The sequence below is a fragment of the Juglans microcarpa x Juglans regia genome, chromosome 7S (genome assembly GCF_004785595.1).
Source record: "Juglans microcarpa x Juglans regia isolate MS1-56 chromosome 7S, Jm3101_v1.0, whole genome shotgun sequence".
NCBI lineage: Eukaryota > Viridiplantae > Streptophyta > Magnoliopsida > Fagales > Juglandaceae > Juglans > Juglans microcarpa x Juglans regia.
In genome coordinates, this window is record NC_054607.1 from 8469665 (window position 1) to 8541753 (window position 72089).

Sequence of the window (72089 nt, forward strand, 5' to 3'; positions counted from 1 at the left end):
AATCTCAATAGTTTTATATAAGTAAAGAATCTCAATAGTTTTTATCTGTAAATGATAGATTTTCAAAATTTTAGCATATGAGATTGTGATTAATGCTAAATGTTGATTCTCAATAGTTTAATGTTGGTTGAGGTAGGATGAGCAATCTGTGAAAATGGAAATGAAATGAACATAAAGTTGTGTTTTGCTTTGGTATGTGCTACATATTGAGCTAAAAGTTTTGTGTCTTACATTTGTTTTTGTTGTTTGTTGTCAGATGAGTTTGGTAGCAAGTGAAATGACGAGATGATTGATTTGGACCCATTTGACTCAGCAAGTTATCCTGATCTTGCTCATATGGCTCGTGACATGTTGAGTGTTCCAGTTTTTACAGTTGTTTCTGAATCTACTTTTAGTGTTGGTGGGCGTATTATTGATCAGTTTAGAAGTGCACTAAAAGCAGATATTGTTGAAGCATTGGTTTGCACTAGAGATTGGTTATATGGTGAGGAGTAGGGCTGTACAGAAAATTGCAAAACCGGCCGATACCGACTCAGACCGACTGCCAGAGCTCGGAATCGGCCAAAACCGATAGGGAACCGGTCGGCCTTCGGTGATAAATCATCAAAACCGGCGTCGGCCGGTTCGGTTGCGGTTTGAACCAACCAAAAACTGAAAAACCGGCCGACGCTGTATATATATATATATTTTTAAATATATTCATTTATTAAACGACGCCGATTCACTTAAATAAGTGAAACGACGTCGTTTTCATCTTAAAGTTAGAAAAAAAAAATAAACTGAACGGCGCCGTTTCAGCCCTAGGGCATATTGTCCCCGAGTTGGCCCCAACCCCCAGACTCTCACTCTCACTCTCTTTCCGCCTCCCTCTCTTAGACTCTCACTCTCATTGATTCGACGATTTCGCTGTTTCGGTCTCAGACTCTCACTCTCATTCGACGATTTCGGGCCTCGGCAATCGGATTCGGCGATTCGGCGCTACTTCAGTGACTCAGTCCATGAGTCCGTGACGCCGCATCGCTGTCCAAGACTCCAGCCACTAACGGCTCACCGACGCCCAGCAGTCCACCATCCAGCAGCGGCGAGACTTCCTCCGGCAAACCATAGGGAACCCGAGACTTATAGGTATGATTTTGAGATTTATTTATTTATAAATATTTTGTATTTTTTTATTTAGAACCCGAAGATCAATTTTTGGATTAGGGTTTTTGTTTTCTGATTTGGTATTTCAATCTAGGGTTAGGGATTGTGTTTGCTTTGTTTGAGATGATTGAAATAGTGAATATCATTTTGATGAAGAATTTTGATTGATTTTCGCAGTGTGCATTGCCATTCACGGATTGGAATTTGGATGTAATTTTGTTGAAAAAAAAATAATTTGTGATGTTTATTGAAAGTAAAATTTATGATGTGTTTATGTTATAAATAATTTGTGATGTTTATTGAAAGTAAAATAATTTGTGAGATTTATGAGCGATCTAAAATGTAGATTAGAATCTTAGATTTGTGATGTTTGCCACGTTGCAAACTAGCTGCTGTGTAATTAACAATTGTGGTGATTTTTTGTTCTTTCTTGTTTTTACATGTTAGATGGATTCTTCGTCAAGTCCAATTGATCTTGATTCGAACTCCCAAATACCAAAACCCTCGACTTCAAGTGCCCCTAATAGTAGTAATTGTCCACTTCCTAAGAAACGGAAGGGGAAGGATCCGTCAATTGTTTGGGATCATTTTACAAAGTTGAGGGTTGTTCCGTAGATGATCCTAAGGCCAAGTGCAATTATTATGGCAAGATATACGCTTGCCACTCGAAGAGGAACGGAACTTCAACTATGCAAAACCATCTACCTTCATGTCTCAAAAATCCTCATAAGCGTGGACCTTTAGATAAATACCAAACAACATTGGCAGGTGAGGTATCCTCGGAGGGGTTTGGAGAGAGTGATAATTCTTTAAGAAATCTTGTAACTCATAAATATAGTGAGGAGGCTGTGAGGATGGCGCTTGCGGAGATGGTAATTCTCGATGAATTACCATTTAGAATTGTTGAAGGGTAAGGATTTAAGAAGATGGTTTGGTTGCTTGAACCTAGATTTAAAGTGTCATGTCGAGTGACGGTTGCAAGAGATTGTATGAAACTATTTGCATCTGAAAAAGCCAAACTTAAAAAGTTATTCAAAGATGGGAGAATGAGGATTTCATTAACTACCGATACGTGGACATCTGTACAAATCTTAATTATATGTGTTTAACTGCCCATTTCATTGATAGTGATTGGAAATTACAGAAGAAAATTATAAATTTTTGTTTAATCCCTAATCATCGAGGGGATACCATTGGAAAATATGTTGAATCGTGCCTTCTTCATTGGGGCATTGATAAGATATTTACTGTTACTGTTGATAATGCTAGCTCAAATGATACTGCAATTGCATATTTGAGACATTTTTTTACGGAGAATATGTTGGAAGGGAAGTATATGCACATGAGATGTTGTGCTCATATTCTAAATCTTGTCGTGAATGAGGGTCTTAAGGAGTGAGATGATGCCATTACAATGGTTAGAAATGCTGTTAGATATGTGCGCTCCTCCCCTGCAAGATTAGACAAGTTTAAGAGATGTGCAGAAAAGGAAAAAATTGATTGTAAAAAAATGTTGTGCCTTGATGTACAAACCCGATGGAATTCAACTTACATAATATTGGAGGCTGCTGAGAAATTTGAAAAGGCTTTTAGGGGAATGGAGAGTGAGGACTACAATTTTCTTTCTTACTTTAAGGATGGAAACATTGGGCCTCCTAGAGCTGACGAGTGGGAGACAGTGCGGGTTTTTGTAAAATTTTTGAAAATGTTTTATGATGCCACTTGTCGATTTTCTGGTTCTTTACATGTCACGGCAAACACAAGTTTTTTGGAGATTTATAGGCTCCAAAAAGAGTTGGTTAGACTGTGTGAGAGTCAGAATACTTGTTTGATGAGCATGGCCATAAGCATGAGAATGAAATTTGATAAGTATTGGGGTTCATTGGATAGACTGAATTTGTTGTTGTTGATTGCAGTTCTCCTTGATCCACGTAGTAAGTTGGGACTTCTTACTTTTCACTTGAAAATTTATGATCATAATTGGGCTGAAGATTTATTGTCGAGGGTGAGACAATTATTATCAGACATGTATGAGGAGTATAATGCTACGTTCGGTTCTTCCTCGAGTAGCAGAGAACATGTTTCCCCTCCGTCATCTGCACCTCCAGATGATGTTGAAGACAATCTTGAGTCACAACTTTTTTATGAGTGGTTGCAAGCATCGACTGCCTCTGGATCTACATCTATCAAAACAGAGATTGATCGGTATTTATCAAATGGTTGTGAGGCATTCAGTCAATCTTTTGATTTGTTGAATTGGTGGAAAGTGAATGAGCCTAACTATCCTATACTTGCGAGAATTGCACGAGACGTGTTAGCCATGCCTGTTTTCACGGTTGCATCAGAGTCCGCATTTAGTACGGGAGGTCGAGTACTTGATCCTTTTCGGAGTTCCTTGGCTCCAAGAGCTGTTGAGGCACTTATTTGTACTCAGAATTGGTTGCGACATCCGTCAACGCCAATTGATATTCGAGACTCCATGGATAATGTTGAGAGCTTTGTAGTAGAATCTGATAATGTGTTTTTAACTTTTTCTCATTCAATTCCATATTCATTTATTTTTATTATTTAATTTAATTTGTTTTCATTATCCTAATTTATTAATATTGATAATTTGATTATTTGGTGTTTTCTTATAGAGTTAGGAGCATCATACATCACAACTATTGATGATTGAAGAGTCGAAGACTGCAGACTGAAGAATGAAGATTTTTTGAGTTTTATTCAAAAACAATTGTTATTTGTTGCTTAAGACAATTTAATTTTGTTTGTAATGTGTATTAAACATCTAGTGGAGTTTTTTTTATTTATCTAGTAATTAATAATTTAGTATATAAGATAATAAGACTATAAAATATAAGTAGTATATATGTAGTAGTTACTAGTTAATGGTTATTAGTTACTAATAATATATGCATGGCATGATTAAAATTAAAAAGAAATTGATTTAATTAATTAATTTTAAAAATTCTGGGAAAAAAAAAGTCTTTGTAGTAGATGATTTTGAATAACAAAATGAGCTCAAAAAGAGGTTGAATTGGGTCTTAATATGGCCCAAACAGTGCCAAAACCGGCCCAAACACAGTGGCCCAAACCGGCCCAAACCCGACAAACCGACCGTGAACCGGCCGGTAACCGAACCGGTCGGTTTTCATACCCTGATTCGGTCGGTTTCGGCCGGTTTTGAGGCTCTAACAAAACCGACCGGTTGGTCTCGGTTTGAGCTCAAAACCGAACCGACCGGTCGGTTTTTCAGCCCTAGCGAGGAGCAAGGTAATATTATTTTTATTTTATTAAATAAATGACTGTAATTTTTTAATAATATAAAACTTTATTGATGTCTTTTTTTAATAGAAACACAAGAAGAAGTTAAATTGGACGAGTTAACTGAAGATGTAATGGAGTTGGAGAATAACAAGGGCAAGGGCTTGGAGGACGCTCCACCTCATTCTTCAACTTCTAGATTTGTTTAGATTTGTGTTTTAAATTTTTATTATATTTGGGATTGTAACATTAATATATTTACTATGTGTATTTTGTTTATTATATTTGAGATGTAATTTTAATATATTGTTACAATGTGTGTGGATATTTTTTTGGATTGTAATTTTAGACTTGTAGTTAATTTTTTTTTTGTAGATATTATTTATATTTAAAATTTATAATCAGGTAAAACGGGTCGTGTCGTGTCGTGTTGTATCGTGTCTGTTTAACCTATTAACGTAAACGGGTTGGAACGGGTCGGGTCGGGTCGTGTCGTGTCAATTTATTTCTTAATGTGTCATAACGGGTCGTGTCGTGTCAATCCGTTATCAAATCGTGTCGTGTTCGTGTTTGAAATTTTGACACGAAACCCTTAACGGGTCGTCTTCGTGTTGACCCATTAATTGTAATGTATACACTCTGACACGACACGAACACGACCCATTAACACGATTTGACACCCCTAATATTCATATATGTTGATTGATCGTTGACGAGATGATGAAAGTGACGTTGGTGATGAAGTGACTGTCAACTGGAACATAAAATCTGGAGTTGTGCCCAATAATGGGTTGATAATGGACTAAAGCCAACAAAGGGCGAACAATAGGCCAAAAGATTGAGTTGACAATGATCTACATATGGCCTTGGTAAGCCATAGAACCAAAATCAAAAGGCCAAAAATGGTTCTGATACTCCAAACAATACTCACAATAGACCAAAACTTAATAAAAAGGCTCATAGCTAATAAAAATACTCTAAATGCATAGATTTGAGACGAAATATAATTTAATAATGATGAAAAGTTTGTAAGGGATAAAACTAGCAGAAGATTTTTAAAAGAAATATTCCATAGGATCAAATTTGGCATTAGCCAAGGGCTTTGATACCATGATAGAAAAATAATATATAATAAAAAAGAAAATTGAGAAGAGAGAATGAGGAGATAATAAAAAAGAAAATTGAGAAGAGAGAATGAGGAGAGAGACTTTGAATACTACATCTTTGTTATTCTCAATTGTTATTGAATACAAATATTGATCCCTGTTTACAGAGATTACATAGAGATAAGAAGAGGTAAATATCTTAATTATTATGAAAATCAAATCAAGATAATATCAAATCAAATTCTTGATTTTCTATTATCTTCGACACCTACGATATTCAAGGAATCATTCTCTCGTTCCCTCCTTCGTGTTAATCAAGATAATATCTAATCAAATCAAATTCTTGATTGCTTTTATCTCCAACACCTTCAATATTCAAGGAATCCTTCTCTCATTCTGGCCTCATTTGTGCTTGATAAGTCTCCTAAGCTTCCCAAGAAGTTGTTTGAGTCTCATCTAAGGTTTCCAGCCCCAATTGTTTTGAGTTATGTATAGCCTCCATTGTCACACGAGCATCACACAAAGTTGTTTTGGTATTTTCTAGGGTTTCGAAGCCAATTGTTAGTCATAGCCTCTGCTACCACTTGAAGTCCTGGCTGAAATCTCTGTAGCTTGGCAACCTTGGTGTCAATTTTTCAGCACCAAACCCCACTCGCGATGCATTACGCTAGTGAAGCGCCAACTTCACTCAATTTTAATTGCCTTTTGGAAACTGATTTGTAGTGATCATCATGCTCTTTCAAGATCGCCAAGTTGGTCTTCTACAAGAGTGCTTCTGGTGATGGTGTCTGTGGGGATATAAGGGGTCCTTGAGGGGTATCAAAGAGGCATGGATATCCTTGTTCCGACCAAACTTCAATGAGCACTTAGGGGGGACTGGAACCATGAAGGGCTCCCACGTGAGTACTTTAATTAGTTTGCTTTGCCACATGGATAGTGAACGGAAGGCCGAGTTGGTTGGCATGGTGGAGTAGGTGGTTGGATTGAATACTTCGAGCAAGCTACAAGACTGTATAGGCAATGATGGTGTGAGAGACGTTTGATGATTGATCAATAATCCATCTTTACATGAAACTGACAACAAATGAATGTGTAGACTTATATATAAAACAAACATTCACGAGGTACATAGCTGTATAAAAACTGGTGAATCTAAAAGTGATTGAAATCTGGGTCTATATTAACAAGACTTGCGAGCAAAGAGCATGTACGAGACTTGCGGTCTAAGCCTGAACAAATGATTTTCCATAATATGATAATACAATGGAAAGTTAGATAATATTGTTGTATTTCTATTTGAGTAAATCAAAATTGAGATGTTTCTTTTTTATTTTTTTCTCCTTCATTGATGGATGCTTTTAAAAGTTTTATCTTTCTTGATGAAAACTTCTTCTTTCCCAAAGTTATATGAACCTTGATGGCTATTTTATTGTGGAGCCCAAAATTTATTTTATTTGTTGACTTTAGAAAGTCAAAGTTTTCGTTCAATAAATTTATTATGACTTTGTTCATGTTGTACATAAAACAAGTATTGTACAACATTTTAACAATTTATGTAAATGTATTTCAAGATTTAAAAGAATATAGTGTTCCATTTTGATAGTCAAATGAGTTAAAAATGGCATACATTAAGAAAAAAGTTGCTTTCATGATCTCAAATGTGGCGACAAATGAATGTTTAGACGTATACATAAAGCATACATATATAGTTAATGTACCTCTATGTAGATTTAGCACTTCTCATAAAATAAGTGTTTAGCCATTATAGAAAGAGCAAAGATCTATAGTTGTATCCAAACAAAGATGATATATATTTGGATAGTTTGTGTTTCGTCTTTCTTAAGTTTAATGAGTTGCAGAGTCAGGTTCTTTTTTTTTTTTTTCTTTTTTTTTTTGGGGGGTTTTTGTTATGTCCACTCTACTAAATCAAGCTTAGTTTTTGACCTAGAATGCAGACATTTGCTAAAATATTCTCTTTTCCTCAATTCATGAAAGAAAATCCTTTCAGAGAGGGCACTCCAAGAAAAACGGGTTTTTGTAGTCATTTAATTGCTGCGAAAAGATCATTTGTGACCAAAACAGACTCATTTTAGATGTAAATAGTCATTTCGTTAGAATTAACTGGCCATAAATAAACAGTTTTCTTGTAGTGGGGAGAACATGCATGGAGCTCCATTTTGATAGTTAAATGAGTTGAAAAATTAAATACATGAAGAAGTTTCACAGTAGATGGATATATTTATATTTTTAATAAGTTTTCACCTACATGTTTCAACCCTTCTCAAAAATAAGTTCTAGCTTCGTCCTTGCTCGTAGGCTAATGCTCCTTGTCTCTTCGTGTCTCATGAAAATTGCTTATTTGTCACAAGTTATTTATTATTAAAATAATTATTTTTTGTCAAAATAAGTCTATTATAGTCACAAAGAACTTGTCATAAATATTCATTTTTCTTGTAACATGCTAGAGGTGTCAATCAAGGATAAATTCAAATTGGACCAATCAAATAAGGAAAACGTTTGATTTTGCATTGGATCACAAAAGGTAAAGAGTAGTTGGATGGTACAAAATCTTGCTTATATCGTATTTTGCAGAAAATCATGGTCGCTTAATAGCCGAAGCTATGTGAAGACCTTATCGACCTTCTTGTTTTGGATGTCTAAATAAGTCTCATAGCATCTGTGTATGGATGTAACCGGTCCGATTTTGTACATTTTTAAAAACCGAATCGGTATATACTGATTTTAAAAATTTAAGAACCAATATCAAACCAATTTACTGCCGAAACCGAACCTTCGATTTTTCAGGTTTCGGTCCGATTTTATAAATTATCTATATTAGTAATAATATGATATTTACATATACTAAACTATTAGTTTATTTATATTGAGAAATGATTTATACACTAAATAGATAAGCACATGCAAGCCCTTGTAAAAAAGTAGACCCCACCTAATATATATATATATATATATATATATATTCTTTACTAGTGAGACCCACTTTTTTACAAAGGGCTTGTATGAGACTTGTTTATTTGATTCTTGTACCTAACATTACTCTTTTATATTATAAGATTAAAATTTATATGTTATATCAAATATTATATTAAAAAATTATAAAATCAAGTTTATGTTATATTAATTTTATGTTATAAGATTAATAGACTTGAATAATAAGGTTAGAATTTCATGTTATATTAATTAGTAATTTAACATATAATATATATAATATGATATAAAAAATTATAAATATATATACCGGTCCGATTCGGTTTAAATAAGTTTTCAAAATAAGAAAATCGATACCACACTAGTTTAGGACCGGTTTTGGTTCTTAAGAACCGATACTACACTGGACCACTTACAAACCCCACCAGTTCAATCTAGTCTAGTTCAACAGGTTTTTCAATTTCTTTTTACACCCATATCTGTGTGGATGTCAACATGGGACTGTCAATGAGTTGATATCATTATTAATTATTTTGACCTCATAAGGTGGGAATCATGAACACTTTAAAATGTTCAATACAGTAGAAGATGTAATGCGAAATCATCTCAAAGAATTGTAAATTTTTCTCAAACCTGGAGTTTGAAGTGATTACATTTTTTAAGTACTTTGAATTGTTTAAATAATAATGATTCATTAACAATGTCTATTTAAATTTCTTTATGTAGCATTTGAGTTCTATCAATATTGCACACTAAGAGACTAACTAGACGAGGGTAAGATAACAAAAAGTTTAGAATCTATTTTCTTAGCAGTTAGAGATAAAGACGCGTTTACAATAACAACAAAAGGATTGAGGAAATGATATTGCATCTAAAGTACAAGAACAAATCCAATTAGAGATGATAGCTCGAATAGAATATGTAATGTTTTGGTATAGAAAAAACAAGAAACCCCCCCCCCCCCCCCCCACGTGACCCCTACCCTCAGTTCTCTTATGCCTCTCATCTCTCATCTGCGAAACACTGAAACCCTAGTTGGTCTCTCTCTCACTTCGTCTGTCGTATGCCGTCAGACCCGTTGCCATTCATCCCTATCTCCTTTGCACACCTAGTCCATCGCCATTTTGGTATGTTTCCTTTCTGTCATAGTCCCGAATTTGTTGTTTAAATGTTTTCATTTATGTAATTTTTTTATTTTTATTTTTGTTGAGTTATGTAGGATGGAATTGAATTGAGGAGTTGGAGGGTGGGATCGTGAATTGTGTGCTGTGGAGTGTGGACAATGTGCATGTGTATTGATTGTTGTGTAAAGCAAATCGTGCATGTGAAATTATGACTTTAGGATTTTGAATTTAAACCATAAATTAATTTAGGGTATCAATCCGAAACCCTTAATTATGTTAGGGGTTTCAATCTTGAAACCCCTAAATTAATTTTGAGAAACCCTGAATTAAGACAGGGGTATTGATAACTTAATTTAAGGGTTTTGATCTGAAACCTCGATCTGTTTTGGGGTTTCAATAATATCGAAACCTCGTTCTGTTTTGGAGTTTCGATATCGAAATCCCATTCAATTTTGGGGTTTCATGTTGAAATCTCGACCTGTTTTAGGGTTTCAATATCGAAATCCAGGACGAATGGGGTGTCCGCCCCCGTACCTCGTCATCTAAACGGGGTACCTGCCCCTCGTGTGCTGGGGAGAGTGCTGGGGCAAAAAATCCCCCCCCCCCCTCCAACCTATGCGTGGGCGGGGGCAGGAAAGGGGCTACCCTGACCCACCCGCACCCTTACTAACATATATTTTTAACACCCAAACATATGAATGTTGGTGTGATCTTGTTTGAATTAAAATATATTGAATATATTATGATGAATTAGACCCTGTCCCATAGCTACTAACATCAAGCCAGTATATAGAGCACACTATCCACATCAATTAAATAGTAAGATTTGATTTGTAAGATGTAAATTTTAAAATTTCTCTCCCAAATCAATATATATGTATATATATATATATATGTTATGTAAGTACTTTAAGTGTGTTATCCACGTCAACTTATAAATAGAAATTTTTATTATGATTAGTTCGGACATATAATGTACATGCGTTTACTTCAAACATCGATATGCTACAAAAGGCTTCTCACGTTCGAATATATATTCAACCGAACATCAAGCTACAAATTGTCACAAAAATATTTCGTGACAGTTTTTCATTTTCTTCATGACAATTTTATTTGTTATAATAGAGAATATAATCAGTTAGTGCATTTTATTTAGAAATTAGGTCGGAAATAAGGTCCTATTAGTATACATCAGAGTTCTTTCTACAATTGGATTTATTGATTAAAAACATAAATGTCAAGAAATAAAGTCTATAGTGTATATATATTTATATATATCCATATTTTTAATAATTTCTTTATTTTTAACTAGATAAATACTTTAATCGTAAAAAGATCGCAAAAAAATAAACCTATAAATTGACTTTACAATTTTTTTATAAAATAGATCTAATGTATTATAAGAAAATATCAGTTTGTGAATTTATTTTTGTAATATCTTTTTGTGGCTGCAGCACTTCTATTTTAATAAATAGTAGATTTGATGACCACTTTTAAAATAATTTCGAATTTTAAAACTTCGTACACACCATGCAGTATCCAAAACATTTTCAACCATATTGTTTTTAGAAGAGTACGGTACTCCAATTTTATTGATAGTCCTCACTTGTGGCGAAGGAAAACCGTGATTACAACCAAACACCTAGGTGATACAAATAAACATAAAAACAAAACCCAAGTATCAAAAACCTAATCAACCAACCAAAATAAAACAACGTTCACTATTGTTCATAATACAATACCAAGACAAGACCAACCCTAGAAAACAAACCAACACCAGCTGCAAGGAAGAGCACACATGCAAATAATAATATCCAATGAATAAAAACCAAAGAAACCAAATTTACCAAGGGCAAAACTACGAGATGCAAAAATAAGGTAGCCGGATTCTGTCCGTACGAAGAAACCTTCTTAACTGACTGGACATAATATCATCACTATCATCAATCCAATCCCTATTTTCAACCATGATTAATTCTTTCTTGTAATTCGCATTTAAACTCGGTTAATTTCGCAACAAACCTAAAAAACCACTAACTGATTAAGATGGAAAATATTGTCTGTCTATCTCTCCCACTTTCTCTCGACCTTTCTTCTCTGTCTCTCAGATCCGCACAATTCTCAGACCCAGCTTTCTTTCCTCCGATCTCCATGTCCTCACCTTGAATTGAAACCATGGGAGGCAAGAACATCAAAGCCGAGAATTCTGACAAAAAGCAAACACGTTGGGATCGAATAAGACAACAAATAGGCTTTAGAACCTCCCTGATCACTTGGTTCTTCCTCCTCATCTCCATTCTCTACATCATCTACTCTTTCAACCTTCTCACCAGCAATCGCTACAGCTGTTCCACCTATTTAGATGCCTCCATTCAAGAACACCTTGAAGCTCTGATCAACGTGTCCGCAGCTAACCTCCACCTTGATGAACAAGTAGAAGATAATGAAACCATGGAATCTCATTTAGCACTTCCACGAAAGCCCCAACGATATGACACAGAGCTCAAACACATTGTTTTTGGGATAGCCGCTTCATCTAATCTGTGGGAGAAGAGAAAGGAATACATAAAAGTATGGTGGAAGCCTAAGGAAACCAGAGGGGTGGTTTGGCTAGACAAAAGAGTGAGAACTCAAAGAAACGAAGGGCTACCGGAGATTCGGATTTCTAGAGACACAGAAAAATTCAAGTACACAAATCGTCAAGGACATAGATCGGCATTGAGGATCTCAAGAGTGGTTTCTGAGACGTTGAGGCTCGGCATGAAGGATGTGAGGTGGTTTGTTATGGGTGATGATGACACGGTTTTCATCGTGGACAATGTAGTGAGAATACTTTCTAAGTATGATCATAGGCAGTTCTATTATATTGGGAGTTCATCAGAGAGTCATGTTCAAAACATATACTTCTCGTATGCCATGGCGTTTGGTGGCGGCGGATTCGCCATTAGCTATCCTTTGGCGGAGGAGTTGGCGAAGATGCAAGATCAATGCATTCAGCGGTATCCAGGATTATATGGTAGCGATGATAGGATTCAAGCTTGCATGGCTGAACTAGGGGTGCCACTGACCAGAGAACCGGGCTTTCATCAGGTAATTAAGACTGAAAATAATGCTACTCTTCATCTTTGATTTTGCCAACCCCTTACATGGAATGACCACTTAAAAAAAAAAAAAAAAACAACAACAACAACAACAGTTCTCGATCCTTAATTTCGTCGTTCTCAGTCGTACGTACATGTTGTGACACATTTTAAACGATTTTATATATCAAATTAACACTGAAATAGATAATCATTGAAAATTGTCTTTGTGCATGCATGCAGTATGATGTGTATGGAGACCTCTTAGGGCTCCTTGGAGCCCATCCCATAACGCCATTGGTGTCACTTCACCACCTTGATGTAGTGGAACCAATATTCCCACGCACGACTAGAGTGAAAGCTCTCCAACATCTAATGCAATCCATCAGGCTTGACTCGGCTAACATAATGCAACAATCAATCTGCTATGACAAGAAACGATATTGGTCCATCTCAGTCTCATGGGGTTACGTGGTTCAAATCTTAAGAGGAGTGATCTCTCCCAGAGAGCTAGAAATGCCCACAAGAACCTTTCTTAATTGGTACAGAAAAGCTGATTATACAGCATATGCATTCAACACTAGGCCTGTGACCAAGCATCCTTGTCAGAAGCCGTTTGTTTTCTACATGAGATTCTCTCGATATGATCGTTCGAAGAAGCAGATTATTGGGGTTTACTCTCCTCAGAAATCTCGAAACCCTGCCTGTCGATGGAAGATGGACTCACCAGAAAAGATTGATTCCATCGTAGTTTTGAAAAGACCAGATCCTCATCGCTGGCAGAAGGTTAGGTGTTTTTCTATTCTAATTTCTGATTTCCTTTGCTTTCATATTAATCTAAGGAAGCATTTTACTCTAAACCTTCCTTTCAAGTGAAATGGGTAGTATTTATTTACGAGAAATGTTTAGTCTATAAAGAAATAATCTTATAAGCTGACATATCGTAAATATAGTATATCAAATTATAGATATAATGTTTCAGAGCAAGTTACGTCAGTTTTTGCCGATATGATGTAGAATAACCAAAATCTCTCTTTTCAAGTAAAATACAGAAATTCATTTTCTCAAATTTTGATACAACATTTTGCAGTCACCGAGAAGAGATTGTTGCAGAGTTCTGCCATCACAGAAGAGATCGACAATGTACTTGTGGGTGGGCAATTGTCGAAATGGTGAAATTAGTCGGTTGTAGCAAACATCGTCAAGGAACGGCATGGTAACAGATTTTCCAGCTTAAGTTGCACCAGTAAATCCACAGAACAGCAACAACTTTGAGCCAAAATCACGAGCAATTATTAGGGAATCCCGAAATAGAGACAAGCGGTGGTACTATTCTCATCTTATGCAAGATGTCATGTCGTTAAAAAATAGTGTTTATTTAAGTGTTTTCAATTATATGACATGTTATGATAGAATGAGAATACCGCGATATCTCCACTGATCTCGGAGTACCTAATACCCTTTCTGAAATCAGTGATCCCCAAAACAGGACATTTGATTCATGTATCCTGATACAAACAAGTCTATATCTAGTTTTATATATATATAATCTACTTGCAAAAGCCTATTTCTATATAGCCTCATAGTGGTGGAGGAAAACCATATTGTGATACCCTCTTGGAGTCTTTATCTATAGCAAATATATATATATATATATATATTCACACAAAATATGCTGAAAGAAACCTATTTTCCAAACTCTTTCTTCACTGTTTTAAGTACTAAGTTCGGCTTTCAACCGATTTTTGGCGAGAAAGTTGTTGCAGCTGCCATTTAGTGACCTAGTTAAACGTTTCAGAGGTTTCTGTGCATTGTCCTTTTTCACATCTCCAAGCAAGACAACCTGAATAGAGTGACAATAACTTATAACACGGCTGGAAAAAGGGTCCACAGAAAGATCATGAGAAGAGAAGTTATTATTAGGAAAATTTTGGCTAAACTGTGCAAATGGGAAAACCATTCCTACAAAGAGGCACTGAGTACAAGAACCCGAGCTCACATGTACATCGATGAGAGGAATGAGAGAAGAAGGCAGAGATTTCCCTGTATGTAAATATAAAGGTTCAAAGCAGTTCCGGTTATCTTCTATGATGTAAAATTTTATAACTAAGAACACCATATGAACAGTGCAAAAAGGTACTGAGTCAACTTTATCCATAATTTAGTCTGACTCAGTCTCTCTATCTGGTCCGTTTCCTTCAGTTTGTCTTCTATCACTGTCACTTCTAGCATTAGGTGATGGACTCCTCTGAGAGGTTTGGACTGGATGGATTTGGGGATCATATTTTTGGGAAGCAAGGTAATTTAGAGCAGTGACAACATCACCTATGACAGGCCGCATATTAGGCTGCTCCTGGAGGCACATTGCTGCAATGGCAAGAGCTTGGTACAAACCTCTCACAGGATATTGACCTTGGAGCAGCGGATCAACCATTTGCGAGAACTTCTTCCGGTCTTTGAACAAAGGCCGTGCCTGCAAACAAATCCCACATACAGATTATATTTTTGGACAATGATTTTATTTACTCCCCTAGAAAAAATAAGCATATAAAACTACAAGAGGTTTTAATATGGAGATGTATGAGTTTCGAAACACAGTTGAAGGCAGGGTTCTTGGCACCAAAAAAAAAAAAAGAGGGACTAAGGTAATTTATTTGGCTAAATCACACGTTCAAGCAAACCTTTCTTTATATCCGCTGATTTTTACTCTTCCCAATGTTAATACAGTTTGTAGCTTCCCAAGCCTGGCCACACTACATTGTCAAGCTGTATGATAATCAAGCTGAAACAGCACTAAGTTCATGGTTCATAGTTACCTAATTTTGACTAGGTTATTAAAGTGAGGCACTATTTTGGCACTGAAAAAGCCTAAGAATGACTAGACACACTTCCAAAAAAGTAAACATGCATGATTCATAATTATGAGGCTATAATGCAACCCCTAGGGGTTGGCTCCAGTGGCAAGGGCCTCGGTTTTGGTGGGTATGCTCCCTCTAGGTCTAGGGTTCAATCCAAAAAAAATTCTAGGGGCTATCAGACTAGGAGAATTTTTCGTTGAATTACGCTAGGTGTACTTGCAAAAAAACTCCTTGTTGAGGGTCGGTGCACCCCCAGGATTAGTCGGGACTTTGTACCAGATTGCCAATAAAAAATATAATAATGAGGCTATAATGCACAGGAAGTCCCAAAAGGAACCTGATTCAATATGTTCACAGCATTTTAAACTTCCAGGAAGTGTGCAAAAGGAAACCTGAATCAATATGTTTCGCTGCATTTTACACTCCTACAAATTCACCAACAGTGAGTTCAAAGATCAGCAATTTCAGTCAGCTAGTTTCAACACAATGCAGAGCTCATCCACAAAGAAACTGCTTAACAAGCCATAAGGGACAAAAAAGAAGGTTACACGAAACTGGGCTGCTCAATTGAAGATTATGCTCTTAAAAAAGCTAGAGTTACATTATTTTAAATAAATATTAAAAAAACTAGTTGCTAAAACTACTCCTAGTTTGTCACCTTGACCACCTCCTATTCTGATACTCGTACACCTCAAGCGCTGGCTCTTTAGCAGTTAACACGCAGCTAAAGGCACTCAAGAAAGTGATAAAAAAGATAAAGCAATGGAAACCATTCAGATATACAAACTAACTACCTCTTCATAGACTAAAATTGCTAAGCACACAATATATCAGCAATGACAAAAACCACAACTGCTGCAATTCAATCAACACTAATAGCAACAGAAAATAGTGCATTATAAAGCTATCTTACCCATGCAACCAGATTTTGCTCCTTGGCAGTTTTGGTATGATCAATTGCTTTCCTACCAGTAATGAGCTCCAAAAGAACAACCCCAAAACTGTAAATATCGGATTTAACCGTCAGCTGGCCCGTCATTGCATAATCTGGTGCACAGTAGCCATATGTCCCCATAACCCTTGTGGAAACATGGGTCTTATCCCCACTGGGCCCTACTTTGGCCAATCCAAAATCAGATAGCTTTGGGTGATACCCTTCACCAAGCAGAATGTTTGAGCACTTTAGATCACGGTATATAACAGAGGGTTTCATTTTATCATGCAAATACTCCAAGCCCCTTGCTGCACCAGCTGCAATTTTCATTCTCATATCCCAATCAAGTACTTTCCTATCAGGTGTAAGATCTGCCACCAGAAGCCATGGGTGAAAAAAATGACATAATTTGCAGAGATGGCACAGAATTTGAAAAGTTAGAATGATGATGCCAGACTAGAGATGTGTCGAGAAGAACAAGTACCATGCAAATGGTTTTCCAAAGATCCTAATGGCATGTACTCGTAAACCAATAGCCTCTGATCTCCCTCAGCACAAAAACCAATCAATCTTACAAGATTAGGGTGGTCAACGAGACTTAGCGTCAAAACTTCAACAACGAATTCCCTGATTCCTTGGCATCCATTAAGGTCAAGCTGCTTGATGGCTACATTCTACATCAAAACAAAGAGTAGGGCAACAAAGTTTAGGTCTTAGCCCCAGACTACCCCATATAATAAAAGCACAATACTATATAAATAGGAGCTTAGCGAGCAGATCAAATTTGTATATTTTCAAACTCATTAGCATATTTGCAACAAGTTTTATTTAGTGATGCTGCTCTGGGCAACAACTATAAGTGCCTTGTTATACTATTTTCCAAGTATTATAATTTGTTCAGTTGGAATTCAGGGTTGCTGACTGTACAATTTTTTGCTTACTTCTTCATAAAGGACTACTAAAATTAGAGTAACTCTAAACAACCTGATTGATTTTCTCCATGTGCCCTTTGTAAACTTTTCCAAAACCTCCTTCACCTAGACAGCAGTCTGACCGGAAATTGCCAGTTACAGCAGCTAGTTCATCAAAGGTAAATTTTTTTGCCAGGTCGCCATTGGTTCGTCCATCCTTTGAAATCTCCTTCAAATTCAAACCCTTTACATCCAAAGCTAATTGGTCATCCTTAGACTCTAATTGCTCTTTCCCATCATGATCAGACTGCTTCTTTACATTCACATTTGGGTTGACTTTCAATGCACCTTATACAAATAGGCAAAAGATATAAGCATGTCAAACACGTGGATTGAACGAGAGAGAGAGAGAGAAGTGACATCAAATAAGGCGCATGGTGAGCAGAGGCCAAGAAATCATTTTGGTATAATTCTTTCAAAACGAAAGGATGGGAAAAACCCAGAGTCACCAAAATCTAAAAGCAAACAGAAGAACACAAAATGACAAAACCCAACACCGAAGGAGATTTTTGGATTATGGATTGGACCATTCCAAGCATGCAAGCAAGCAAAGAAGCAAAAGAGATCATTAGCTTAAACTATACAAATAGAATCTCTCACTTTAAATTATCACTTTAAATCTATAACAAAATAAGAATGAAAGGGGGAAAAAACATTAAACCTCAAACCATCTCGCCAAGACCAAAATTCAGCCTTTTGCCACTGTTTTATACATACCTATCAAGAAAAGACCAAAATTCAGCCTTCTCTAACAGGTTCACCGACAACATCAAAATTATGATTAAAAATTTGAAAATATCTAATTCCGTTGGATTAGACGAAACCAATTGGCGAGAATTCTCATGGGATTTGATTTGATATGAAACATGGTTGGGCACAGATTATCACCGACGAAAATATCAATTTAATATTTACAACAATCCCATATAAAGAGAAAATTAAATGCAAAAAGCTCATGTTTTCTATTATATATACATATATATATATAAGAATCAGAAAAAACGAAATAGAAGTAATCTCATCTCAATGTTTTGTGAAAAAAAAAAAAACGATCAGAAAGGTATGCAACATTACCTGAAGCGGCTCGATCGTCAGGCTTATTCTTTTTGTTACTATAATTGTTGTTTTGGTGCTCTGACTTTTTGCTTGATTCCCCTGTGCAGCGAAAGCAACCCATTACAGCTTCTATATATCTCAGCAATTTACAGAAAAGACTGAACACAAAACAGAGACCCAAACACTCCCAGCAATAAATGCAGAGAGAAAGACTTGATAGGTCACAGACGCAGAGGTGAGAGAGAGAGAGAGAGAGAGAGAGAGAGGGCTCCGCTTGTGCAATGCTTTTGCTCTTGTCTTCGCCTGTGTGACTTTATATTCATGGGTTTCATTGTCGTGTCAACAACTGTAATATTCCTGACAAATTCCTTCTTATCAACTTCAGCCGCCTGTCAAGTTGTAGGGAGTGAGTGCTCAGTCATTGGGGAATTGCGGGACGAGTCGGGCTACTCTGCCCTCACTTGACTCTAATTGCTTTTGTAATTTTTTTAATATATTTAAATATAAAAAATAAAAAATATATATTAATATATTTAAAATTATTTCTTTAATTATTAAGTAAAAAAAAAAATTATCAAGCGATTAACTTAAACAGTAAAATTAGAAGCCAAAATAATTTTTTCCTTGCGAGATAAAATGAATAGGGAGATTGAATGATATTTTAATAAATTATTATATAAATTTATACATTAAATTATAAAATTATTTTTATTATAAAATAAATTTAATATATTATATAAAATTATATCAATTTATAAATTTAATTTTATAAAATTTCTTTATAATTAACACATTTCTTATAGCGATTTAATGTTGAATATTTTAATTAGAAGATTTGTACCTTAGATTGTCCGAACTAGAGGATTTGTTTAGTATAGTCTCTATGTTTAAAGTTTAGAACTTAAGAAGTTTCCATAATTTTTATCGGAATTCTAAGGTTTAGAATAAGGTTTAGATGATATTAGATCTTTCTTTGTTAATAGAGAGGGTTGGGATATTATACATGTTCATAGGAAAGGTAATAAGGTAGCTCACAAATTGGCTAGATTGGCCTTATCTTCTATAGAGAAAGTAGTCTAGATTGAGGAATTTCTTGAAAAAGTGCGAAGGGAGTTGTTGTTTGACACTCTTTGTAATGGTTAAATGGTGAAATGAAGTATACGTTTTACAGTCAAAAAAATAAAAGAATAAGAGAAATACCGATAAGATGAGTTATACAATATTTATTGAATATTTAATGTCATGGCTCGAAATCTAATAACCATTTACTATTATCCGTGTGGTTATAAATGTTGTGAAACTCTTTCTATTTTTGCCATGTTCCTATCTCCTCTAAACGGCAACAAATCTATTTATATGGCATTAGAATCTAGGAAAAATATTTCTCTAGACTCAAGTTGATAATAACTCTATATTCTAAGTATGGGAGACAAGTACATAAAATATATTTTGAAGTATATATTATTGTCCATGTGAAATTTTTTACAATATTAAATATATAATAAAAGTTGTATCGTTTTATGACTCATCTCTACCACTCGCACCTCTCACTTGACGTGGCATGCCACGTGTAATTATTAAAAAAAAGTAAAGGAATAAAAACGTAAAATGTAAAAGGGGACTTTTCATTGCATCGTGAGACCCATTTCTCATTTCTATGTGAATTCTCCAATTCGGCATCGGCCTCTAAGCGCAACGGTCTTTTGGCATGCAGCTGCAATTCGCAGCTCCATTTCCGGCGTCCACAGCTACCACGAATCCGAGGCTCCCCAATTATTATTTATGTGGGTATTTTCATTAACATTCCTTCATTTCCTCTTACACTAGGGTTTTGTATATGTAATTATCTTGTCAGATTTGGCTGTATATTGGGTTCAATTTAATATTGGGTTCTTTTATGATGTTCTTTGTATTTGTTTTAGCCCCCACCAATTTGGGTCACTTCGATTTCTTCGGACTGATTGGCACCTCATGGTATGAAGAACAACATTAGTTATTTGTAACTTGTTCCATTTGTTCCCTTTGATTCAAAATAAATCTCGGTTAAAATTAATCTATAGTTGATGATAATGAAATGTTGATCAAAAACCGTACTAGCTAATAATAGTATTGTAGCAAAAGAAGTTGAGATTTTTTAAATTCCTCTAAATTATTTAAGATTATTGCAGTACATATATATTCAAATGGATATTTGAGAATGTGTCTAACATCATCACAGCTTAAGGTAGAACTGAACCTGTGCCATATATTTTGTCCATCGCCACATATTATTAGCTAGAGGGGTAATGAATATAGGTTTTTTACTGAGCTTTGTGTAGATGCATGCAAAATAAAAAGTGGATTGAACTAATAAAAAAACAATTTGGAATAACTCGTATCAGCTGTATGGACCTTGGTTTTACAAAACCATGATTCATCGTTCCACATATTCTACTTAAGAGTCTTCAATTTTTTATTTTCTTATTTTGGTGAAAAACTGGAAATACTCACCTGCACACTCTTCAAGTGTGCATCCTTATATGCCTTAGTCAACTTCTACACATAAAAACAAAATTGTATGCTTATTAAATACTAACCATTTGATTTGGAATACTAATAAACAAAATTTTGTTAGTATTTGAATATGATGAACTTCTTATTCAAATGATAATTTATTTGAATATGGTTGTAGCTTGTTAGATAATTTAAAGGCTAGACTTGCAATAGATTCTGTCATGGGAGGTGCAGGAGGTGCAGAATATGAGTATGATAAAGTAGATCATGCAAATTATGAGTATGATGTGGTAGGACATGCAAATAATGAGTGTGATGAAGTAAGACATGCAAATAATGAGTGAGATAAAACCATTGAATCTCTTAAGCTTAGAATGACATTTTTATACGTAGAAGAAGTTTGGTCCTTACTATATGAAGTATAGTAAGCAGAAGGGAATTGGGGTGTATAAAATGAATTCTAGACCAGATGACGATGGGAATGTCAAATAGCTTTGCGTAGTATGTGCACGACAAGGCACATCTAAGAGTAAGGCTGCAAATATTCTGAAGCCAAGAGGAACAAAAAATGTAGGGTGTATAGCTAGAATTAATGCAATCATGAATGATGAAGTGGATATACCCTGACTAAAGTAAAATTGGATCACACACAAGTTTGTAATCCAAGAAAGGCAAGACATTTTATATGCTTTAAAAAGATTGATGCTCATGTGACTAAGAGACTTGAAATAAATGACAAAACAGGTATACGAGTGTCAAAAAATTTCAAGGTAATGGTTGTTGAGGTGGAGAGTTACGAGAATGTTCCATTCGGGGAGAAGGAGTGTCAACTACATTGAGAAAGCACATAGGCTTCGTCTCGGGGGTTAGAGGTACTGAAGCTCTATGTAACTATTTCTGATATATGCAAAGTAAAAATCTAGATTTTTACTATCAGATAGATGTGGACCATGAGTTGCAGTTAAAGAATGTGTTTTGGGTAGATGTCCAAAGTAGAGCTGCGTATAAATTATTTGGGGATGTGATTACATTCGACACAACATACCTGACTAATGCATACAAGATGCCATTTGCACCGTTTGTTGGTATAAACCACCATGGTCATTCAATCATATTCAAGTGTGGATTGATATCCAATGAGAACACACGTACCTTTAAATGGTTGTTTGAGGCATGGTTGAAGTATATGAGTGACCAATTACCAAATGCAATCATTACAGACTAAGATAAGGTAATCAAGATGCCATTTGCACCATTTGTTGGTGTGAACCACCATGGTCAGTCTGATATCTAATGAGAACACAAATACATTTGAATGGTTGTTTGAGGCATGGTTGAAGTGTATAAATGACTAACTGCCAAATACAATCATTACAGACCAAGATAAGGTAATCTTACTACTGTCTCAACTCTTTCGCGCAGCCTTCTCGATTGTATCTAGCATACCAAGACGATGATGTACACGTTCAATTATAAATGATGCAGTTTTGGTGGAGCTGGATATTTTTTGGTGAAAATTGCTAAATTACTTTTTGTAATGACTATCATTTGAGATTTTCATTGTTGGTGGAGATAAATATATCTTAATTGAAGATGATCACTTTTCCTGTAAATTATGATCACTTTTTGTAATGACTATCACTTTTTCTACTTTTTTTTTCCTGTAAATTATAAGTGATTTTGCAATAGTATTAATTCATATAATGTTGGACTGAAAAATGCTACTAGGTTTTTTTATTATTATTATGTAAATGTGTCCCCTCCCTCCAGATTTTCCATACCTACAAAGATAAAATATTTTGTATTTTGCACATCTCATATATAAGGCATTTTTTACTCATTTCATTTATATCAATTTTTCATGTGCATCAACTCGCCATTGCTCTCACAGACAAAAAATATAATTGAAAGTATAATCGGTATGTCATGTTTATGAAATAAATAACATGAAATAAAAAAGAAAATACCTTAGATAAAATTAAGTCTCCTTTTACATCTTCCACACATTGTTTTATTAGAATTTTTCAAAATAAATTACCAAACAGTGTGCCCACAATATTGAAATTACTATACATAAACTAAGACTCTCGAGTTTTGTCTTGCATCTTTCAGCCTTTATCTCTAGTTGATGACATGTTGTTTCGATATCTATTGCTATTTGTATCTTTTGAAGTTCAATCTTTAAGCAATTAATTCTCTTTTCGCAATATGCTGGTATTTTCGAGTCATACCAACAGAAAAACTTGCAACAATGTCCGAAATATTTAGGTTAGGTTTGGATAGTGAGTTGAGATAATATATGTTGAGATGAAAGTTGAAAATTAAATAAAATATTATTAGAATATTATGTTTTAATATTATCATCGTTTTGAAATTTGAAAAAATTGAATTGTTTATTATATTTTATGTAGAAATTTATGAAAATTATAAGAATGAGATAAAAAGGATTGAGAGTATTTTTCAATCCAAATTAAGCCTTAGGGCTCGTTTGGGTACAAAAATCATTTCATCTCATCTCATTTTATCATTATAATTTTTTTAAATTTTTATATAAAATATAATAAATAATTTAAATTTTTTATATTTTAAAATAATAATAAATTAAAAATAATATTATAATAATATTTCATTCAATTCATCTAAAATCATTTCATTTAAATCAGCCCTTAATCTTTATTCTTTTAGTTTTACCCTTTTAGACGGCAGGAAGCTCACGTGGCGGAAAACCGTTTGGTCCACACAGATATGCTGCAAGCTATAAGAAGCAATCCGGTCTCTCGTTTTGGGTTACGCGCCGGTGACGCTTTTAAATATCACGGAGGTTGATTTTAATACCGTGAGGAAACGAGGAGTCAATATCTCGATTCTCGAGCAACTCAATGGGCCGCACGCTGATGTCATTCGGAGTATTTGGGTCCCACAACCCACTTACGCGTCGGAGGCTTACAGCCAAGCCAACTCAGAAATTCAAACGGTGATCCACGCGTCTTTTCATAAGTGTGATGAATAATAACCAATAACCATTCAACACTTGGAGACTCTAGAGGTGTATGATAGTAGACAATCTCCGCTCTGGGTGTAAGAAAAGGTTTTTAAATCCTTTGAAGTCAACGCCTGTGAATGTAAGCAGAAGCAGACGTGCCTGTCTTGTTATGTTCTCTCGAAAATAAAAAAATTTGAAACTTTCTAGAGCTCACTATTTATTAAAATTAAAAAAAAATTACTTTAATTATATATATATATATATGTATTTAAATATGAGAGAACCTAAAACATCTTATATTCATTCCAAGAAAGTCGTAGAAAGTTGTAAGAAAAAATACACATGAAAATTGTTAAACAAGTGTTATCCAAATCTAAATCTGACTGGATACAGTTTCATAATATGTAAGTTTTCTGTACTTCTTTTAAATAAATAGGACTCACAATTAAAAAATATTTTTTTCGTGTAGATTTTAAATTTGTCCACTTATTCAAAATAAATGTATGAGATTTATATATTTTAAAATTGTATAAATAATTTTCATAACTCAATATTTGAAATGCGATATAGCTCAATTCACTCTACGAAAATAATTAAAAATGAAAAAATGTAACAGGCTACGTTTGGATGTTTAAATTAAGTTGAGTTGAGTTGAGATGATAAAATATTATTAAAATTTTAATTTTTAATATTATTATTATTTTAGAATTTGAAAAAGTTAAATTGTTTATTATAATTTGTATTGAAATTTGAAAAAATTGTAATGATGAGTTGAAATGAATTGAGAGGAGTTGATGATCCAAATATACAAAACTCAATTTCTTTATAATTTCATAATCCGTAATTTATTTTTTTTATTTAAGCATCAAAATCATCCCCCATTCAACAAACTTCATCACTTGCATTAACATATACAAAAGAGTAGTGAGAGAGCCCCATAAACCAATCAGTCTTTTTATAGCAATATTAGGAGATGTTGTGTTTGCATTAGGGTTTTCTTTCTAACAAAAAATTATTAATTATAGTAAGACATCTTATGGAAATTGTGAGTTTGGATCCCAAACTCGTTTCAACTTATTATTACAATTTTTTTAAATTCTAACAAAAAATATAATAAATAATTCAAAATTTTCAAATCTCAAAATAATAATAATATTAAAAAATAATATTCTAATAATATTTTATTATCTCAACTCAACTCAGTTCAACATCCAAACACAACTATCAAAACAAGTGAAATATGTATTCAACTTTCTTAATGACATCTTCATTGAGTTTCTTTTTAAAAATTTTTATTTTTCTTTCCAAATTTTGCTAGACATAAATGGGTGTGTTAGCATACCATTTACAGTGGGGCCCATTATAACTGTAAAAAAACTAAAATACTAATAATTTTTTAGAAGAGTAATTTTACATACAACTATGAAGTGCGAAAATACCAAATAATCGTTTTGAAAAAGAGTGAAATCCACTATATAAGTTTAATATTTTATTCTTTTTTTCTCAAAACAATTACGTGACGGTTGCATAATTCACGATTGTAAATATCATTTCTCTTTCTTTATTTGTTCTTGTGAATTTTAAGATGATCTTTAAGGTTTTTTTCTCATATTTATTGCAAGCCTCACATGCCAATTTATTATTCCATTATTTTTAATATATGTTGGTCAGAAACCATAAAAGCTCCTACACTTGGATGGCTACGATCCGTGAATACATATATGCATACACCTGTCACTGAAATATGCGCAAGTCCTAATAAAAATTAGAAATATTTGTGCAAATTGCAAGCTGATGGACACTGAGAAAAAGATTGGCAGCTGCTTAGATATGGATCTTAACAGCTTTTCCCAAAGTGATTAGGCATCAATCTAATTAATAATTATGATTAGGTTGAAGATGCAATCTCTGAAAGACCCAAAGTGAGTTATTTTCATAGGAGTAGTTTAAAGCTGAGGATAAGGATTATTTGGAGGATTTTGAGCCAATTGTAGATGGTAATCATGATCTCATTCATTTACTTTAGGCTTTGTAAAAATGGTGGCTCAGTTTCAGCTGGACAAAGGTATCGGTGCAACTTTAACTCTTCATGATGATGTCAATGAAGCTCCCCACCATACTTCTTTAGATCTCCATGCCAATTTTTATCACTTTTTTCTTCTTGCTTTCTCAAAGAAAAGCCTTCTTAATTGAAGGATGGTTTTGTTAAATTATTATAGCACTTCTATGTTGAATTTCTTCTCTTTAGAGCTATAATGTTAGATTTGTATTGGATAGAGTCACTAGACATGTTAATTATCTGATCTCTATTCGAACTCTAGTAAGGCATATATGTCTTGTAGTAGGTTATATATAGATACATAAAGTGAATTTCATATTATTTATATGAGTTTCTTAGACAAATTTAAATGATTGATAAATATTATAATATTTTCTCCATATATCTCTTGGAGAAATGATTTAGTTACAAAGAGATTTCATAAAAGTAAATCTACAAACTGACATGGCTTGATATAGTACGTTAGATTGTAAAGTTACTTTTATTATAAAGTAGATGTAATGTATTATATGAATCCATGTCAGTTTACTTTTATGGAATCTTTTTATGATTGTAACACTTTTCTATTTTTCTCTGTATTTATGTTCTAGAACATAGACATTAAATTTAAGAAATTTTCATTCACTTTCACCCACCTACAAAACTTAGATTTTCATGCATGCTCTTGCCTAGAAGGTTCCCATATTGCTTTCTAGTTGAGTAGTATTGGAGGGAGATGGGAAGCATAGAACCGAAACAGACACCGTTTCATCTAACTTGATTAGCAGGCCAAAAGTAACTCAAATTCGGTGAATGAATTGGAGGTGCAATTTATGGACTTGAATAATGTGTGCACAAGGAAAATCCAGGGTGTTCTCCACTTGGAACCTATGTGCAAATTCCTTTTTCTCTAACATTGGCACATTGCTCCACAGACGCGGTTTTGATTATAAATATAAAAAAATAAATTTATAAATTGATGTAATTTTTATAATACGTTAGATTTATTTTATAATAAAAATAATTTTATAATTTAATATATTATATGAAGTCACGTGACGCTTACATAATTTATAATTGTATCTAATATTATTCGTTTAGATTTGTAAAAAGTAGATGGATAAGTTTGAAAAATTAATTGAATGAATATGATTTTTTAACATATTTTTTATTTATTTTTTGTTTTTATTACAAATAATTAGATTATTATTATTTTAATAACTTCGAAACATTTATAAACCTTTCTAGTGGACATCGGCCAAAACAAACCTTTTTGAGAGTTGGCGCTCATTTACCACTTTCTCAGCCCCTCCCTCTTACGACCAGCATCCAACTTATTACTTGCACCTTCCTGCTACTTTCTGCCCCACTAGAGGTGGAAAATAAAAAATAAAAAAAATTACTTCTATCAAGATAAAAATCCTCTTGAACATTGTAATTATATAATTGCAATATTTTTAAGATATGCATGTTTTGTATTAACATCGTATTTCGCACGTCTTTAGATCATGTCTCGACAATTCAGGTCTTTAGAGTTGGGCCTCAATCGGTGGTATGTGGAGCTCCTGACAATAATCTGGTACGTAAATCTCTGTATTTTTTTTTTATTTATAGATATATGATTTATTTATTATTTATTTAATTGATGAGTATGCGAGAACTGTATTAATGCCGAAAACTTTATCGTAGGCTATTAAATTGTATTGTTGGACTCCAATCCCTTCGAAAAAATGCATTCACAAGTAAGTAGTGGTGGAAACCTAATAAGTTGATGAGCCACACACTGCTATATATACTTTACTTGATGATTGCGAATAAGATCTTATATAATTTATGACTGTAAAATACGAGTTAGTTTTAACAAGATCGCAATAAAAATTTGAGTCAACTCAACCTATTGATATTAATGGGTTGAAACAGGTTGTGTTCGGATATCCAACTGTTTATTAAACGGGTTATGTAGATAATGATTTGTCACCTATTTATTTAAACAGATCATGTCAAGATTTAAGCGGTTGACATACAATTGACTAAAGTGCGTTTGATCACACCCTACTTGATAAGAATCCAACCTACAAATCCGAATAACCTATCTTTAGAACTTATGGATTGCCACTTTTCCAATTAAAATCATTGGTTAGAGAGCAGAAAGCTAACCATACACAGACTGAACTTCCCTGTTCAAGTGCATGATGTGTAATATCTATGTACATACCACTTTGGTGCAATTTTTTTATAAAAAAGTGAATTTTATTATAAAAATATAAATTTTTTTAAGAAAATTTACATTTTTGTAAAAGATATATTCGTGATTTGTCTATTTAAGATTAGCACTTAATATTATTCATTTAAAATAAATGATTAATGCTGTATACTGTCTTAAGGTGCGTAAGTCTCATGTACTACTCATTTTAAAAAAAATAAAGTCTATTATTAAAAAAATATTTTTTTAATATAAATTTTAAATTTATCTATGTTTTTATAAAAAGAGTATACGGAATTTATACGGTGAGACTTTAAATACCATTTCAAAATAAATATAGTTGAAAGAGAAGGACTAGAATGGTACCGAGAATGGGCTCCATAAACCTAAGAAGAACCTGGTACGATAGTGGAGAACAACACGTTCGCTGCTGATTTCTATTCTTTCCCACAATTATGTCTTTCGTGCGAACAGTACATGGTACACGCAAACATTATTGTCGGGGGGCCACAAGCAAGTCGGCCAAGTGCCGAGGCAGCTTGGGCAGCAAATCACTCTCTAACACGTGTTCCCATAATATTAAAAATATGAAATGAAAAAAATTTTGAAAAAAAAAATCCAAAAGGCATGTTTTAGCATTAAAGACTAAAATATTTTTATAAATTCTTCTAGAACTTAATATTTTTTTTATAAATTATTAGCTTCAAAATTAAAAAAAATACTTAGATTAAAAAAATAATTGGCACTACTAAATTTAAATGAAGACTATTAACTTAATTGGTTATAAAAGCTATATTATTTTACCCTTAATAATTTTAAATTTAACTACATATATATAATATTAGCTCTCATTTAACAGGATATATATTTTTAATAATATTAATTTAATTATATATCATATAATAAAATCAGAAATGAGAGGTAACGATGTCTCATCATAACACTAATTATTATTTAGCAATATAATATTAAATGAATGTAGGAGATAATGATCAAATCATTCCTAAATGGAAAGGGATAACAAGTCCTAAGATTGATTTGAAAACATTCATATCTCTTATACTTCAACATCCATCAAACTCAAATCACATTTTGCTTTTTTTTTTTTTTGTCTTTTTTTGGAATGATCTAATGTGGCAAGAGCATGAGTTTGGCCTTCAAATAAATTGATTTGTTGGTAATGAGATGATGAAAAATAGTAACAATCCAATGTTAAAAGTATAACTTAGCACTAAAATAGCCTATTTCAAAAACACAAATAAACTGGACCGAGAAAATGGGCCTTAGATGGGTCATGGACAATAAAAGGTCAACGATAAGCCAAAAATTAGGCTAAAAATAGTCGGAGGTTTTTACATTTGGATGTTAAGATGATGATGTTTTGAGTTGATTTATAAATTGTAATATTTTATGGGTCATGTTGATATGTGTTTGAATGTAAATAGGTTGAGACCAAATAAGGATGGGCCAAGGAGGGCCGGCCTTTTTGTTTTTCCTTTTCCCAAGCAAGTTTATTTTATTTTATTTTATTTTTAATGACCTGTAATTTAGAGGTTAATTCACTGGTTGAGATTTTGGGTTGCACGCAATTTCTATGGAATTTGGTAGATCCACAATCTTTCAAGCTATTAAGTCCGCATTGAATCGTGAGGGTAGGACCATTGGGAGAATAGAAAAAGAAAAACAAATATCACATGTTTGGATAATGAGATGGATTGAAATTTTTGTAAATAATAGTAAATTAATTTAAATTAAGATATTTTATTAGATTTTGCGAGAAAATTGAATAAAAATATTATAAATTTAAAATATTATTTGAATATAATTTTTTAATATTAATTTTACTTTGAAATTTAAAAAATTTATACTGTTTTTTGTTTTTTATTTTTGGAAAATTTGAAAAAAAATATAACGATTTTGTAAAATAATTAAATGAAAAAGTTAAAAATTTAGAATTGAATCGTATTTTATGTTTGAATAATATTCTCATCTAATCCAAGTGCCACAAGATGATTTGGGATGAAAACCTGACATTAGCCGATAGCTCTGATATCATTAATGAGAATTTCATAAAAAATAAAAATTGAAAGAGAGAAAGAAAGAGAAAAATGAAAACTACATCTTAATATTGAATTGAATTTTTCATCACAGATTGCTTGTACTTGTAATAAAATGGAGGATAATTCAAAGAGTAATATCAAATCAATGCAGGATATAAATGGCCAAATCATTTTAAGGGAATGGCTGATGGCAAAGTATAAAACTGAAAATATTCGAATCACTTGTACTCTAAAAACAGCTTTATTTCGTGGATAGGTTAACCTACATAAATGGGTAACCCTTCCCAGAAATCCATCAAATTACACACACAAAATAAAGGCTGCAAGCACGTTCTTAAGTTCTCAATCAAATGTTCATTTTCACAAAGATAGTAATACCACTACCCAAAAAAACCTTCTACAGCCAATCTAACACTCATTTCCTTACATTCCAATCTAGTGCTAGTTCCATGTACACAAACCTAGAAGGATTGTCAGAAACAAGGGTTAGAAATCTGCACTCCAGCTCCTGTTATTGTAAACTGTCAGAAGAAATATCCCCAGATACATGGTCTTTGCTCTGACAGTCTTGTCCTGCCTTATTGTCAGAACTGTTAAAGAAAAGAAAATTAGAACTAATGATCTCCCCAGATTCATAAAAATGATCTTGGCAAAGGCAACAATGATAATGGATTGTAATTTGAACCCAAACTTGAGGTATCATACCTTGTTTGTTTAACAAATTGTCCCCTGATACGGGGCCGTTGTTCTGCCAGTTTTTTCCTGCTTTGGTATCGAACCTGGAAAACAACAGACAATGAAGACTAGGTTTCATACATCCTGTAAAAAGCTAGACCTTTTTTGACCAGTAATAAGTTAGACCTACAAAATGACAGCAAGATATAATTTTTATGTTGTCTATTACTGTATCATTTGTCAGGAGATTCCCCAGCATCATATATTATTTCAAAACAAGAAACTCCTAGGCTGGAAAAGGTCAGGACTTCGTTTTGCTCGGGTTTTTTTTTTTTTTTTTTTTTTTTTTTTGTGGTGATAATTTTGATTTGTTATGTTAACGGAAGGTTATAGTGCGGGCTCTATTTTGCTCCCCCACAAAACGCACAGGGAAAAATGAATTACCCTCTTTTCAAAGCATCTCTCTTTCCTTTTCTGACGAAATTTGTTTAGTGCAGCCTCCCTGTGTGCCACTCGTTCTTCATCTGATCCATTCCCACTATTTTTCCCACTAATTGCCCCAGCTCCAACGTTTCCAGCTGCCCCATTTTCACTTTCTACGTTTGTTACTCCAGCATTCAAGGCAGTGCAGCTTCCGTTCTGTCCATTGCTGCCATAGTTACTTCCAGAAGCACTTCCATTCACACTATAGTCTCCCGCATTACTTTCAACAGGCCCTCCTACCACATTTGATGATCCACATTGCTGAGAAGCTCCAGCCATGTTCTTCCGGGAGACATCACTGCAGTCTTGCTGTAGTTGATGCTGCTGCAAGTTGTGGACATGATGATGATAATGGTGGTGGTGGTGGTGGTGGTGCTGGACCTGGACCTGCTGTTTTGAGCCCCTTGTTTGGGCTTGAACCTTGTTAACTTCCACATTAGTTGCCTTCCCAGGTGTATTCTGCACAGATTCGAATGTGGAGGAATGAAAAGATTTGAATGCTGATATGGACTCTGGCTTCTCATCGTAGACTTCTAGCTTAGGAATAACACATTTATCGGTGGAAGCCACATCATTGTTGCTACTACTCCCATTAGAATGCTGATTTGGCAGATTGCCACTTGAATGAGATTGAAAATTGTGTGTTGTCCCCGTATTCTGCGCGGCTGAATTATCATCAAGTGGAGAACAGCTCCCAACATTCCCTGTATGAGCCTGATCAAAAGTGGAAATCATTAAACCTGGCCAGAAATGGAGGTTTGGATCCTCTCACTTACTTTTTTCAGAGTCCAATTTTTACCAGCAGCTGCTTGCCAACCACTGTGAGCCACATTATGATACGGAGATTCTCTTATTATTTCACTGCAAAAAGATTGAAGAGTTTCTGTAAAGTACTGGTTTCCTTTTTTCCTTGGATTGGCAACACACCCGTCCACATCACAATGTGGTGCACAATGATCGGGAACAGACTTCAATTGCTCTGATAAGATGAGGTCATGTTCACAATATAAGGCTTTCACGATCTAAGCTGCTACAGAACATTACCTTATTAACAGAAGAGGCAGTATTGTATCTGCATGGTGAAGAAAAAAGAAATAGTAAAACAATTGTTGAAATGTAATATGTCATCAGCACAAATAGTATTTCTGCAGGGTTCCCTTCTTACTTTGAGAATGCTGACAGATCTGAATGTCTAAGAACATTGCGGTCATCATGTGCAACATTTTCAAAATCCTCTCTCATCCTCTTCAAAGTTAGTACAAGGGACGGCAGTTGTCTCGAATCACAATGTGCTTTGGTTTGTGATATATCAGAAAGGCCATTCGAGGTGTCAAAGTCTCTGCTTTCAGCCTCGAGATAAGTAGAATTGACAACTTTAGCCATATTGGAAGATGGGTTTTCTGGCTTGCTGATAGCATTCTCACTGTTGTGCTTTGACTTATCACTATCAAATGGCTTGCTGTCTACATTAGCCAAAACATTCTGGCTTCTACTACTTAGATGGATAGATAACATCTCATGTTGAAATTCATGTCTTGAATCTGGATCTTTACATACTCCTGTTTCCAAGTTTTTACCAAATGCAACATTGTCTATGAAAATTAAATGCAGATCCCAGTATTAATAGTTAATATTCAACCAAATATAATTAAAAAAACCTAATGGAGAAGGATAGATATCATTAAGGCATACCGTGTTGCTCATCCTGTTCGGGGCACTCTTTTGTTTCAGTAACATGCACCCACCTGTTGCTAAATTTTTCAGGCTTCGTATGAATCACCTGGGCACATTAGTGTTTTAGAATGTATTTAGGCATTTTCTTCTGTATACTCCCTGTGTACATGGGCTATGCCTATTTTCATTCATATCAATGAAACTTACTTCTTACTTATCAAAAAAAAATGAATCACCTGGGCACAGGTGCTATCTGGACCATCAGTTATTTGATCTGGAGGTGATATTGGTTGGGGACTTTCAACTTCAGCCGCCCTTTTGGTCCACGAACTCTGCAAAAAGAGTAATAGTATTTTTAACTTTGTCAGTGTCGTGTGTTCAGGAACCTTTATTCATTATATGCTCAGCTCAAGTTTTTTTGTTTTGACATTGAGCGGTAAATTGTTGCAAATGATGATCTAAGCCCAAAAAATATCCTAACCCTGAAGCAGACAAATGCCAGGTCAAATCAAGCCATTTAGGACTTCCATCATCTTTGCTATCATAATTAATGTTCTTTCCTCTTTCTACTAACGAGGAAATCCTTATTCTACCACACACACTGATGCTGCTGAGGCATGGAAGGTGGCTAAAAGATGCATAGGGTCCATTTTGTGTTGTACCTTTGCCTAGATTGCATTGTGTAATTTGTGTCACCCCCAGCCCTTTGGGACCATAAGTTGGGAGTTTTTTAAGTTAAGACTCACGGGCCCAACTATTTTAGGTGTATGTATTTATTGTATTGCATATTTGTGCAATTTGATTCCTGATTTGATTTTACCGAGGCTGACAAATTTCGATTTCTTGTAGTAACAGTCATTTAAGGCATGATTTCAATGAGAAAATTTGCCTAAGGCAACCTACAGAAGTTTCCTAATCTGTAACAGCTGCATTGACTTGACAAAAACCCAAAAAAACCCCACCCTTTGAGCCTGCTGATATATGAATAAATTAGGGAAGTTTTTTCTGATTTAGGGGCTGAAGTATTACCTGGAAATCACCTAGAATCAGAGCTGCAATAGTTAGGAAATTCCTCATTAAGATGCTACCAAGATCTTAGGCTTAAGAGGCTACCACCCTTTGAGCCTGCTGTCACATTTTTATGCAAGCTGTCCAAGTCTGATTTCCTAAGGTTATGATTTCAGAGATCGTATTTATGACTAATCGCATCTTGTAAGCTTGATCATATGCATTGATCGTTAAATATAGTGTCATGAGTATGATGGAGGCAGAGAGTAGGAAGAATACAGTGCTGTATACACCATGACATCCACTCACAATGGCTATCCAGATCTATTATGACTTCCAAGTCCCTAGAGACCATAGGTTGTACCCAATGAGTCATCTTAAGCAATGACTCAAGTTCCCTGGGTTTGAGGCACAAATTGAAGTCAAGGAATGTGACACCGGAAGCACAAGAATATTCACACAGCCTATACAATTACACACACTAGTGCATTTGGACACTTGACTATGGAGGCTTAAAGGCTCACTTTTAACAACAGGCCTGGATAGAGGCTTCAAGAGGACTTTAGGACAATACACATGGCCTGTGAATAGCTCTAACACAAGAAACCTGTTCAGCCACATCAACAGAGGCATCTACCTGCTGGAAACAGCAATCCTAACGAACTTTGAAAGGGATGTCAGGATGTACGATGAGATCAAAATTTGTGAGGTTTGTAAATAGTTGTAAAATCTTTCTGAGATGAGGTTTTGAGATGTTTGATGAATAGGAATTAGATATTTTTAATTTACCATATAAATAATTTTAAATAACTTAATAAAAGGAAAAAAAAGAAAAAGAGAGATGAGGCATCACCAGTGGCAGTGCAACCGTCTGGCCACCCTTAGCAGCCAGGCCTCTGGCCACCACTGGGCAGAACAGGGTTGCACAGATCGGGCTGCAAAGAGGTGCCATTGGGCAGCCCAGATGGGGCCACCCTTGGTGGTCAGGCCCCTGGCCATCATAGGGTGGCACAGATGGAGCTGCCCTTGGCCGCTAGGTCTGCGGCTGCCACGGGGCACCCGATCTGGGCTGCTAGTGGCAGCCACAACAGAGTGGCTGCAGTTTTTTTTTTTTTTTTTAAATCTTATTTAAAAAAATGATTTGTTTGGAAGTAAGATGATCTTTGACTGAAAAATATCTGACTTTTAAGTTTTCCCTTAGTACCCAAACATGCCCAAAGTCCTTGACAGCCTTAGAACTTAAGTCTAGCTGAATATAGTATAGTCTGTTCAAAAGAGCATCATATTTAATCTAAATATGAGTGTCATGCTTAGCGTAAATGTATGATGTGATTAGTCATGGATGAATGAGTTAATTTCTTTGAAAACACAAATAGAAACCAAGGAAAATCAGACCTGTCCAAGTGTGCCAAAGTAGGATAGATGACGTTTTGAGTCTTCTTTTACAAAGAAATATTGATAGCAATAGCTATGGGTGTTTTCCTAGATTGCAAAGGAGGATCTTTTATTACAAGCTTGAGCGCACGATATAAGTGGCATGATCATAACCTTATGTATGCTGTAAATGTTATTATTTGCTTGAAAAAGTGTTGTTACTTATATGCTATACAAATGTCAATTGTTAGCCACTTTTAATGAATCTTGGTTGAATTATGAAAACGTTGCTTGTGGATGCAATTATGTATGATATGCTTATATAGTTGTTTGTCCCGAATGGATGCCATGTCACGATAACCATGCTTATGTATGCTAATATGCCATGTTTAGTGCTATACCATGCATATGAATATGACACACATAAATATGACATCCCATGAACATAATGAATTCAATAAGATGTTCACATGCATCATGATAAGATATGAGAAGCCATGTGAGCAACAAGAAAGCTTTAATACTTACTGATGAAAAAATAAAAAATAAGAAAGCTTTAATACCTGGCCTTAGGTTATGCTATGGGTGATTGTGCACATCACAACCTCAAGTGTAGTCCACCATATGTAATGTTATGATTTATGTGGTCAATGAAAATCGGACCATTGCCCACAGAAATTATGATGGCCATCATGCAAGTGAAAGCAAGATTAACAAGTCATGCATAGAATATATAGGATGCATAGAGTCTATCTCTCATGTATCCATGTTACATGAATTCCCATGATTACTTCTTGAATTCTGCATATGGTTCTATTGAATGATCCACATGTTATATCTACATATAATTATGATGAACACTTCCAAGGTAAAGTTTAAGGTTAAGTTATGTGTATAGTATGATGTGTTATTTACTGAGTCTTCAACTCACTTTTGTATGTCCTATCTTTTGATGTCCCAGGTGATGATTATGTGGACATTGAACAGGATGGCCAGGAGCAGATTTTTACCAGAGTCTTAGACAGTGCTAACGAGTGTTATTGCCACATAGCACTAGTTTATGCTTTATGTCATTATGTTCTTACTTTCAGTTTTATAAAACATTGTAGTGTAAAGCTATTTTTATGATTCAATGATACAAGCAAAACTTTTATGATGCCCAATCTCTTACCAGGCACAAGTTACAAATGTACGTAACATTCCTAACCTATGGGAAGGGGTGTTACATTGTGAGACAGAAATTTTATGTAGGTAATAAGCAAGTGTCCGGAGGAAGAGCTCTACACTCCACTAGCCCAAGAAACTTGTGATCTCCGACTGTTATTCTCTATTTATCAACATTACTTCTTTAGTTTAGATAGGCATGCTGTACAAAGTTTTATTCTTAGGGTGGAATGTATTTGAACATTCCTTTGTTTTATTCTTAGGCATACAGTTTTTTTCTTGGTGCTGTTCAAATACAATAGCTCTTCAAATTTGAAAAGCCATAATCATGGAGCCATATCATTATTTGTTAATATCAATATACGACTTTGCTTTGGTGGTTTATGCTACAAGTGAATTTGAGAGTACATTTATACTGACATTATGCACTCATCAGTAAAATCAGCCAAAACTTAAAAGGAATGTGTCAAAGGGGACATAGGTAGATAATTTTAACTGACTTGTACATTGCTACCTGAGTTCCACTTCCATTGTCACTTCCATCCCGACTTAGTCCATTACTTCCATTATCATGCTCATCACAGCTGCCAGTATCATTATCAGACCCATCATCACTTTCTGATTTTCCAGATTTTCTTGTTTGTGTCCCACTTTCACTCCCGCTGCCACTAGACTGAGAAAGGGTGAGAAACAGATTCAAGTTGAGGAACATCAACATCAATTGCTCCAGAGTGAGCCACATGGTAATATAAATTGCCCCACTAAAATATTCAAGTACACACTAGTAATGAACTGAGGAAAACTCACATATAAATTTACGACAAATAACTACAAATTTGAAGTAGAGGTAGCAACTTACGCTGTGGCATCTCCTCCAAACATGCTGCCAGAGGTTTTTAAGTTCATTTTTCCGAATTGGTTTCGCTAAAAAATCAACTGCACCTTTTGAGAGACACTTGAAGACTATACCCATTGAATCATGGGATGACATCACTGCATAGGTCCATCATCAGGTGTGACAAATAAACGCACCCAATCAGCAGTAGTTATACCAAACAAGCCTTATGTTTTCATAAGTTCCATGATAAAGAGGCTAAAATACTATTAAATGATACTTACTAATAACGGGAATATTCTTTAGACTTCTGTGACTCATAATCTTGCATAAAAGTCCAATTCCAGATAAAACAGGCATGACAACCTCAGTTAGGATGAGATCTATATGATTAGTTGGATCTTCTAAGATTTTCCATGCTTGGATACCATTAGCAACAGCAATGACTGCAAAGACCATATTAAGAATTAAGCAGTATAAAGGAAAACCTAACCATCAGATTGAAACACAACTTCAATGTTCATTGGATGAAGCATCAATCTAGCCAGAGACAAAATAACTTCACCATAGCAGGAAAAGCAAATTACAACCTTCATAGCTGCAGTTTCGAAGCAGAGCACTGACAACCTGGCGTGTAGAATCATCATTTTCCACTAACAGAACCTTCAAAGATCTGATAGGAAGAAACCTCTCCCAACATATAATAGGTCCTTGAGGCTGTTGTTGCAGTATCTGAGACCCATCGTGAGCCTGAATCAAAGCCCTGGGCCCATTGCTTACTTCTTGAGTTACCTCATTAATTCGTAACTCATCTTCCTCTAACGATTGCAAACCTTGGCCTTCACCAACTACCCCATTAGTCACTTGCTTTTGATCACAACTTATATGGCTATTTTGTTCAACCAACCCTCTACCCCGAACATCATCATTGTTTGCTGGAACAGCCCCCATCAACCAACCGGATTCAAACAGGAAAGTAATTAGGAATCATACCCTTGTGTACTGTAGCAAGGAAGCCATACATTTCATCTTCGAAAATGAACCTCTGCAAGCACAAACCCCTTAAACTCAATCTTAACCAAAGAGACGATTCATGACAGGTTCATCATGAAAGATCCCTGAGAGAGTAGAAATTATAACCACTTCCCATCCATCCTAGTCCAACAAAAGAATGACATAAACTTAAACCGGCTCCCATATTACAACAGTCCAGAAATTACAAATGTAACCAAAACAAGGGAAATCAATCTAAGGCAACCAGCTTATGATGATTTATCAAAAATTTGAAACTATAACCAGCTTATGATGATTTAACACGAGTGATTTCAGAACCTTAATAGCTCTGGAAATGAAAAGGATATTCAAAAACCAAACAAATAAAGTATGTAATAAACAATCATCGACCCTTGTATATCTCAGAGCAATATCTCAGTGAAAAGTTTTAAGTCAACCCAGCCCCTCGCTCTGCCGCCACCAAAATCCTTTAAAAGCCCTAAATTACTCATTAGGAGTGGAAGCTGAAAAAAGATATAGATGGTCAAAGTTGCTAGATGGTCAAGCAGTCCAAGTAAACATCTACCTTAATTTTCGAATATTCTGACAATAAGCATAATAATTTTTTTAATTCCCAATTCGAGGGAGAGTGGAAGAAGAGAGGAGATTCTCAAATCTGAGCAAAGTAACAGAAAATAAGATCTTACGAGAAATCAGTTTACGCTTGGGTTTTTCAAAAACTCATCGAAACAACCATACTAGATTGAAGTCTCTTACTTTCTCAGATCCCATGAAGGGAAACTTGAAGATCCGAAAGCCCTAAATTATCTAATAATTTCCCACATTTTCTCAGCCTCTAAACAGAGCACTACCACTAAAAAATAAACAAATTTGTTTTTCTCGAGGATAAAATTAAAATTTCAAAAGAAGGAAAAAATACAGTAAAATAATATTCCGATGTTAACTACAAAAACGTCACCGGAAAAACCACACCTTCGAAGCTTTTCCCGATGAACATCAGCAAACCACCACGGAAAGCATCAAAAGAAAGGCTTGACTGGCTAAGAAGTTCGGAAGAAAGATGCCTGAGAGAGAGAGAGAGAGAGAGAGAGAGATTGGGGGAAGATATTATTTCGTGGGGATGCTGACGTGTAACAAATGGAGGTCTGAAGCGGCTCCGAAGTCCACGTGTGATGTAGGACCATCCAACAGGGAAAAATCAAGGCCATCCTTTTGTATGAGCTGGACAAAATCGAAACCTCGAACCGGAAGAGGAGTGAGACGAATCTTATACGATCCTTCCAGATCTGGGAGTCGACACGTGGCTAAAGTTCCCTAGTTGTTGAAGGCGGCGGAAAATAGAGACGGCGTCGTTCGAGGTTCAGGTAGTTTTGCTAGTCCTAGTCGCGTTTGTCTTTATCTCGATACTGGTACATGACAAGAGTACCCTTATCTTGGTCGACGTTGGGCCAGACGGGCAATTCACGATTCTGCTCTTAGATCTTTGTCGTTGAATATTACTTAATTGAAAAATTTTATACACCGTATTATTATTTTATTTTTATCATACTATATAAAATATAATACATTTATTATTATTATTGAATGATCGTTCTATTAAATCCAATAATTATAAATATGTCATATCTTATATAGTACTATAAAAATGAGATGATGTATAACATTATTCTACTTGATTTTGTAATAGTTTCGTATATTTGCCTCCCATGAAAAATCCTCCTTTGGCATAATTTTTGTTTTGTAATTTTGCAAAGAGTAGGCCTGGTTTGGTTTTATAAACTTTTGAAGTCATCTTATCCTATTTCATTTCATCTCATCAATTAAATACTATTTAAACACAAACAGTTTTTAATCTTAAATTTTTAAATTTTTTATTTAATCATTACAACTTTTTTAAATTTTCAAACAACATACAAAAAACATTTCAACTTTTTCAAATCCAAAAATAAAAATAATATTAAAAAATTATACTTTAACCCTTTTTTGACTTTATAATTTTGTCATTCAATTTTTCATCTAATTATTACCTAATCATTATAATTTTCCTAAAATTTCTAACAAAACACAAAAAATATTTCAACTTTTCCAAATTTCAAAAAATAATATTACAAAATTAGACTTTAACCCTCTTTTAACTTTATAATTTTTTTATTCAGATTTTTCTCCCTCATTTTTCAAAGGACAATGATATACCACTAACTATATTACAACTCAAATACTACTACACATTTAAATATTAATATTTTCTTCTTTAATTCAAAATTTTTGCACTTGCAGCAGTTCAAAGTAGGTAAAATAATAATTTTTTTAGAGTAATGCTACTCATCATTCCAATTTCCATCATCCTCGTCTCATTCTATGATATTACATTAGATAATTGGAGATTATTTATTATATTTCACTTGTAAATTTATAATCTAATACCACATTATGGGATGATGAGATGATGATCATGAGAAAAAGAATGGTGAGAAAAATGATGATGAATAGATATTTTCATTTTTTTATACTTAGTTGTAAACAAATTATAGTATAGTTGTTCTTATATCATTTACCTTTTTCAAAATTCCATAAAAATTTTAACTCAAATCATTTTACTACTATTTACAAAATTTTCATTATATCTTATCTCATCTCAAAATGAGGCCTAACTTTACGTGCTATGGTACTATTCCGCTTTTATCATATTTTATAAATGTAGTCGATTTTCTTACTATTGAACTATTTTTTTATTTTTTGATTTTAAAGAATTCAAAAGTTGATGAGCAATAATACCTTATAGTAGGATAGGAGTGAGATTACTGCAAATAAATAGAGCAACTCATAAATAGTTCGAGCTTGAGCTAAATTCATATATACTTGATTTGAAACTCGGTTGATTTAATAAATGAGATATTTGCACACATTAATATTGATTCGATATTAAACAAGTCAAACTCACGTAAACTCAACTTAACTCGATTTAGGCTTGTGTACCAAACTCTTAGAAATTTGACTCGGCTCATTTGAGTTCATTATAAAGCTCGTAATTTATGGATTATATATATGTGCATATTTATTAGATATTAACTTAATATGCATTCCATATATAATTATACATTATTAATTTATTTATAGTTTACCTTATTTAAGATATTTTATGTTTGTTAGAGAGATAATAGTCTATTGACTTTAGCTATAACTATAAGTTGATAATATAATGCATATCATAATGCAAGTTAATAGTATTTCTCTTTGGTCAAGGAATCGTATCATTAACCTTATACAAAATATAGTTTATATTATTCTATATAAATGATAACACATGTTGTAATATATAACTATTAATTATAATTTATAGTTGCATATTATTATATTTTCATATTGTAACATATTTATAAATATGTTACTATGTTATATTATTTGGTTTATTATGTCATATTATAAACTATTATAAATACTTACGTGAACTTATGACTTATTATGTCATCTATATATATTATATGGTTTAATTTCTTACATTTATCTTATCATGTATTATGTCTTACTGGTGGTAATGATCCGAGTATCATGTAATAGGGTTGTAAGATCAGATCGATAGTCTTATTGGTCGGTCTCGGGGTATAGTTTTTTTGGATTGGATTGGACCGGATCGAGCCCGATCGAATGTGTATATATATATATTATATATAATATATTATTTTATATAGTAGTTGTATAAGTTAATTATGTAATTTTCATTCAAGGAATCACCATTGACCATATATATATAAAATGAAATTATTTAATATTCATTAACTATAAATAAAATGTTAAAGAGATCACTTAATTTTAATTTTACTAATTTAATTAGTTTTTTTATTAATTTTTCTGTCAAAAAAAAAAAGAAAAAAGAGGGAAAAAAATTCATGGACCGAATCGGACCGAATGAACTGACCAAACTGGACCAATAACACCCCTAACATGTAAGGTTTTGAAATTACAAAAAGACATGGTGAATGATAGGGAGGAGATGGTAACCTAATATATGAAGATTTAGATTTTACTCAAGATATGGAAGCTGACATGAATTGTTTTGTAAAAACTCTATGAAGAGAAAATTAGGAAGAGAATTAGATTCTCATTTAATATGTTAATTACTTTTTTAATTGAAAAGCATTTGTTCATTTATATTATAAAAAGTTATATTATAAGAGTTCTTTCAATCAAAACTAATAGGTTGAAAGTTAAATTGTTAGAGCTTATTATAAAAGTTACTTTTTCTTATAAATTAATCAAAAGAAAATAAATTAATTAATTTTTTTAAAAAAAAAAAATGGAGTGGGAACTAAAGCAACAAAGTTAGCCCATTTGAGATTGAACTCTTCAGGCCGTATGCTAGACTTGGAACCCATTCAGTCCTTTAAATATTAACTTTCATCTCATCTCATTTCATCATTACACCTTTTTCAAATCCCCATACAAAATATAATAAACAATTCAACTTTTTCAAATCTCAATTCACCTTTTTCAAATCCCAATACAATAATAATATTAAAACACAATATTTTAAACTCTCAAACAAAACACAAAATTCTCATCTCACCTCCCAAATCTACCCCTTTACTCTTTTTGAATAATATATAAATATATATATTTATTTGTTTTTAATAAACTACCGTCCAAAGTACCCGAACTCATTCCACAATCCTTGCTGTCAAATTGACAGTGGGGTCAAGTGACATAAATAAGAGGAAAAATAATCACTTCTTCTCGGTACAGTCGCCGAGTGCAAGCGGCGAGTAAACAATTGACATGGTATTATGTCACGTCAGCTGATTTAAAAAAAAAGAAAAAAAAAAGAAAACAGAACAACCTCTGCTTTCATTTCTCTTTTGTTTTAGATTCCCGCTCGACCTCTCTCGTCTTCGGCTGGTGTGAAGAGATTCCCACTTTGGTGCTCGACGTCGATACAGAGATCTTCGGCTGGTGTTTTTCCTTCAGATCGTAAGCTTGCGTTGTCTTCAGCGTGGGTGATTTTCGACGTGGGTGATTTTTGGCGTGCTCTTTGTCGCACGTTCTTCATCTTCCTAGGTTTGCTCGGCAGTTCTTCATCTTCCTGGTTTTGCTCGGCGTGGGTGTCTTTCTCGCACGTTCTTCATCTTCTTGGGTTTGCTCTTACATTTTTGTGTTGTTTGTTTGCAGGAGTTAGGGAGGTCTAACAGTTTTCGGCTTCAAATCGACTCTCTCTCGAAAGCTTTGGGATTTTGTGGTCTTCAAATGGAGCTGTGAGGTGAACTGGTCTAGCACGGTAGATATAAACTGGAACGCGTACAATGGTAAAGCACCTCTTACTGTGTGTGTTTGGAAACCCAGCTCTATGTTCATGTGTTTATGCCTTAGAAATGCATACTCATGTGAATGAAATTCATGTTTCTGAGTAAAAAAAAAAAAAATATGCATAATATTCAAACTTGTTTCTGCTGAGCTCTCAATACAATTTTAATTAATTGCTACCTCTAAGTTATGGATGCAGTCATTTGTAGTCTAATTTTTCATTCTAGTTACCATTCTCACAATTTTCATTATAGAGTTGTGCTTTGATCAGATGAAGCTCGTATCTGATTTAGTTATTTTTAGATTAGTGTTTTAGGGACTCTTTGAGGACTGTTGCGTTATGTTTTTAAGATATGAGGGTTTCAATCTTTGTTTAAAGGAGGTGCTAATGGTATCCTATTTTTAGAAATTATTGACTGCCTCTCTAAATACAAATTTACAATGTTATGGAATTGGGGCTTGAAACTTGGTCTATGATTTCTATATACAAGAAACATTTGTTTGGACCCTAGCAGTCAAAAGTTGTAGTTTTGATACCTTATTGCAAAGCTATAATTATTATTGTCTGGTATGATTAATTAAAAATGCATGCTCAAGACATTCCACTTGTTTGTTCACTTAGTATTCTTCTCAAAGACTGACCTTGGATATTGAACAATATGTACAGGGCATTGGAAAAGGGGAAGAACACTCAAATCCGCTAACACTATCTCGCTCAAACACCCCTACCTCAGTATGTTATTTCATACTTCAAAAAACTTATTGGAAATGGTCTACTCAATGTTTCTCATCCTAATTATCATTATTATTTTTATGTTAAGACATCCCTCAAACGAGTTTAGCCAACTTTCCAAATCACATGCACAGTTACCATGGACCAGTGCCTACATGGTCACCAGCTTTTCTGCCATATCCAGATGGCAGCCAATATCCCAGTAACATTCAGGTGGTTTTCAATGTCTTCTTGTTTGTTATGTGGAGGGTTTTTTAGAGTTTAATTGCTCTTGTAATTTTTTTTTTTTAAGTAGAATGTTGGTTACCCATTTCAATATGGGATTGGACCTCCGACTCCTCACATCGCTACAAGCTGCACAACGAGCGCAAGGGGTTGTTTAGAGGATAGACCAAATTGTAGGGAAACTGAAGTGCCATGGACAAACTCAATTGTTGATGAAGAAAGTAAAAAGGATAGATCCGAATCACGAGAAACCGATGATTACACTACTGGTTCACCACAGTTAGTGCAAATGGATGGTGATGATATAATTGAGGAGCCAAGGTCGGGGATGAAATTCAATTCTTTTGAAGATTTACATATCTATTATAAAGATTATGCTAAGAAATGCGAGTTTGAGGTGATGACACAAAGGAGTGAGAGGGGAGATGATCAAAGTATCAGATATGTCACTCTTGGTTGTGCTCGTGGAGGGAAGGCCATGATTAAGAGTTTGAACGTCGCAACACCACGCCCGACAGGAAAGACGGATTGTAAGGCAATAATTAATGCCTTAAAGGTTGATGGAAAGATGCGGTTGACAACAGTCCATAATACACATAATCACGGCCTCAGTCCAAAGAAATCTCGTTTCTTTCGTTGTAACAGAGAAGTGAGTGAGACTGTAAAAAAAGTCCTAGATACAAACGACTTGGCTGAGATCCGGATGAATAAGAGTTTCGGATCTCTTGTCGTTGGTGCCGGTGGTTTCGAGAACCTCCCGTTTTTTAAAAATGATTGTCGCAATTATATAGACAAGGCACGTCATCTACGACTTGGTGCAGGTGGTGCTGGAGCACTTTGAGATTATTTTATGAGGATGAAGTACAAGAATAATAGTTTTTTTGCATCGATGGACTTAAGTGATGATGGGAGGCTAAAGAATGCATTTTGGGCAGATCCACGCAGTAGGGTGGCCTACCAATATTTTGGTGATGTCGTCACATTCGTCACCACATACCTCACGAATAGATATGGGATGCCGTTTGCACCATTTGTTGGTGTAAACCACCACAGACAATCCATTCTTTTGGGAGCAGGGTTGATTTCAAGTGAGGATACAGAGACCTTTACATGGTTATTCTAGACATGGTTGCAGTGTATGGATGGTATACCTCCAAAAGCTATTATTACTGATCAAGATAGAGCAATGAAAAACGCAATTGCTAATGTCTTTCCAGAAAGTCGGCATAGATTCTGTTTATGACATATATTGAAGAAAGTTCCCGAGAAGCTTGGGTCATATGCTGCCTACAAAAGTGGACTAAAAAGTCACCTAATGAAATGTGTGTACGACACTCAAACAATTGAGGAGTTTGAGAAATGTTGGGATGGGTTACTTAACACATACGATTTACATGAGAATGTCTGGTTGAAAAGTTTATATGATGAGCGTCAGCATTGGGTACCGATATTCTTAAAAGAGCACTTCTGGGCTGGAATGAGTACAACCCAGCGCAGTGAAAGTACGAATACTTTTTTTTATGGTTATGTTCATGCGAGAACAAACTGGAAGGAGTTTGTCGACCAGTTTGACAGTGCGCTGAGGAAGAAAATTGAAAATGAAAACAATGCAGACTTCCACACATTTAGCGTCACCATTCCTTGTATATCTAGATCTCTAATTGAAAAGAGATTTCAAGAGTTGTACACGAATACTAAATTTAGGGAAGTCTAGCAGCAAGTAATGGGTGTGCTTGATATGGATCTATGTCTACTCAGTGAGGATGGTGTAATGAAAACATATCTGGCAGAAGATGAAGTTCGTGTTGAAGAGTTTACTAAGCTTGTGTCCTATACAGTTAACTTCAATATGGAAGACTGCGATGGAAAGTATTCATGTGGGTTATTCGAGATGAGGGGGATATTGTGTAGGCATATTTTAGCCATCTTCAAAGCTAACGGTATAAAGTTATTGCAAGACCGGTACATTTTAGATCGATGGAGGAAGGACATCAAGAGTAGATACACGTTAATCCACAGTAGCTACGATGCTGGAGATCAGAGGCCATATGGTAATAGATATTCAAGTTTGCTGAATATATGTTATCAGATGGAAACTTATGCAGCGGGTTCCAATGAGCAGTTTGAAGATGCAAAAAAAAAAAAAAAGTTATATTCAATGATTGACTTGTACGGTGAGAATCAACACCCCCCATTTATGACCCAAACAGGTTCGTATGCGAATTTTTGCAGTTTATTTATTTTAAGTAGTTCTTGATAGTATGTCATATTTAACAATTCTATGCCTCTGACAGGTTCGAATGCTAGTTTTACGACACTGGACACAAATGCTGGTGGTAGTTCAAAACCCGTACTAAGTCCAAATGTTGTGCGTGGGAAAAGAAGACCTCAATCTCTAAGGAGAGCATCCAGAATGGAGAAAGAGATGCGGAAGGTTAAAGTCAAACAAAAAAAAGCACCAGTCAAAGGGAAACAAACGTAAACAGGTGCATGTCTTAATATTAATGGTATTAGATATATACATGGTTATGTATATTAGCTTTATAACGTAATTACATAGTTATGTACATTAGCGAGATGAAGGAGATACACCACTCCCGAACGTGTGTAGAAATTTATTTCGCCCATCAGATGTAGATATCACCAGCCCTAGACAACTGCAGGTATATTAATTGTTAATTATTTTGTTATATTTAAGTTTGCCTATGGAAGAAGTAAATGCAAAAAAAAATTAATAATATATCATTTTGTTAATCATCAATAGCCTGTTCGAGACAACTCGATTTTTGACAATAGTGGAACCCAGCCCTAGGGAACAATGATCGAAAGTCAAGAAAGTGTAATAATTTCAAAATTTTCACTTAATAATTTCAGTTTTGCACTTTTCACTTTCTGACAGTTTCACTTTTAACATTCTGCATACAAATCTTTACAGATACAGTTTGGGTTGGATGGATCACAACCTGTACAGCATGGGTTCGATGGATCACACCTTGAAAAGCATGGATTGGATAGATCACAACTAGATTAATTGATATGAGCAAATGGGCATTTTTGTGAAAATGTAGAATTAGTTAATGTTATTATAGTATGTGTTGGGATCTGGTGTAAATGCGAGAACATCATAGTGTCCTGTTGGTGATGTTGTATATGATACTTCTGATTTTGGTGATGTTACTTGAATCCAAACGTAGGTTGTACTATGTATGTTTAGCATCTTGGTGCTTGTTGGTGATTACCTGGCAGCTGTATTGGTTGTTTAGCATCAATTCTTCCTTGGTTGTTTAGCATCTTGATGAGTTGGAGCAGTTGGATTTTAGTTTCATTTTTTCTTTCTCAATTCCAATATTAGATCGAGTTCCATAGTCATGAGCCTGAGAATTGATTTGTACTCAATGTTTCATAAATTGGATATGGGATCTATGGTGCATTTATTTCTGTTTTCAGTACTAGTGCATTTGGGTTGTCTGTCTGTGTGCGGTGTAGATCGGGGATGGTATTATCTAGGATGCCGTTTGTTTAGTTGAAGAGTTTGGAAATTGAAGAGAAAATCAACAATGTGAGATGGTGTGCGGTGCAGATCCTGTTCTGAAGCAAGAAATAGCTCTGACGCCTTCTTGTTTGCTACTACAAAGTCCACATAGTTCTGAAAAATTTTACATGCATGATCTTGTTCTAAACAACCATACTCAAATGTAACATGGCACTTGCTGAATTTTACAGAGGCAAAATGGCAATTGCTGAATTTACATAGATATCATATCGCACTTGGACTAAACAACCAAAATGACTTGTAACACTTAAATTACACATTCAAACTAAGAAACAACAAACAAACACTACCAATTCAGTAAGCAACAACAAACAAAAACTACAAAAGCCCAAGACACCCGAAGAAGCGTCCATGAACGTGTTATTCCAGCTTCTTTCTCAAAGAGCATCAACTCCTTCTTCAAAAACTCCTCATCTCGACCATCTTACACCATCTCTCTCTTCTCAATCTCCCCCTTCTCAATATCGCGAAGTCTCTCATCGACCTCTTTCTCCTTCCTTAATAGTTCATTTTTTCTTTCTTGTAATTCCAGCTGCATGTATTGACCACCATTTACCCACTTGAAAAACTTGCAATATAGTAATCCCTGATATTGTGTAGGCATATATAAAAAAATGTTAGATGTTTTTAATTTGCAAACAATTTATTAAACATGTTACATGTCGAATTAGAAGTAGTTACCTTCGTGTTATAATTTTGACACCCAAAGAATGGTCGTCTTGGATTTTTGAGAGTATTTGAGTATCTAAATGTAACTTGAAGATCGCAGAAGCACAATGGTTGACAAGTACGTATACTAGAGGATGAAGAAGATAGAGTTGATGACGACATTCTAACATTCAACAATAAGCACAGGGGAAAGGCACACATATCAAAAGATACATATTTCTGAAAACTTAAGGGTCACTGAATCCAATGGTGTCACTGCCGGCTGTAGTTATACCTAGACTACCATAGCATTAGAAGGAGGAAAAAAACCCCAACTTCTGTAATCTAAGCTGCCAGAATTTTTGTTCATTTGAATAAGTAAAATAACAGAAGGACAGAGTTGAAATTCCAGAATAATTATCAACATTACAATAGACAGACAATAGACAGGAGAACAAACAAACAGAAGCTGGGGTGAGGATCAAAATCCAGAGAATATATTGAACAAAAAATAGAGGACAACTTCACAAAATAAACTAGAGAACAAAAGGTAACTACTTACTTGTTACCATAGTCTAATGAACAAAAAACAATAGTCTGCCCCAGGAGGCAGAGTAGTCTCATACTTACAATAGTCACTTTAAACAAAAAATAACTTCATTACAATAGTCTCAATACTTGTTCAATCACAATAAACTAGATAACTAGGTCAAAGAATAAATCCACGTTAAGCCACCCCATGACAAATTCGACAACAATAAATAAATAAATTCAATCAAGAGATATTACTTCTGACCTAGCAATTACCATAGGAACAAAAACAATAAACTGATTGACTCATATGTGTTCAATATTAACTCTCAATATGTTTGATTAGTTGTTCAAAAACAATAAAGTAGAGAACAACTTCACAGAGTAAATCCAGAATTTGCCCCATGAAAAATTCGACAACAGTACAAAAATTCAATCTTAATCTATCCTCTGACCTAATAATTAACATAGGAATATCAGTTACTCATACTTGTTCAAATAAGCTAAAGAACAAATTCACAGAGTAAATCCAGAAGCGGCCCCATGAAAAATTCGACAACAGCACAAAAATTCAATATCAATATTACCTCTGGCCTAACAATTACCATGGGAATATCATAATCTCATACTTGTTCAAATAAACTAAAAAACAACTTCACAAAGTAAATCCACAATCTGCCCCATCAAAGATTCGACAACAAATAATAAATTCAAAATCAATATTACCTCTGACCTAATAATATTACCGCTTGGGCTAGGTTTCGGGATGAATAAGAAGGGCCGGGCTAGGGCTAGGGTTTCTGGATGAACAAGATTGGGGCGGGCTAGGGCTAGGGTTTCTGGATGAACGAGATCAGGGCCGGCTAGGGCTAGGGTTTTTGGGTGAACGAGATTGGGGAGGGCTAGGGCTAGGGTTAGGGTTTCGGCATGAGCGAGATTGGGGCGGCTTAAGGTGGGTTAGGGTTTGGGATTGGGAAATTGATCAGAAATCTCGCATTCGTGGGAGACGAGAGGCCGTGATGGAATCAGTTCTGCAGGAGACGAACCGAGGATAGACGTGCTGAGGGATGGCCTAGAGGGGGAGGGACGTCTACTCGAGGTAGCCGCTTCGCACCGACGATAGCTAGGAAGGAAGCTTCGTGCGGAAGTAAGACAGAGAGGCAGGGAGGGAATTGAGGGAAAAGTGAGGGAGGGAGGGAATTAAGGGAACTACGGAGACGAAAACAAATTGAGAGAGGCGTGCATACTGGTCGAGAATGTTTTCTTCAAAACAAAACAAAATGAATCGTTTTGTATTATGCCACGTAGGCCCTGTTTGCACGCCGCTTGCATTGGGCGCTTGCAACAAACTTTTCTAAAAAATAATAGCCTTATCACTCTTCTACTACCGACCTTCTATTACTCTTTTTTATAGCAACATCAGCTTCAAAGACCTCATTGTGCATAGCAACACGGCCTTCAAAGATCACAGCATCTGCTTTTGCTACTCTATCAATATCAGAACAGATATATTGATATCACTTGCATTTTTGTCAATTATGTTTGGGGCATCAACCAAGACATGAACTCCACACCCCCAGCAAATACCCCTAAATCAAAGAAAAACTCGGTTACAATGAGTATAGTAGGTCCGCGTACATTGTATCGAACAAAGAAAAAGGGTTCAGATAATTGTTAAGAGGAGAGAGAGAGAGAGAGAGAGAACTTGAAGAACACTCTTGCTAAAATCAGATGACAGATTGTCGCACCCAACCAAATCAACTTTTATGTTAGATTTCAAGTTTAAGCCTCGAATAACAATCAGATGGCAGGTAGTATGGCATATTTCGTCCGAGTTTTCCAGCCAAACTAAGCATTGTTTGTTGATATGTGGAAAACTAAATATTGGAAAACTAATATGATTATAATATAAGAAAATTAATATTAAGTTTTTTCGTGAAAATTAATATGATTATAATCAAGAAAATTAATATTATGAAAATTAAAATGATTATATGGTTTTATTAATAAGAAAATTCATATTAAGGGATGGAAACATCTTGCTAAGAAGTTGAGGAGATTTTTTTCAGCTAAAACCTGTTATCATGATTAATTTATATATAACCGTGTTGTAGTAGAGATTGACGTGATACCAACCCTTATATGGTGCAGTGGGAAGGGTTGGGACGAGCCAGAAGTAAAGAACTGCTCAAAGGAGACAAAGCCAATAAACAGGTTGGGACAAACCTTGAATGCAGACCATTACGTAACCACTAATCCTTTTCAAAGCTGCACCAAGTCTCTTGCATGTGAGGGGACTGTGGTTGGGAGGGGTCTTTTCAATGTTGGAAGGATTTAGCACTGCTAATCCAAAATGAACTTTAATTTAATGTCTCACTCCTATGCTATGGAGGCGCGTGGTTACGCAGTGTAATCCAAAATGAACTTCCATTTAGTGCTTGAAGCATCAGTTGTAAAAACACAAGTGCTAAAGCATCAAAAGTCAAGAAATTTAGCACTGCTAATCCAAAATGAACTTCAATGTCTCACTCCTATAGATCTTATGAGTACTGATGATCGATATCTAGATCTTGTTTTTTTTTTTTTTATTTATTATTTTTTAACGAACCTTTTCCTTAGCAAATTGATAAACTTATCACAAAAAAACATAAAAAAAAAAAAGAAAAAGAAAAAAGAAAGACTGGCTAGCAATTACTAATTAGTAATAATTTGCTGACTATTGATGATCAAAATCAAATAGAATATAGCCCTGCTTTTACACAAGAATCCAAAATCATTTTGAACCATTGTTTTGTAACTGATAAATAAAAACAATTATCATTCAACGAAAATACCCACAACTGATAAATAAAAAATTACAACAAAAACACAAAAAAAAAAAGGAAAAAAAAAACTCATAAAAATCTAAATCCGAAACTACCATACAAACCCCCAACTCTAACAACATCTCATAAAATCAAAATAGAGACAAAGATACAAGTCTTTTGATTTTACCAGTCCTAAGATTCACCGCCAGTATTTGTCGTGTTGAGACTAGTACTGGCCTGATCATGTAACTGTTTTAATTCCGTTTTAAAGCTTAACAAAACTGCAAGGAGCGATATCGCATAGATGAGCCATCCAATAATCTTGAGAGACGATGGAACTGGAATGGTAACTCCAATGAAAAACGCCGTATATGTGAAGAATACGCCACACTTGACAACAACTTTAGCTGCTACCATATACTTGGGATTAATGAACCAACCAACAAAGAAACAAGCAAATGCAACTAAGATTGCCATATTCAGAAAAAGGAATGCTGTGGGAAAATTTGAGTTAACTTGGACGTAGACAAGTGTTCCATCGATAGCTGCCGTTAAGAGGGAAGGAAGGATAATTATAGCCCAGTGGATTTTGTGGTGCCGGGGCCGTTCAGGTTCAACCCCCAAGCCAACCACTGGGGGCCCAACTCCTGCTTCTATGTCGAAAGATTGCGATGCCCATGCACGAAAAAATGTAGAGAAAACTCGGACGAAATATGCCACACTGCCTGCCATCGAAGAAAGGATTTTGATATGGAATGGTATATTTAGTTTTAATAGAGAGAAAAGGCGGTTGCTCGAGCTACAAGCTAGAAATATCTTATATATAAAAGAACAATTGGGAGACTAAACAAGTTGCAGAAAACTTGGTGAAATATTGCACAGGAAATTAATTAAAAGTTAGGAAGAGGAAGGAAAAGAATAGAAATTAACAAGATAGGAAGAGGAAGGAAACGAAGAGCTGGACAAAGGAATTGAACAAAACAGATAAGAGAATGCAACGGATGCTAAAACCTTCAGCGGGCTGTGTATTTTATCATGCCTGTGGCCTTTAAAGAGTTGGTGGTTGACCGAAGTAGATAACTATCCCATGATATGCAATTGAAACGATCCTTCCTCCTACGAAAAAGAAGGAATATAAGGATGTCATGAGTGATAATGCCTGAACTTTGCTGGAATGAGGAGGAGGTGACCGGGGAATATTGAGACCGTATATCTTTTCACTTAATTTCCTTCTCTCTCTTTCGCTTTTGATTTTCAGAAGGAAAAAATTAATAGGTCTAACTCATCTCATAAAATAGATTGTACAAGAGAGGATTGCTCATTACTTATAAATATGCCCAAGATCTTGTCTACAGTCAATGTGTGATTATTCTTCAACATCCCCCCTCACGTGCATGCCAGTATTTTTTCTGGTCCTTGTCATGGGTAAGTAGTGTGGGCTTCCATTCATCTTGTGGCAGATTCTGATACCATGAAGAAATTAATGGGTCTAACTCATTTCATAAAACCGGTTGTACAAGAGAGGATTGCTCATTGCTTATAAACATACCCAACACCTTGTCCACAGTCAATATGTGATTATTCCTCAACACCCTCCCTCACGTGCAGGCTAATATTTTTTCTGGTCCTTGTCACGGAATAAGTAGTGTGAGCCCCCATTCGTTCTGTGGCAGGTTCTGATATCATGAAGAAATTAATAGGTCTAAATAATTTCATAAAATTAGCTGTATAAGAGATGATTGTTCATTATTTATAAATATATCTAAAACTTTATTCACAATCAATATAAAATTATTCCTCAACAAAGAAGACAAAAAGTTATTTTCTTTTGCATTCTATTTCTCATTTAGCGAACGAGGGAGTACCCCATGAGTAGGCCAGGAGGCGAGTAGGCCTGGGAATCGATCTTCGAAATGTGCTTGAAGTCATGAGTACTTGAAAAAGAAAGCACTTTAATGTGAGAAAAAATTTCTTTATCATCTCTTTTTGAGACGGCGAGTATCATTATTCTTAATTTTATCCTCCATAATTTATCAAAATCATAAGATTTGAATCTCTTGAATTTATTAGTTTAATATTAGATGAATATTGAGACTGGATATCTTTCCACTTAATTTTCTTCTCTTTCTTTCGCTTTTGATGCCCAGAAAACAAAAAAGTTATTTCCTTTTGAGAAAAGCTTCAAATCGGATGAGGTGTAAATTTAACATTTACACCCTTAAATTAGAGATAGACACGTAAGCGATTTCATAAATTTACTCTAAAACCGGTCAATACTAAAATATTTTTTAGTCACTCTCTGTCTCCTGCTCTCAGCAAACTCTCTCTATCTCTCTTTGCAAGCTCTCTCTCTCTCTCCTCGGCAAACTCCCTCTCTCTCAAGCTCTCTTTCTCCTCACTCTAAGCAATCTCTCTCTCTCTTCAACCTCGATTTTCTGTCGGTCTCTCTCTCCTGAACAGAGTCTTCTCTCTCTCTTCTCGCTTTGTGAGAAATTAAGCCAGAAGAAATGAAATTCATCAGATAGAGTTGAATTCGTTGTGGGCGATTACTGGAACTTTATTATTGGGTGCCTGGGTATTTATGTTTTGGTTTGTGAAGAGCGTGAACAAGTGGTATTATATGGGTAGAATGGGAGAAATGGCATCCTTTCTCCTCCTGGTCATTTGGTTTTATTCAACTGTCCAGGTGATTTGGGTTTGTCTTAATAAATTTGCAGTTCCATTGAAAGGCCGACAGGCTTGAGGAGAGCGAGAGAACTTGAGAGAAATCTCCATGGTGGAGACGGGCTTCAAGCCTTCAACTGTGTGACTACGTTGCTTCTCATGTCGTTTTATCCGCTGCAGTTGTGTCTATGGTAATAAAATTAAAGAAGCAACGTGGCTGTGTCTCATTGAAGGGTGTAAATTCCACTTAAAGACCCGTCCGGCCCGAAGTCACTCTCTTTTCTTTTGTATTCCATTTCCAATTCAGCGAACGAGGGAGGACCCCACGAGTAGGCCAGGGAATCTATCTTCGAACTGTGCTTGAAGTCACGAGGTGGGACCCATTTGTCAGCCATAAGGCTGAGACCCCACTATCAATGGAAAAACATAACGACATATACCTATCAAACAAAAAAAAAAAAAAACATAATAGTGGGGTCTCCACCTCATTACCCCCCACACCCCCCACCCTCCCCCACAGCCTTATGGCTGACAAATGGGTCCCCCACCCACCCCCCTCCCAAGTCTTATGGCTGACAAATGGGTCTCACCTCATTACCCCCCCCCCCCCCTCCCTAACGGCTGCTCTCTCTACCCCTCTCTCCACTACTCCATAAAAGATCCACACTCCGGTCGCTCACTTTTTTTTGAAATAGAATATACGATACAGGTATCTAGTATTACTTATTAATTAATATTGATAATCATGTATGGTACATTGGCATCCTAAATGGTACTGGCACTGTATCAAATAATTTTGCTCTTGCTCTTGCTCTTGCTTATTAAATATGTTTATTAAATATGTCTACTTATATATTTTTTTATTTATTAAATAAGTGATTATTAATAAATATATATATATTTTTCCTTAATAGTTAAGGATATTGTTTAAAAAAAGTTTAAAGAAAAGAAAAATAAGAAAACTCATTTGTAAAGATTTGGTGGGCACATTTGAGCACTGTCCATTATTTTATGTTTTATTATCATTGTAAACATTCTATTATTGTTATTATTACTATTATATTTTTTTAAACTCATTTTCACTCACATTTTCCCACAGGCTTCCATGTTCTGAATATGGCAATATACGGCGTATTCTTCACATATAGATCTTCCCCTCTAGGCATGACTTTGAGACCAAGAGTGTTGTCCTTAATCTTTTGGGAATCGAGGTGTAAGAAAAGCGAAGATGGTGTATACATGATCTTTTGGGTCCCAACTGATGATCAACATCTTTTGGTGTATACCATCTTGGCTTTTCTGAATAGAAAAGCGAATAGAAAAGCGAAGACCGTTTGTGTTTTCTTGATGTAGTGTATACACCTTTTGGGTCCCAACTGATGATCGATCAAGCATATATATATATATATATATATATATATATATATTTTGGTAAGTAAAAGGACAGGAGGCTTTTAAGGAACTGAGGATATAAAAGGGTATGAGTCGTATGACTATATATTCGTCTATCATTAAAATTTGAGCACATATTTGAGAATTTTCGTGTCAAACCTTGTCTTTCCACTAATCACTAGAGTGACAAAACTTGCGTAAAGGCCAACAACGTGGTCTATCAATGTTCCTCTCAGTGTGTGTTTTCTTTTTCTTTTTCCTTTTTTTTTCTTTAGAAAAAAAGTGTTTTTGGTTAGAGAGAGTCAGTGTGTGTTGCCCTGTCATTGTTCTTCCCTCTTACAAAATCACATGTAGAGAGAGTCAACAAAGATTTTTATAAAGTATAGGAAGAGGGAAGGAAAAGAAGAGAAATTACAAAATATAGGAAGAGGAAGGAAACAAAGAACTGGCCAAAGGAATTGAACAAAGAATAAATATAAATAGAAATCACTATTGGAAGTATCTATTTTGTATATATGATGTGACATTATCTAGACTACACATTTCTCTAAATGAATATTAAAAATAATCAATTAGAAGCAGTCATACAGTAAGTTTAAAATATACACTGCTTTACTAATTTTTCTCTAATATTACTCTGGAATAAAACAGATAAGGGAATTCACCACTTTTGAAGCACGCGGTGTCCTTTGACTAATAAGAAAAATTGACCAATAACAAGGATACACTGTGTGAATTGATAGTCATGTAGTTGATGGAGCCAAAGGAAGGATTAAGAAATTAAGAAAGTAATCATGCTGCAGAGAGTAACCAATATCAAAATCCATGATTACTTTCTTTAAGAAATATTATTTTAAAAATGATAGTTTTGTAATTTTAAAAAATTTTAAAATTAAAATAGTCTAGATTTGTATTGTAATTTCTAAATAAAGACTATACCTAATATTACTCTATTTTTCCTTACTCGTGGGTCCCGCTTTAATCTGTCTCTGAGTCTTTCGTCCCATTTGGAACACGAGTAGGAAATGGCAAATTTCCTACCCCACGTTTTCCTACTTGTGGGTCCCTCTTGTAAGGCTTTTTTCTTACCTTTTTACTCATGATATGTTTGGATAGTGAGAAGTGTTGAGAAATATTGAGAATATTTATGAATAGTAATAAAAAAATAATAATAAAATATTAAATAATAGTAAAAAGTTAGTAAAAAATAATAAATAGTAAAAAAATAAATAAAAAATAATAATAAAATAAAAAATTGTAATGAGAGCTCCTTCGTCCCATTTGGAAGTGGGGGACGGCATCATAAGTGCATCATGAGTGCATCATGAGTGGGGGACGGCATCATGAGTGGAAAGATATCCATTCTCACTGAGTCACTTCTCACCATTTATCAAACGACATCATGTGGGTATCCACAGTCATTCATTCTTGTGGGTCTCACGGCGAGATTCGAATCCAACGGTCGAGATACTCCAGATTTGTTCATGTAATTTTACACTGATCTCGGCCTTCTTCCGTTGATCTCTCGTCAGTTTTAATTTCAACCCCCTTTGGCCAGCTCTTCGTTTCCTATTATTTATTATTATTTTATTATTATTTTCTAACTTCTTTTTTTATTATTTATTATTATTTAATGTTCTATTATTATTTTTTCATTACTATTTATAAAATACTTAAGAATATCTAACTAATATTAAAATAAAATAAAAGTTTTACTTTGGCACACTACAAAACTTTGCTATCAATAAAAATTACTTACTTTTTTCTCGTAAGGAAAACACTTCTCACATCAGATTTCTACTTCTACCTTCAATTTTTTATTTTTTAAAAATTTTTATTTTTACTTAATGATTAAGTAAATGTTTTTAAATGAATATGTGATTTTTTTTTATTTTTAAAAAATATCTAAATACTTTAAAAATTGGTGAAAGAAAAAGTTAAAAAAAAAAAAAAAAAAAAAAAAAAGAGTTGAACTGTTCGGCAGAGAATTTCGGTACTGTGTACGTAGCAACGTACTTTCCGTAATATTATAAATAAGACTAGGAGAGTTTTATCTTGATAGTATTTTCACAAAACACGACAAAAATAAAGATAGTATTTTCACAACAAAACACAACAACAAAAACTACATTTTATCTTGAAACCCTTTTTTCCACAATTTGCACCTTTTTTTCCACCCGTTTTCGAGCTTCTACGTACCATAAAACCAATGCTTGGGCTTCTTCTGCAACTTGGGCTTCTACGTATCATTTTAATAGGGATATTTTTATAATTTTAAAAAATTTTAAAGATAAAATTACCTAGACTTGCATTGTAATATCTAAATGGAGATTATACGTAGTATTACTCTTTTATAAATTTCCAAAAATCAGTATTTGTAAAAAGCAAAAAAGAGTTAAGACCAAGAAAATGACAAATTCAGTTTATATCCTGTACTGATAATAATACATGTTGTGAAGTAAATGAATAGGCAATATCAATTACAATGAATATATAACTTAATCTTCATTTATTTTTTTAACATGCCACGCCTAATAGAAGCTTAATTACGTTACAGTATACCAAAAAAAAAGCACGAAGCAGTACCTTAATTATTCTTGTAGCCACCATTGTCCCTTAAGTAGCACCTCTATTTGACAGATAATACTTTTCTTACAATTTTTTTTTTATTCCTAGTTATACCTCCTGATGTGATATACTTCAATATCGATTAATATAATAAACGTTCGAAATCATTTAAAATGTGTCACATCAATAGGTATGACCAAAAATGCCAATCTGGGATAAGAACTAGAATTACTCTATTTGAGAGGATTGTAATCACCTTTATTGAACCACTGATACATCATCATCTAAGGTGGTATCACGTTAAGGGACTTTACAATGTATAACAACATGGCCTTCAAAGACAACACTATCCATAGCAGCATCAGCTTCAAAGACCTCATCAATGCATAGCAACATGGCCTCCAAAGACCACGCCATTTGTAGCAACATCCCCTTCAAAGATCTCATCATTTGTACTAATATCATTTTCACAGACCTTACTATCAATGGGAAAACCTGATTCAGAGACCTCATTAACTACAAAAGCATCATCCTCAGCTACCCTATCAGTAACATCATCAGAATAGATATATTGGATATCACTTGTATTTTTGTCCATTATGTTTGGGGCATCAACCAAGACATGAACTCCACACTTCTTCACTCAGTAAATGCCCTTAAATCAAAGGAAAACTCGATTTTGTCTCCACTTATTAGCTCCATTATCTTGACAGAATTACAAAGGATCACATACTTGTTTCTTAAATAGACCATCGGAATAAAAACAAATTATCTGAATAGCTCACATGCAAGGGACTTGGTGCAGCTGGAAAAATCACCTGTTGGTAGCCTTTGGTTTTATTGTGAACTGCCATCTTGATTCGAGGCCACTCGATACTGTTATCTTCTAACCACCACATATGGCACGGTTCTGTGCATATATAAATAGCAAACATATATAATATACGAAAATCACCCTATGAAAGCGAAGGTACATGATATGGAAGATCCCATTTCCTGATTGCTGAACCAATTTGGAATCTCACTAGTAGGGAACATAATCAAACGGTTACAAGGAGTATAGTTGGTCTGCATACACTGTATCAAACAAAAAAGGGTTCAGAGAATTGTTGAGAGGGGAGAGAGAGAGAGAGAGAGAGAGAGAGAGAGAGAGAGAGAACCTGAAGAACACTCTCGCTAAAATCAGATGACAGATTGTCGCACCTAACCAAATCAACTTGTATGTTAGATTCCAAGTTTAAACCTTGAATATCAACCAGGTTGCAGCAACCACCAAGGTAAAGTACAGCTAACTCAGAAAACGAGGAAAATGAGAGTGTTTCTAATGATGAGCAACCCCATGCAGATAATGTCTGTATATTTGCAGGGAGTCCCTAAATCGAGTAAAGAGACTTGTTCTGTTGTAAGAATAGAGATTGTAATTTAGAAAGGCCACTGATGCTTTCTGGTAGGATACGAAAATGGTTTTCTGATAAATTCAAGCCTTGGAGGGAAGAGAATCACCCAAGATCAAGGGGAATCTTATATTCCGACAAATTACAGTCCCTAAGAGCTAGTTTTCCAAAAGTGCCAAATCCAGAAACAGAAGCTCGTAACAAAGTTATGGGATTCAAACTTCTTGGTGATAACCATGATGAGAAATGTGATAGCCAAGATCCTGAGAAATCTTCTTTGCATTCGGATAAGGATAAGCCTTCCAATTCATCAAAAAAATCAAGGACAATAGGAGTTGCTTAATGGTAGTTCCTCTTATAGAAAACTCTTTTAATGCAATCATATTCCCCAAATTCTCTGGTAACTTTTCAAGCTGTAAGCAGCCATACAAGTTAAGAGTTTTAAGAGATTCTAATTTTGAAATGCTTTTTGGGAGATTCCTAAGGTTCTTGCATCCTTCCAAATTCAACAAAACAAGCCCTTCAAGATATCTTACAGAGTCATGAAGCTCAATCAAGTTGATGCAACCTTCTAGAACTAGTATCTCTAGATGTGGGACTTGTGAGAAGCATGATGATTTGTAGAGATTTTTGGAATAGCTGAGGTTAAGGACTTTCAACTTGTTGAATACCTCGATTATGTATATAACAACTAAGATTTTTAGAATAACCAAGACTTTTGGTGTGTGTAAACAAAAAGATCTAGTGCTTCCGATTACTAACATCGAAAGAGGAATATAAGGTACAGTAAAATTCGTTACCCTGTTCTCCTTCCAGACTTCTTCAAAATTACTATGCTGCAAGTCAAGCACAACAAGGTTCTCTAGATGAAAGTTTTGAGGTAGAATTTTCAATGGACAGTTATGCCAACATAGCCATCTTAGCTCTTTGGAAAGAAGCTCAAAGTGTCCTGTGAGATGCACATTATTGATCTAGAGCAACCTCAAATTCTTCATCTTTGCAAATGCATCAGTTTTCAGATATATGTCGGCAAGTGAGGGTGGATTTAGCACGACACCCTCCACTACTTCAGATCCCTAGCAAAATAAGAAGTGGGATTAGCAACATATTCCTCCTCTTTCTAAGGCTAGAACATACTCGAATTGGAGTGGGCCTAGATATTTTGTTCATAACTTAACAGACAAAAACTTGAGAGATTTAGATATGAATAGAATTGCTTAAAACGTGATTGAATACTTCTTAATATTGTTAGATGAACTTTCAATTAACTGATCTATAGAAGTTTTGGATTGACTTACATATGGTTAAAATATGTTCACACAATTATGTATGAAAGTCGACAAGATAGAACTCTTATGGAAGCCAAGAGATCATTTATATCATGTCTCTATATATATGTACACATGGTTATGCATAAATGTAAATGTCTTACCATATGTTCACTGTTTAGTACATTTAACACGTCCTCATGAAACCACAACCTACTACGTCTTCTTGGATCTTTAAATGAACTTTCTCGAACAATTTCTCTTCCTATATCTTGAATCAAACCAAGCATCCTCAGCTTATTATGGTAATCTATTATCACAACAGACCTCCGAGCAAGATTACTAATACCAATATCAAGAAAAAAACCACACCCATGGAGAATTTTGGCAACATATTTTGCGTCCATCCCTATAAAGAAGCATGCAATATCAAGGAATATGTCCATTGTTGTCTCATCTAATGAATCAAAACTTACTCGAAGTATTTTTTGAATGTGGTGGTCAGACATTTTTTGTAATTTTTCCACTGTTCTTTTACATTCAGTAATGCTTCTTCCCAAGAGAAAAGAACCGAAAACTTCAAGAGCTAATGGATGTCCTCCAGTAAACTTCACTACACTAATCGAAAGCTCATGGTAATCTTCCATTGGATGGGATATTCTTGAAGGCATGCCAGCTAAAAAGTTCAAGAGAGTCTGTACAAGCCAATTTTTCCACTTTATATTTTTCATAGTTTCCTAATTGCTTTAGCAAATGTTCATCTTTAATCGCTGCAATGATTATACTTCCAGCACCAAACTAGTCAGTGTTTCCAGCTAATGCATGTAGTTGATCCACATGATCCACGTCCTCAAGAACAAGAAGAACTTTTTTCCTAGCAAGGAGTTTCTCAATCCAATATATTCCTCTATCAACATTTTCAAATGACCAATCTCTATTTTTCAAGATATCAATAAGAAGATATTTTTGTAACTTGACTAAACCATCAGACTGTCTTGAAGTTTCTTTAATGTCTCGGAGAAAACTACTTCCTTCAAATCCATCACTTGGTTATAAACAGCCTTTTCTATGACTGTTTTACCTATTCCACTCATCCCATGGATGCTAACAATGCAAACATACTTTTTTTCCAGTTGTAATAAGGCTTTCATCTACACAACACGAAAATCTATTTCTATCGGCTGTTTGGCCACATTCAACTGATTAGGGTGTAATTGATGCAAAATTTCTTTGATGATCATATCGATGAACTTGGCTTCATACCTGCAGATTACAATTCAAATGGAAAATAAGATAGTAAAATCATTCTAAGCAATTAAGTAATCAAAGTTATTGAGAATATAAATTATATTTATTTATGTATAAGTTCTTGTCATACATCACACATGGCAGATCGACCAAACTCATCACACTTGCTAAGATTTTGCAGCATGTAAAGTTTACAATTGGAGATACAGACATATAGATCGACGCCTATATCTGTGATTCAACAAACGAGTCCTACACAGTGAACATAAAGAAAATGGAGAATTAAAGGAAATAGAATCTTAGGGACTTGATGGGACATTCTTGTTTTTGTTTGCTTGCTCTTAAGATGAAGAACAATAAATTTCATTATGATGGTAAAAATTTATAAAATGGAATTTTTTTGTTTTAACAGAATTTTGTTGTTCCCGTTAACTTTCCGTTAAATCCGTCTGGCCTTCGAACCTCACTTGTGTCTGTTGCTGACATGCTGTGAAAGAAAATTTATGAGAAAGGAAAATAACGCTTCCAGCACCAATCCCTCTTCGTATTCATCGTTCTCGCTTCGTCTTTCACATGAGAGTTTCCGTTATTAAAGAGTTCACTTGCGACTCATTAATGGGGAAGGCAAGCTCGATCTTCCGGATAATCTCATCTCATCTAAACCTTCTGATCACTCCTGGACCTTCAAAGGTATTTCCCTGCTCTTCCACTCTACTCCGTTTTTCTTTTTCATTTGAATTTGTTCGAGATTTTCATTGGTTTCGATTGGTTTGTCTGATTCCGAAAATGCAAAATCTCGTGGCCGATGGTTCGCAGGATCTGGATTCGATGCGAGGTTGGGGGTTGTTGATTTGGAGCATCATAGTTTGTGGTGTACTACTTCATTTTCTTTTTTGAGCAATCAACCCCCGTCAATTAGGGTTTTCAACATAATCTGATGAGCTACACGAAGATATTGAGATTAGGGTTCGAGCTAGACGAAACCGCGGGTGGTGTTGGTGTCCCACCAGAGCTCGCCGTACCGACTGCAGTTGCCACGTGTGCACCTTGACGGCGAGACCAAGAAGGACGTGGGAGATGTTGGTGGTCCCGAATTTATGTTTAGAATTTCTCCAAAACTCTGGAGAAATAACAATTTTTTTGTGATGTATTTTAGAGCTCTGAGCGTTTTGGTTCAGTGCTCGGAGCATTCTATCTATTTTCGATTGAGCTCTGAGCTCTTACACACGTTTCAGGACAATAATTATAAGCTATTTCTTTCTCTATTGTTTGTTTCCAGTTGCACTTTGCAAATGGAAGCTTAACATAATAATTTTTTCATCTTGTTCATACTTTGCTAGGAGAAGCTTTTGAAGGGAATGAAGAGGACATGGCACTTATGGGGCTACTTGATGAGTCGAAAGGTATTATTGTTGAGTTGGATTTATTTCTTGCCAAAAGGATGAACTATTGAGTCCTATGCGCGTTACATGCCGTCATTTTGCCTCCTGTTTCTGCTCTGATGTAAAGACTTGTTAGTTTTCATTATTGCAGATCAGGTGGCATCAGAAAGTAGCATACCTCTGTCACCCCAGTGGCTTTGAAGTATTATTTCAAAGGAATTACGAAGATGGTTGCTGCGAATTTGTTTCAAACATTTCCGTTTCCAAATCAGGATAGCAAGGTCCCAGAAATGTACGACCCAGAAGAGGAGGAACCGACCATGGAACCTGCTTGGCCTCATCTTCAGATTGTGTACGAGTTTTTATTGAGATTTGTGGCTTCACCGGAGACAGATGCCAAGCTTGCAAAAAGATATATTGATCATTCATTTGTGTTGAGATTGCTTGAGTTGTTTGATTTTGAGGATCAGAGAGAGAGAGGGATTACTTAAAAACAATTCTCCACCGCGTTTATGGTAAGTTCATGGTGCATCGGCCATTCATTAGGAAAGCTATCAATAATATCTTCTATCGGTTCATCTTTGAGACAGAGAAGCACAATGGGGTTGCGGAGTTGCTTGAAATATTGGGCAATATAATTAATGGGTTTGCTTTACCTTTGAAGGAGGAGCACAAGTTATTCCTTGTCCATGCTTTGATTCCCCTTCATAAGCCAAAGTGTGTATCTATGTACCACCAGCAACTGTCATATTGCATTACTCAATTTGTGGAAAAAGATGCCAAGTTGGCCGACACTATGATTCGAGGTCTTTTAAAGTATTGGCCCATAACTAATAGTTCAAAGGAGGTTATGTTCCTTGGTGAATTGGAGGAAGTTCTTGAAGTCACACAGGGAGCAGAGTTTCAACGCTGCATGGTCCCTCTATTCCGTCAAATTGGTCGCTGCCTCAACAGTTCACATTTTCAGGTACAGCTTGTGACTGTTATTTTGTATACTTCTCTCGCACACACATAATTGCTATTCTCATTTCTCACTGATAATTGGGTCCTCATTCTTCTTGGAAATTTAATTGTGTCACAATAAGATTGTGACTCTAAAATGTGATTGTGAGGGTTATGGATTTTTTTATCTTTCACTATTTCACCTGGTGGGTTATTTGTATTAATGATATAGGCTTTGATGTTGATTATATGCTAAGCTGTTGAATTTGAAGATGGATAGTAAACAGGTTCTTTTGGCATATAATCTATGTTTATGAATTGTTAAAAGATCTTCATATGTTCTCTGTAGGAAAAGAACTAACTTGATCTTTTAATCTAGCATAACCCGATCTTTGTGAATGTCACAATTCGTTCTCTGATTTTCAGTACATAACCATATCTACATCTCACGGTATTCCTTAATGGAGTCCATCCTTCCCTCCAACCCATTTAACATTGTGACTTATGAGGGAAATTGTTTAGACTCATATTCTGTATTAATTCTTGAGAATAGTTTATCTGATTTCCACCAGGATGTCTCATAGCCTTTTTCCCCCAAAGCTGTGGTACTGGCTTTGTTGGAGAAATGACATTGAACTAAGTCCATTTCCAGATAATTTATCCTGAGAAGACATGTATCTAATATAGATCCATAGTTGATACTTTGCCAGAACCTCCTCCTCCCAACCGTCCTTTTTTTGAAGTGTTTCCTTATGATGATATACCCAAATATGATTTGATTGAAATTCTTCAGTGGCTTTGATCAGGTGGCATCAGATCAGATCAGGTATTATTTCATGCTACTTTGAAGTTGCTTGTTAGTCGGTGTCATAACTAAGTTGTTGGTAATCTCTTTCAGTGTCTTTGGATTCCTACAATTGGTATTGGCGCTGGACCTTTTTGCAGCAGACAGGTTAGACCATCTATGGAGCTCTATAACTGATTAACTCTTTGCTGGTATTTGTATTCTGGATATGTCTCTGTATGGGATTCATTTTGTTGTTGGATGGATAATAGGCTAATTGAGTAAGTTTGTTTTACAAGATGTAGTCTAAATATAGTCTTTTAGTATAGATATTGATATGTGTGTGTGTGTTTCTAGCTTGAATTTTCTGATTATTTCTGTTTAGAGTACAAAGCACTTGTGAGAAAGATATCAAATATGGTTTGGCTTGGCTTGAATAATGAAGAATAGAGAAGACTTTTTGTCCATCAACGCTTGTCGTTGGAGTTCTTGGGATAGCTCTAATTATCTCTACCTTATTTTTTCTTTTATATTTGCAATTATAGCTCATCAACTCAATATGTATTCCACCAATTCACCCAAACACCATCCCATACACATTCCTTGACCCAGGCTCCTACCACACACCTTTCAGCGTCCTTTCTGTAGCTTTCATGGCATGAGCATGCAAATCGCATAGCATAATTAAAGCTTTTGTAGACTTTTCAAGTGGCTTACACGAAAGGACGGTAACATAGTATATCTCTTGAAAATCATTTTGAGAAAAGCATAACATCTGAACGTCAAGGGTATGATCATCTAACTTTGATTCCCTAACCTCACTACTGAACACTTCTTAGTAACCTAAAACAAACATCAGTCATTGCTCTATTCTTGGGCATTTTTCTAATGTTTGGGTCCTATACATGCTTCTAAAGATAGTGTCAAATCTGATTTCCTATGTTAGACTTGTTTCTTTCTTTTTTTAATAAAAAAATTATTCTCTCATGATCACATTTAAATAATATGTCGACAATGCTACTCATACACTATGTGCTGTAATTCCAGCCTTGTGTTAACGGAGTTTATTTTGTTGCAAGTCCTAAGAGTGTATAACACTTGGATAATTTGAGTCGTTGGAAGGATGATTGTGTGTTCGGAACTATGGTCTTAAAGTCCTAAACAAGGGTTCCTTGAGAAGGTCCAAACAGCAACATCTTTGGATGGCTGTTGTACTGCAAACTTTTCTGCAGTGGCCAAAACTTGGCTATTCGATTGTTACATGCTCCAATTGAGACAGAGGAGTCACTTTCCTATAAATTTTTAAACCAAATTTCTATTTAAAGAATAAGAGAATAATGAAAAATTGGCAGAAATAGAGGTGCTTGTTTTGTCTGATCCACTAATAAAAGAAGTACGTAAATGATGACACCGACTAGATTTATTGCTTTCATTTAATTCATGAGAAAGTGAGGGTGGCACCATTTGAGATTAGAGGGAGAAAGTCGTGCATAAGAGGTTTTCAAATGCACCAATGTGAAAGAGTGATTTATCAACGTGGAAAAATAAAAAAAGTGGGAGAAAGGGATGCAAAAAATTATTTAAGTTGAAATTATGAGGAAACACGTGGTCGTTCAATAGAGAATTAAGGATATAATCCTAGATGGAGTTGAGTGGCAGAACTAGACCCTCTAGGATGAGTACGCGATGGAGGTCGACTCGAGCATTTTATAGCTTCTATTAATACTCTTTTCTTATAATATATTATGTGTAATTATTTATAAATTACATAAACATTACATCGTTATTTAATTAACCAAAACATTACGTCCTTATTAATAAAAAATTAGTTCTTAACAAAAAAAAATTAAATATAGACTAAGCAAACGTGCATTGCATGTTGCTTTCACCTAGTATATATATATATATATATATATATATATATATGTATGCATATATGAGAATATTTCAGAATTCTTGGATTATAAGGTATGTGTCCGTCCAAACAGCACATGCACGGATCGCATTGAGTAGTGAACTTCGATTTCTGTCCTGGACTTCACTTAAAGGGTTTTTTTGCAGCGATTGTTTTGGTTTTGGCAGCGAATTTGTGCGCAGGAAAAGGTTTTAATTTGTTGCGACGCTGTAATTTAGGTCGGGATTCTTGTGGGGTGCCAAAACACGTAAATAAGTTTATTTCCCCCCAAGCTTTTTCCCCCCACTTGTTCTTCTCCACTTCGACGAAACCCAGAAATAGAAAACCACCAAATACAATCCTGGCGCTTCCACGACCTCCTGTTTATGTCGACGGTCACTCCTGTTTGTGACGGACGGAATGCCACTTGTAGGCCTCACAGCGTCAACTCCTCCGTTCACCTTTGGTGTCCCATTTTCCCAGACCCTTCTCCCCCTATACTTTGATGTTCCTCCATGGACAGCCCACCTGCAAATCCACGTTCCTCGTACCCCAGTTTGCCCACGGACTTCTGACTTTCCCGGCGGTATCGCTTCATTTTCGAGTCGTTTCCTGCCTCTAGAAAATCAGGGCATAGTGGGGCTTCATTTTGCGAACGATTTGTGCTGATTTGCAGGGTAATTTTGGGGTCTAATTTTTCTATCAGAGACACCTAGCTTCATGCATTTCTTGTAGTGCTTCAATCCCTTCATGCATTTCTGATTCCCGTGTTCTTCCTTGAGGTTTAATTTTTGTATATCTTCCTTTTGTGTACGTGGTGGTCTAAGCTGTGGATATTAGCATGAAAGGCATAATTTGTGGGTGATATTCTCGCAAAAACAGAGCCTTTTTCTGTTATCGTTTATGGCCCATTTTGGTACCTTCTAATATGTAATTAAGTGATTTCTGTGAAGAATGTTGCTTTGTTTGAATGTGCATTTCTTAGAGTTTTTGTGGGAATTGTTTTGCTGATCATGAATTATTTGTACGGCTAGTCTTTCTTTTGTATCCATATAGAATAAATGCAATTTTTGATTGCACTTCGATTTTCTGTTTTTGATATATACAAATACTTAGATCCATCCCTCTCATTTCTGTATGATATATCCACACATTTATTTCTATCAGAGATAGAAATTTTTTTAATAAAAATATTATAAAAAGTGATTGAAAGAAAGATCAAATGAAGCATTTGTTTTTATTTCCATTTATATGTATGTTTTACCTCAAAATGGGTGTCCTATGTCTCTAATATCTATCTATGATCTCAGCTTTCTCCATCATGTGTACACCATACCAGACTCTACTCTGAATGAAATTTACAAGTGAAAATCATGCCCTTCATTTGGATGTGATCTTCACCCAAATGAATTTACATGTTCGATCGTTAATGCATAAACAATTGTTTTCTGAACAGTCCACTTTTCTATTACTGTCCTGATCCGTGATGGCATGTCATTTGGACTGTGTTTCATTTCTATATTTGTGAAATTCAAGATTTGCATCATAAAGTGCTAAAGTTTCGAGTCGTCGTCCCGTTGAATGTCTAAATGCTCGTTTGGTGTGAGAGGTTTGTGCCCACTTTTTAAAAATATATCTATATATTATATGCATAGGGCAAGATTTTGGCGTTGAGTATGATTTTTCCTATCTAAGCAGAGTTGGCGTTGAGGCATGAACAGTGTAATTAAACATCATCAGTACGTATTAAGTATTGTAAATTAATCATGTTTAGTCATGATCCTAGTTGCAGAAAATATTAGGGATCAATGATCATTGTACTAGAGAATCTTATTAATCTTGATTTGAAGTATGTGTCTAATAAGTTTTGATTCTTGAATTAATATCTAAAGTATGTTAGATATAGTCTCACGTCGTCTTTTTGAAAATAAATGTAGCGAATTTGGGATTCACATGAAAATATCAAGAAAATGATGAGTCCTATATATATTTTTTTAAAGAGACTTCATAATGCTTGTATACATAGACTATATATAACATTACTCATATCTAAATAAATGAAGTATTTTCATACTTCCCTTAGGAGAAATATTACTTGCTAACTTGCTTCTCTTTAACTAGCATGTAACAATTATTGTTGTGTAGCAGTATCAAATTAAACAAAGTTAAGTATCATAAAATCTATTCATGATAAAGATTCTCTAAATTCTCGTTATATATAAGCTGTCTCATGTATTCAGCTTAATTTTCATCATTCGGTATACATATTGTAAAATTCTTTCCACCATTCTTTGACTAACCAAAGGAAGTGTTGTTGAAATTTATGTTATAATCCACAGAAGATGTTCAAGCTTATTGGCATTCTCAAGCTAATAACCACAATGAATTGATATCACCCACTTTTAATTACCTAGTACATGGTTTTTGCACCATTGAACTTTTATAATTTTAACTCTTGGTGTTCAATAGTAACAATGATAACATCAGACATTATGGGTCACCTAAAACTCGTGTAACTTAGATTTGAATTTCAAATTTCCTAATCCAAATATAACCTGTGGGTTTCCAGTAATGTTTTCCAGTAGTGTATGATAGAAAATTTCTTGGGTTACAATATAACATAACATCAGAAGATGCAGAAGAAAAAGAGAAAGAAAAAGAATGCATGCAATATAAGTTGTGCCAATTAATTAAAGAATGTTCCTTTCTCCATCTCATGACTGGTGTTTTATTAAGGTGATCTTCCTAATATTGATAGTGATTGGCATAAAGTGGCCAATTAATTAGATGTGCATCTTGTTTAATGTGCTAAGTACTGAATTGTTTTGCATTTGTTTTCTATTATTTGTTTTTAGTCTTTTTGTGATAAATATATATATATATATTTCTTTTGATCATTGGAATGTGTGGGGTAATTTAAATGTGAATGTACAGTTTTTTATAGTTTCCTTTGTCCACACTCTTGTACCTCATTTGGTTCCAACATTGGCCTGGATATTTTGGCTATTTTGCATGTTCCTCACTAGTTTTTCTATTTGCTGCACTATTTAGGTGAATTACTTGCTTCTTACAGTTATATATACATATATTATATATATGGGTCTCTAATGTGAAGTATAGCTTGGGTATAGTTCATCTCTATTTTAATTTATCTATTTTTCCTTCATTATGCTTGTTTTCTGTTTTCAAACTGTTGCATGCCAACAAAATCAGCTATCCACGTTTTCTTCACGAGTTCTTATATATATGTATTTTCATTTTTCAAATTTTATACATACAAAAAACAAAACAATAAAGTTAATTATTTAAACAAAACCGTGCTTTGTCCACCTACTTTGATGTGCTTTAGAAGTGGTTCCGTTCATAATGCTTAGGTTCTTTCTTGAACTTCACATATCAGTATTGTTGAGTACCAGCTTAATCCACCCAAACAGTAAGCAATAGAATTCATGTTGCAATCGAACCTGTTCTTGGTCATTTGGACTAGAGCTATGGGAATCTAAGTCAGTGTCATTTGCAAGTTCCACCCAAATGTGAATATTCATAACACCAATTTGAATAATACATAGTAAATTAATAATCTCAAAAGATTGTGAAAAAAATGCAATATCGCTTTAGTTTTGCTACTGGTACATTGAAAACATTGAACAAAAAATACATGTCTATATATACAATCTTCTTCCTTCTTTTATTTAAATCACAACCTAGAGTCCTCCTCCTCTAAGAGCCTGTCAATCTATGGTGCATCAAGTGCAGGGAGGGTTACTCTACAAAGCTTTTTGTTTGTAGACTAATTTCTAGCTGTGCAGTTGTGAAACCTACCCCTTTGTAATGAAGGAATTTTGCATGTATATCTGCAGTTTGTGGTCCACATGTAATGTCCGTGGCTCGAACATTACATGTGGACCCAGTGGCTGAACACAATACAATCATCACCTTCCACAAATAAAATGTCTCTTAGCTAATTACTTCCCACCCAGTTCAGAATTTATTGTAAAAAGTAGATATTTTGCCAATACATCTTATAGTAATTAGTTGTTACTAAATTATAGATAATCTCAAGTTTCTAGTCTTAATTGTTTTTGGAGTGTACCTGTTCTGATAACACAGTTTTGGAAATTAATGTTTTGTGTTTCGGTAACATGAATTCCATCTGTATTGGGACTATTTCCTGGTGCAGTCACCAAGAGATTCAAAGCCTTGAATCTCCATAGTTCTGAAGACATCCAAGAAACAATTTTAATTTTCTTGAAAAGTTGGCATATATGTGTG

The 72089-nt window shown here is 34.8% G+C and overlaps 3 protein-coding genes and 1 pseudogene across 7 annotated transcripts; 2 read left to right on the forward strand and 2 right to left on the reverse strand.

Annotated features, from left to right (window-relative positions):
• Nucleotides 1-11611: 11611 nt before the first annotated feature.
• LOC121240690 lies at nt 11612-14317 on the forward strand. Its single transcript, XM_041138190.1, has 3 exons — nt 11612-12676; nt 12910-13452; nt 13757-14317. Exons 1-3 carry the CDS (start codon nt 11762-11764, stop codon nt 13856-13858), a joined length of 1560 nt encoding a protein of 519 aa, XP_040994124.1. The 5' UTR covers nt 11612-11761; the 3' UTR covers nt 13859-14317.
• Nucleotides 14318-14564: 247 nt separating this feature from the next.
• On the reverse strand, nt 14565-18780 carry LOC121240691 (probable serine/threonine-protein kinase PBL5). 3 transcript variants are annotated; one of them, XM_041138192.1, is made up of 6 exons: nt 18504-18780; nt 18091-18146; nt 17443-17717; nt 16943-17132; nt 16438-16829; nt 14565-15139 (listed from the first exon to the last, which is right to left on the reverse strand). In XM_041138192.1, exons 3-6 carry the CDS (start codon nt 17458-17460, stop codon nt 14828-14830), a joined length of 912 nt encoding a protein of 303 aa, XP_040994126.1. In that variant the 5' UTR covers nt 17461-17717; nt 18091-18146; nt 18504-18780; the 3' UTR covers nt 14565-14827. The 3 variants fall into 3 exon arrangements, with proteins under 3 accessions (XP_040994126.1, XP_040994125.1, XP_040994128.1); XM_041138191.1 differs by lacking the exon at nt 18091-18146; XM_041138194.1 differs by lacking the exons at nt 17443-17717; nt 18091-18146.
• Nucleotides 18781-30487: 11707 nt separating this feature from the next.
• Nucleotides 30488-39579, reverse strand: LOC121240692 (two-component response regulator-like PRR37). 3 transcript variants are annotated; one of them, XM_041138195.1, is made up of 13 exons: nt 39462-39579; nt 38066-38520; nt 37760-37921; nt 37500-37633; nt 37155-37313; nt 35498-35584; nt 33331-33426; nt 33113-33200; nt 32586-33012; nt 32465-32492; nt 31382-32134; nt 30968-31041; nt 30488-30852 (listed from the first exon to the last, which is right to left on the reverse strand). In XM_041138195.1, exons 2-13 carry the CDS (start codon nt 38424-38426, stop codon nt 30774-30776), a joined length of 2448 nt encoding a protein of 815 aa, XP_040994129.1. In that variant the 5' UTR covers nt 38427-38520; nt 39462-39579; the 3' UTR covers nt 30488-30773. The 3 variants fall into 3 exon arrangements, with proteins under 3 accessions (XP_040994129.1, XP_040994130.1, XP_040994131.1); XM_041138196.1 differs by lacking the exon at nt 39462-39579 and having other exon boundaries at nt 32586-32979; nt 38066-38633; XM_041138197.1 differs by lacking the exons at nt 35498-35584; nt 39462-39579 and having other exon boundaries at nt 38066-38632.
• Nucleotides 39580-63299: 23720 nt separating this feature from the next.
• LOC121240693 overlaps nt 63300-72089 on the forward strand; it is an 11808-nt pseudogene continuing 3018 nt past the window's right edge.

Excerpts from the sequence above, each read along its gene's own strand:
- LOC121240690 (XM_041138190.1), top strand. The coding sequence starts at position 11,762 with ATGGGAGGCAAGAACATCAAAGCCGAGAATTCTGACAAAAAGCAAACA. Across the intron at positions 12,677-12,909 it reads GAGAACCGGGCTTTCATCAG|TATGATGTGTATGGAGACCT; the intron begins GTAATTAAGACT and ends GCATGCATGCAG. Across the intron at positions 13,453-13,756 it reads ATCCTCATCGCTGGCAGAAG|TCACCGAGAAGAGATTGTTG; the intron begins GTTAGGTGTTTT and ends AACATTTTGCAG.
- LOC121240691 (XM_041138191.1), bottom strand. The coding sequence starts at position 18,606 with ATGGGTTGCTTTCGCTGCACAGGGGAATCAAGCAAAAAGTCAGAGCAC. Across the intron at positions 17,133-17,442 it reads ACATGGAGAAAATCAATCAG|AATGTAGCCATCAAGCAGCT; the intron begins GTTGTTTAGAGT and ends GTTTTGATGTAG. Across the intron at positions 15,140-16,437 it reads AGCAAAATCTGGTTGCATGG|GCACGGCCTTTGTTCAAAGA; the intron begins GTAAGATAGCTT and ends ATTTGTTTGCAG.
- LOC121240692 (XM_041138195.1), bottom strand. The coding sequence starts at position 38,426 with ATGGGGGCTGTTCCAGCAAACAATGATGATGTTCGGGGTAGAGGGTTG. Across the intron at positions 32,493-32,585 it reads GATCTGTCAGCATTCTCAAA|ATACAATACTGCCTCTTCTG; the intron begins GTAAGAAGGGAA and ends TTCACCATGCAG. Across the intron at positions 31,042-31,381 it reads AGAGATGCTTTGAAAAGAGG|GTTCGATACCAAAGCAGGAA; the intron begins GTAATTCATTTT and ends GTTGTTTTCCAG.